We start from the raw sequence: 71,921 nt of genomic DNA on the forward strand, positions 1-71,921 counted from the left end.
GGTACCAGCCACATGTGAGAATGAAGCTAATGATACCCATTTTTCACTAGGGAAAGGAGCTGCCAGCACCACTACCTCCTTCCTCAGGATTAACACCAATCAAACAGGACAAGGAACAAATACGTGAGCCAACCATGAGTCCTAACACCAGTATCCAATGTGCATATATTATACAGCTAAACACTTAACAGATTCAGTAACTTCAAAGTGCATTACCTGGCTGAATTAACCCCCACTTCCACCTTATTACAGGATGCTTAAGAAAAGAAGAGGCTTTCAGTCATGTTCAGCAATAAGGTTGCCACGCACACTGTTATACGCTGCACAGCAATCCAGCAAGAAAATGGTGTGAATCATTTTTTTCAGTTTCTGAAATGACTTTGCTGACAGGCCAGTGTCATTCTGTAGGTTCATCTAACATCAAATCTCCTTCTGGCCCTTTGAGAACCTGTGAATTACAGTTAAATAAGCTCTAGTATAGCTTGTTCCTTGACATTAACTATGGAATCGTGTTGACATATGAAGAGTCACCTCATGTTGTGTTGCTCAGCATTTACCCTGTGCCAGCCAGGAGCATGCTTGGATAATTCTGTCTAAGTAGTTACGAAAACAGCAGAACTCAGGAGAAAAGGCTCCTGCAAAATTCGGCACCATTCCAGTTCACCAGCTAAATGCTTCCATCTGATATTCAAAACAGGCAGGTGGAAAATTATCCAGAGACACACCATCATGTTCTGCCTGAACAAATGCAAGAGGGACTAAAATACCACTTTGGACAGTAAGTCAATTTAAATCTAAGTGTTTTCCATCAATCCTCCAGTTTTTCTGGAAGATGCACAGGCTGTTTTGCTGTGGAAGAGACCTGTGCGCCTGAGGGTTTGAAGGGGAGTGTTAATTTATGTTTTCCTCCTCACTTGGTGGGATTCAAAGGGACTCCAGCTTGTTTCGCCATGCCAGCCTGTCGTTTTATTCCACCAGGCCTCCTATGCAAATAAAATTACCCAGTGGGTTTGTAAGGTCTGCTCACAACAGTGTTATAACTCATTACCCACAAAAGCCATGATGACGCTAAGTAGAGCATGCTCAGAACTGCATTCCACCTGACATCCAAAAAATTAACACACATTACAAACACTGATCCCAAAGGTCGACTCCTCTCACAACCAAGATGGGGTTTGCTCTCACTAATAGGAGACACATCAGATGTAGTTCTTGACATGGTATGATCTCCTCATCATACACTACCAACCTCACAGGTTGCAAAGATGTCAGCAACCATGTCAGTGCTTCTGACCCTTCAATGTCCATTAGAGTTATTATAAACAACAGGCTTTGGTACAAGAATCAGTATTTCAATTACTTAAGCCTAATGCCAAACTTGGTCGTTTCAGAAGCAAGATAATACAGCACTCACATATTATCTTATCTCTTCCTTTTCAGTAGCCATAGATAAGTATCATTATGCACTGTGAAAAAATGCAATCAATTATCTAACGTTGTTATTAATTAATCTGCGTTCAAAAAAGCTTGAGACTGAACAAAGATGTTAGATAAAGGCTAAGTATTGCAGATAAAGGCATGCTTCACTGAATATATGCTGTACAAGCATGAGCTGTGGTTGCACACATTTAACTGAACCAGGCATCCTCTCAGCGCATTCCATATGGCAGAATCGCAGCCACAATGGCTGCTTGCACAAGAAGGTGATTGGAGCGCTAAAAGCAAAATGCGAGAGGTAGGCTGGGAAAGGAGCTTGCTTCACGTAGGAGAGAGCCTTTGCAAAAACTGCCGATAAGCTTGGCATGAATCTCCTCCCCTATACAGGGAGACTGGGTCCCTGCTAAGGTCTGTCCAGGCACCGCACATGTGGCCAAGCTGTGTATGGCACGACGTATGAGGTGATGGTCCAGCCTGAGGCTCAAACGGGAAAAGGAGCTGCTATTCAGAAGAGCATGGCAGCCAGATTCTCATTCCTCTACACAGTCACTAGCGAGAGGTAGCAGGACTCACTTGGATGCCCGTGTTTGGATTACAGCTGCAGCCCCGCATCCAGTGCTGTGTACTTTAATGGTCTCAGGAAAATGGGTCTGGCACTCTGAATTGACGACAATTGATTGAAACCAGATGTTGTGAAAAATGCCTTTTTCCAAAGTTCAATGGCACATGAATGGTCTCAGCATGCCCCTGGATAATCTGACTTCTGTGGCCCAGTCTGCTGCAATAAACTAATTGGGACATAATATTTGTCTCTGCATTGTGGACTCCTTGGGGAAAGAAGCTTTTTAATTGCATACACAGCTCATAGGCCTGGTAGACTCTAAATCTCACTGGATGATGTGAAAAGTTATAGTGGACCTCAGCTGAACACCCTGAGCTCATGTTACTGTCTGGAGTTAGCAAAACTTTCGACTATTAAATCGTCTATTTCTTCAGGCCTGCTGGAAGTTTGGTTTCCACACTGATCTAAGCTCTTTTATGGCACAGTCCAAAAGATGACCAAACAACACACCAAAGGTAGAAAAGCACAGAAGTGAAAAAAGCATCAAGCTGTTTTTTGGCCAAACCGCAGATGCACTATGGCAATATTTGCTTTGTAGGAGAGTAGACACAGCCAGAGCCTGCACCACTCAGGCCTCATCCTATTTGCAGACCTCATCATAACAGATATATTTACACTGGCTCCACCTAATAACACACCCTGACAGACCCAACTGCACTCCTGCTCAGTCCTGCACATGCAGAGCAGACCCCAATTTGGTCAGCTTGCCTCCCGAGGCAGATAAAAATGACCTCAAAGCCAAGCTTGATTCATGGATGCCATTAGATGGTCCCGGGAGGATGACTGATTGATCCTGTTTACCTTTGGCACTGCAAGACATTTAACATCAGGTTGGGAGTAGCACAGCTTGTAGTTGTTATTCTAATGGGCTTCAAGACAGAGCTATTTGTTTAGGAGCATGATAAGACTTTTCAGACCACCGGCTCCCCACACACTCTGAAAGTCTATCCACAGCAGCAGGCAAAGTCATGACGCTAAATACACTGCAGAGTATTACCAAGGAAAACCTGTCCCTGATCTATTTCCTGTCAAAATCACAAAAAAGCTCAACAAATCCTACTGTGTTCAGCTCGCATCTTTCCAAAAACTGGGGGGCAGAAGCCTGCAGCTAAGGGTACGGAAGAGAAAAAGTGAGAGCAGACTTTCCTGGTGAGTAATGCAGCCGAGAGATAAACATCTAGATGCTCACTAAAACATACAGTATCACACGCAGATTAAAGGCTCCTTCCGAGATTTTGCAAGCAGCCAGCAACTCCTACCCAGCCATCTGCCCAGAAAGGGCCTCCGACTGCTCAACCAATCCATTTCCCGCCAGTGCCACAGGCTGGGCGATACCGATCTCTGCTGTGTTTTGTTATGAGAGCTTTGATGTACGAGTCTCCGCTGCAGCAGCAGCCCCCTTTAGGGAACAAAGCCATGATCTAGCCAGGCTCTTCACCAGTTGTCCAGGTATTAGGTTCTTTTTCCCAGCTTCAGGGCAACCCTATCACCAACACTTTCCTGTGACCTTTTGCAGGGAACCTTCTGCTCATGGCCATCTGCATCCTCCCCCTTTTCTTTTAAAGCATTCACCTGAACATTAGCAGCAAGCAATTACATACGCACTGGTTTGCATCAGTCACAAAAGCTGTAAGCCTCCAATTAACCACCTCATGCCTTTTAATGATACAACGCTAAACAAGGAAAAGAATTAGAGGGAACATCCTCAGAAGTGGTTTGCAGCAGGACAGAGCAGTCTTTATTACTGTTTATATTAGGGTAGCACCTAGGAAACTCAGCTAGAGGCTGTGAAAACAAATAGAGAACTTGGCGAATTAATTTAATATGGAGAATTTATAGTCTATAGGACTGTAAGAGTAGGTGGATGAGGTGTAGTGTAATGAGGAGAACACAATGATTTTCTAAGGATCAAAATAACCTACCAGCACCCTTCACTCGTCACTGCCAAGTTCCTGTATCCTCCCGTCTCAACACCACTTCAAGCGTGCAAATGCTGGCAGAGGGCTCAATAGCAAGACAAGTGCTTCCTTTGACTCCCAGAAGACCCATGCTGCAAAGCGCAAGAGAACGCATTGTCTCTGTCTTCAAAAGATAGCTGAAGTACGCACCTGATCAGAAGGTTTCAGGCAAAACAGCATTTCAGAGGAAGTTCACCAATCAGCAAAATCTCAACAAGGTGAGTCAATTCTTGCCCAGGTTCCCAATGAAACTTGCCCCGGGCTCCAAACATCAGAAACCTGCTGAGTTTCCTGCCTGGTCACCCATCTGGTTCCTCCAGCATTCAGGTTTCCAGGCCCTGGGCAGCCTGCTGCCCAAATAGGCTGCTTTGCAAGAGGGGAGTTCCACTGCTCCCACACTTCTCAGTCTGGGGTTGTCCCAGATGTTAGCCCATCTCAGGGAGAAAACACTAAGAGCATCCACAGACGGTGAGCCCATGAAGCCAGTGGAGAGGCTCAGCACTCCAGAGATGAGACGACCCACAGTGCAAGTTGGTGCACTATTCCCATTTTGCAGACTTTCTACCTGGTTTGTGTTTTGCTCCACTTCAGAGAGACTTCAGCCTCATTTCATCAAAACTAAACTTCTTCCTGAAACAGAACCCTCTTTTTAAGCTCATTCCTAGCAGACACCCCTCACAGGACAGCTGTAGCCTTCCCCTCTCAACAGCAGCCCCTGCATATCAGTCCTGTTTGAGCTGCTCTCAGGTCAGAGGCAGAGCTGTATATCCTGTATAGCCCACCAGAAACATTGTGGGGATATACAAATCAGTCAAACCTAAACTGCCTGGTCTGGAAAGCAGATGATATGCACTATTATAGTCCCACAAGCTCACAATGGAGAGAACAAAGTGCAAATCTCTGTAGTGTATCCATCAGCTTCTAATGGAATATTTGATCTGCCGAGGACTACACACATGATGTTGCAAATGACTACATTGGGACACGAATGGGACAGCATTCGTGGGCTGACCCAGGGCTCACACCAGTTCATCAGATTCACAGACGAAGGAAATGGGGAAAAAGGAAGAGATTCACTTGGAAAAATCACTGCCTAAATGAAATTTTTTCTATGATTTTCTAGAAAATATGTGGGATTAGATTTTGCAAAGGACTGACAGAGGGCAATACCAAAACAAAAGCGACTGAAGGAAACTTAAAGTATACGCGAGGTTTCTTGTTCTGCTTCATTTAGCACTGAACATTTCTCATTGCTCATGGACCAAGAGATAGCAGCAGCAGCTGCTGTGCACGGACATCTTTGCTTATCCTGGTCAGCCACCAACAGGCTCCAAAGTCTGTTAGGAGGAGCCTAACTTTATCCACACTATGAGAAACATGTTTCCAGAAGTCCGTGTTGTTCCCAAAGACATACCTGCAATACGTGGAGCAAGCGCCGAGGCTCCTCCTTGGGATGCAGCCAGGCGTGCTGTGAAAGCTGAGTGCTCCAGAGCACGCTGGGGGGAAGTTCTCCTGGGAAACATCTGTGGGAGACACTGACACCAGCTGTAGGGTCATGTGGGGCTTCAGCAACAAACCATCTGTCAAGACCTGCTTATTAGGATGTTTACTCACAAAATTGGGTTTTTCATCAATGCACCATAAGTGTTTTTTGAAGCAGCCCCGACCACCAAGAAAATGGTCTCAGAATCAATCAACAGGAACAAGAGTGGATCCAGCAGCCAGAGGAATCAGTTTCTAGCACAAGGACCAACTTCACAGCTCCTGTTTGTCCACATTGCTACCCCTACTAATCGTAGAACAGTAAATTATTTTGGGGTTTAGACTAATATCAATGAGGATCCTTTGGCAGGACAAAGGGCCTTTTGTTTCCTTCCCCCATGCAAAAGCATTGACTCTCTGCTGTACATTAGGGATGGTGATCTATTATTTTCACTTCTTTTGCTGTGTTTCCTGTCCATATCATGATGCTTGAGTTGAGAAGTTAATGAAGGGGGAAAACACAACAGAGAAAACCCAGCTGTCTTCTCACCTTTTTCCCCCCCCCCGAATCTGAAATTCATTGCTTATTTCATATTTTTGCAATAGACCTACAAAGTTTACTTAGACCAAAGATGTAAGTGCTGTTCTCTGAAGTCATGAGGAACACCCCCACAGCTGGATGACTTCAGATGAGAGTCAACAGGACAGAGGATGAAAATTACACACTCCCACTTTAGTGGCAAAGAAGAGGGAAGGGAGGAAGGCTCAGAGCGCCCACATTACCATATACATGAGCCCAAGCAACCTACCCAGGGTGATGGTGGACATCTGCAACAGCCCCAGGGGAAGACACATGCTCTGAATCAGAAATCAATGGCTCAGCAATAAAATCCTCTCTCAGGGCTAAGACCATCCTTCAAGGGCAGCAAGTCTTACCTTAGCTCAACACAGGCAAAAGAAAGCAGCAGGGACCACAGCAGAGATCACTACCTCTATAGCAGAGAAGGCGAGGGGAAAGAAAGGGAGCCTGTCATTCACCAGTGATAATAAAAATTTCTGAGTGTGCTTCCTCCTCTCCCTACAGGAGCATCTTCACCCTAAGCGCTGATGGGCTTCAGGTAGGACAAGTCAGATCCAAACCTCCCAGTCCTGATATCCCTCTCAGGAAAATATCTTGGGATAGCTGTGGATTGTGCAGATAGAGGGCTGCTTCAGGGTGTCCTGCACAGTGCTGAGGAGAGCAGCGTGTTGCTTCAGTATGTTGTTCCATACAAGCCACTCAGAAGACACCTGTAAAAAATAGGTATGTTGTGGATGAGAAGGGGATGGTTTCTCTTTCTTTCAAGCAAGTGAACATCAAGGAAAACACTATCATGAGCTGTTTGACAGGAGAAACAAACCGGAACTTCAGTTTCATTCAGCGCTTGTGCTTTAATGCCAGGTCACAATTTATTTCAAGAAGAAGAAGAAAAAAGCAGTAAAGGAAACACTTACAGGATGTGCCTGCTGTCTGCTGTGGCCTGGAGGCACGAAGTGGCTTAAGCAATAGCATAGATTGGGATATCCAGGTCAATAGCCAACACTGCCCTTGACCCCACTGGCTACCTGGTGAGATGGTTGCTCGCAGGAGGCACAGGCACTGCTCCTGAGGTTGATGCTATGGCTTTTGCAAGCTGCTCCAACAGGATTTACAGACTGCTTTCTTATCAAACCTGAGGGATTTCCTCTCCCACTCCTTTCCCAGCCCTTGCCCTGCACTGGGAGATATAGGGCATGACACAGTGCTGAGGACTGACCTTATGTCTAGAGAGAAAAGGCAATCACCCTGATTCATCACCTTCCAAGGCTCTGGATTTTTAGCAAACTCTTACTCCTTCCTGGGTTCACCTTCCTGAGAGAAGGAACAACTTCAGGAAATCGGGTCAGTCATGAGTCCAGGAAAGAAAGCTGTAATGTGATATAGGTCAAACCCACAGAAACGCTGGGAATGTCTCCTTTTACAGTGGGCCCTTCCAAAAGGAAACCAACCCACTGTAAATAATGTGTCTGGGAAGAGAAGACAAATTTTTAACCCTTCCCTTGCGCTTACTGTTTGTTCAGTCAAACCGCAGCTTTTCTTGAAGCCAGGCAAAGTCACCCTCTCTGCACTTCCTAGCTCTGTCTCCAGTTCTGGGTAGCCCAGACATCCCACTGTTTTGCCAATCCCACTGCCTGAAACTGGGGTTCAAGTAAGGTTAGTCAGGCACATGAATGGCTGCTGTTCCAGACCCTACAGGTCTGGTGTCTGTGCCTGGCCCTCCCTGCCTGCATCACTCTCCTAGGTAAACCTGGACATCCAAGGCAAGCAGTGAAGGTAGAAAGGGTCATTCTGTTCCCGAGTGCCGTTCCCAGGACTTACACAAAGTCCTGCTACTGATACAGAGCACAAGTACATTCACTCTAATATATCTCTAGGTGGTTCTGGCTCAGTGCCCTCAAATACAACAAATAACAAATGCATCTCTTCCTTTAAAAGCACTTCCTTCTATTACTGCTTAAAGCACAGACTCAAGACCCTGCTTCTCCCAAGTTCAGATTAACAGTTTGAATCAAGTTTCACCATACAGGGAGAGCAGGGAGTCTTTCCAACATTAGCCAAGGGAAGTCACTGGGACAGCTTGTACAAACAGACGTAGGACGCTTGCAAAGATGAGCTTAGAGACCTTGATCCACTGGCATTCCTGAGTGTGTGCTTAATTCACCCCAACCACGAAGTACCCAAAGCATGCACTGAAATGCTTCGCTGAGTAAGAATGGGCTTAATCACATACTTAAACACTTACTGCATGAGTACTTCAGAGATTAAGATTGATTAGGTCCTTCTCCTCCCTGTACCTCATACTTCCCCTCCTCTTCATGAAAATCTCACTTCTGAAGCCACGAGGCTCACAGTGTACAAGGAGACACAGGGAACATATTTTTCAACAAGTTGCAAGTTTTCCAGCTTCCTGCCCTTGACGGCAGAAGACTTGAATGTTTTTTGGAAGAAAACACCTAATTTGCTTACAAAGCCATCACATCATGAGGTCAGAGTCCAAATCATATAGATTTCCTTCAGTATTGTCACAAAAATCTTAATTCCCAGGACCTTCAACTCCAACTCCTTTAAAAAGAACAAAAGCCAGATTTTCAGAGCTTGGCTCAGTGAAATCAAGTTATTAATGTTAATATACTTTATTGATCTTAAAGGAATACAACATGGAAACAAAGGCCATTAATTGAGAGGCTCTCTTTACATTAACAAGTCATTCAGCACAAACAGAGCAGATCCAAACTGAGGTCCCCCCAGGTACAATATACACAGTTCAAGTGTTTACTTCAGCCTAGATTTAGTCTAGTCTCCAATGTCATTTGGACCAAACTTGTCCACATTTTTTGACTGGAAGCTATTTCAGGGAGCCGTCACTGGTTCTGACTCCCATGTCCCTGTCCAGGTAGAAGCACATTTGCTGTGCCCCTGGAGTAGACTGTCTGGGTTAGCATTCCAGAGGCATCTAGCTAGCTTCCACCAAAACTGCTCTGCTGTCCAAACCAACACGCAGTAAGTGCAGATGACCATGGGATTCACTTCCAGATTGCTCTGTTGCTTCAAACAAAAGCAGAAAGGTAGAGACAGTCAGAGGGAGAGAAAAAGCTCTCCAAGGACAGCAAAGTCGCAAGGCAAGGTGCAGTAGGTGCATTCTGTCACTAGGATGGTTCATTTCGTTTGGAGGTCATCAATTTTTTCTACAGTTTAGAAGAAACTGTAGGGTGTAAAATTGCTGCCCAACAGTGACTCACACAGTAGACTAACATAGGGACTATGTCCATAACAGTGTTCTCATTACAGTGGGACGACGCTCACCATAACAGAGGACATCAGCACAGGTTGCCCAAGTGAAAGGGTGGATGAAATTATTCTGCCATAGGACAAGAGTGGCCAGAAATACATGTCCATAGCTTGAATAAATGCATGCCACCAGCAGCCAAGCCTGCAAAGTGAACCGCTTTGCAAAGCAATGCAACACTTGTCTTCAGCAGCAGTTGGGAGGCCAAATAAAGAGTGAGGAAATTCAATTGCATAGACAACGCCCATCAGCTGCACCAAGATCCTAGGAATGCAGGAAATGGCCTGCTGAGTCAGCAGGATGGTGCATCTCCTCCAGCTAATGGTGCTTCAGTGGCTGCAGGAAAAGTCTTTAGGGGGAGCACGCAAGCCCGGCCACTATTTGCAGTCCATTCACCCCACATGCCTCCTAGCACCCACAGTCATTGGGGATGGTAGAGCACACATCCTTCCCTACCTTCTCTAACCCCTTTGAACTTGCTGATACTGTATCTGTCTTGCCCTTTCCTGTGGCAGAAAATCCCCTGCTGTGTAAAAAAGCACTTTCTATTTATCCCTCTTAAACCAATCTCCCACTTGTTTCCGTATGTCTCCCCTCATTCCAGCATTGTGGGTTTTTTTTAAACTCCAGAGCAACTGTTTTTCACCACAGTGCTCCATCTATACCGTTTAGTTAGAGAAAGAAACATCATGCCATGCAAGGAGCCTCAGCACAATTCCTGGCAAGTTCAGAAAAACTCAGGAGAAAGGCAAGTTTGAAAGATAGACCTGAGGTTTCTGAATGGTCTCCACCAGTTTGCAGTCTCTGCATCCTCTCTGCATTGTGCAGAGGACACTGCAAAGAGCTGAGAAGGGTTCAGGTTTTTTGTACTAGCAACTCAGTTGTCTGTATTATTGTTAGCTACTCCAAAAGATATGTACTAGATACTGAAGTTAGCTATTAAAAATGTCTTTAGCTGTTTCTGCTTCCTCAAAATGTTCATGTCCTTGCTCCCTCCCATGAGAAAAATCACAGGGTGAGGGAGACCCATACCCGCCCGGCGTGGCGAGTCATCCCCCGAGTGGTGATGGCAGCTAATAAAAGGCTCTGCTGTGGCAGGAAGGGATGTAGATCCCTCAAGGATGGCTTTGCCAGCTGCCACCTGAGGAGTGCCCGACCTTGCTCTGAGCCAACAGACAGAGAGATTTGGGATTAGTGAAGGCACAGGACTCATGGAGAATCTTTTGTCTGTCCTTACCCAGGATGAACCTCAAGCCAGAAGAAAACTTGCAAGGGATGGACAGATTCCCTCTGAAGCTCCAGGACATGGAAAGCTGCAGAGGGCTAGGACCAGCAGGCTCTTTTGCAAGCAGGGGTTTTGCTATGGAAGGTCAAATACAGACCTGGGGGACTGGTGCTTATCACTTGTCCTAGTAAAGCTCTTGCAGGACTTCACCAGATGGTTAAAGAAACTGGCAGTGCTGACAGTGGCCTTGATCATTTAAAGAGTACTAGAAGAAATGAGGCAGAGACCTGCAGAGGACCCTGTTTAGCCCAGTCCAATTTACTGAGCTAAGCATCAGACTGAAACACCTCCTCTTTCAGCCTCTCCTGGAAATACAGATGAGTCAAGGTTAGATGACTCCATTTACGGGACTCTCCATTCTCACCTTCCTTCAAACCCAGCTGTCCAAACCCTTGTGCCACAGGCACATCAAATTTCTCATGACAAGCATGAGGTCCACACCACAGCTGGGACATCTAGGCACAATGCCAGGGCCTCACTGACCCTGCACACACCGGACACAGCTCGCTTCGTCATCTGCTGACCCACAGCTGGTGGCTGGGGTTAGGGAGCAGAAGACAGACCCAAAAAGCCTCCTGGAAGGCAGACAGCCCAGTGACACTCCGCCCTTTCAGATGACAGCACCTCAGAGGGTGTGTGGCACTGATTCCTGCAGCGGGAGAGATGGTACTTCAGAGGTGTGCAGCGACACTATATAGCCTGAATTGCAAGGAATCCAGCTAAAGGGGTCTGTCTGCCTTTGTCCTTTATATTAAGCATATGCTTTCTGTACTTTCCCGCACTCAGTTACATATGGAGCACAGGGGTAACTAATCCCAAACCTCTTCAACTTGCCCTCACCTTGAAATAGGCCCCAGTGCAATGAAGAGAAATGTTCCCGCCTCAAACTTCCAAAGACTATCATAAACACTGGGGATAATTAAAACATGAACATTATGAAAAATATACTGGCAAGGCCTCAAGGCTGTGGAGCTGGAAAGCCAGGTAGCTTAAAGAAGTGCCAGATACTGAACTGGTCTCCAAGATTAGCAGATGTTTTTCAACCTAACATTGCAAAAACTTACTAACTTCGATGTGTTTCCTAAATCAGAACCAGAGAAGAGAATGTGTGTTGTGTATTGGGACTGTATCAAGTACTTTTCCAGCACTGAAAGATCTTCTATTTAAAAAAAACACAAAGGAAGGGGTAGGGGTGGGGGTGGGGGTGGGGGTTGTTGTAGAAAGAACTAGGCCTGTTTAAAGGATTCTGGATGCTTACCTAAATCATGTAAGAAAAGGAAAATTCCTTCCCCAAACTGAAAAGACTTGGATGCAATTAAGATGGAGATAGCATCAGCTCATTTCCCCGTCTGGTATTAAACTATTAAACTATTCAGCACAAGTACTGCAGAATACAGTGGTTGCATCTGATACAGTCTTACAATATTTAGGTGGTCATTTTCTTTTTTTTTTTTTACTCAATTATCTAACAAGAAACTATTCAGCAGCTCACTTTTGAAAACCAGCTTCCCTCACCTGGTACAAGACAATGTGCAATTAAAAACTCATCATCCCAAAGCCACTGGTTGGTTTGTCTTCTCACCAGCAGCTACTTTACAGCCAAAGAGACAGAGTACATGTCTGAAGATCCTCCCCACTACACTTTGAGGAGATTTACAGGGATTTGCATGTTTTTCTCGCTCAAAGAGAGATTATGTGGCACGATTAAGAGATAGTCCAGGAAAGAAACTACTAGCTTCGACAAGTTTCTTGACATTCCCTTTGTTTGATATAACACCCATCAGTTATTAAGGGGAATGCACTAAGTTGCTGCTTAGCCTTAGTAATGCCATGTTTAATAACAAACATTACTTCTCTCCCCTCTCTGCAGTGACAGCCATTGTCCAGTAATTTCTGGATGAAATATTATATATAAACATTTTACGCATAGACAGATATAAGCTGCCTTTCCATGTGTAAAGCCATGGGAGAGTTATGACCAGAGAAGACCAGTTACAGCTTTTCCTGTTTCATGGGAGATGGAAGTACAAGGACTTTCTGGGTCACTGAATGCAGAACCTTGTGACCATACTGCAAGACCCCTTCACAGAAACTGACATTCTTCTGTTAAGAAAAGGGAAAAAAAGTAATACGAGAAACATATTTTATACGTAGGGGTTTGCTACACTGCAGATTAAAAAACAAAATCTGCCACTTAGAAATTTACCACTGTCTCAGAAGATGCTCCATGAGACATTTAATTCTGGGTAGATATCTCCTTGCCACACTTGCAATGCAAGGAAAACTGAGAAAAAACCCTCTGCCTTTCAGGTAGGTGACAGCCCAAAGGACACAGAGTCATCACAAAGGAAGGTGTCTGCTCAGCAGACCTTGCTATGGAATGGACAAGCTGTACACATATCCCTGAAATTCATAGCAGTCACAGCATCCACACCAGTTGTACGTCCACCACTTCAAGGGTGCCAGAGCAGAAGATGAACCTGCAGAAACCAGCCCAGCCTCTGGGCCCTGCCACAAACCTCCAGCCTTCCCACCAGGCAGCTTCAAAGCTGCTGCTGCGAAGAGAAGCAATGCTGTCTACAGTTAGCTCCTTTCTCCTTTGTTGGCAGACTCACCTCCAGTCCTATGGGAAGAAAGAAACTGAGAGAGACCAGTGGGTGACACAATTGTCACTTCTTTCCATAACCTTATCAGGGCTGTGATAGCAGTCAGCTACCATACCTAAAGAGGGCACCAGGGACAGCAAGTCTGTGCTCTCCTCCACCCAGCCCAGCTTCCAGAGCACACAGCTCTTGGGGATTTATTTCCTGGACATTTCAGAGGGACACCTGTTGCATTACACAGATCTATTTGGTTACAGAAACCTACCATCTGCCCCCATGTTGTACCAACCAAAGTCTGCAAGCACCCTGACAGCAAGGAGGATTAATATTACATTTCCATCTGCTCCGCAACACGAGCTGCCTGTAAGCAACAACCAAAAAATGCCTGTGAGCTCCTAAATCCCATTTTGTCCTTAAAAAATGCAAGTTACAGAAAGAACAAGAGGAGCCATGACAATCCGGTTCCTTCAAAGCACAAGTCACATTCCCAGCAACATTTTAATCTTACTCCGTTTCCTGCATGGTTAAATGCAGAGAACATTAACAGGTCACATCGGAGACATCTAAGTGGTGACAGAGTCAATATAAAACCACTGACTGGGTCTGCATCAATGTAACAAACTTTAAGTATTAAAACAGACTGTTTATTACAGCATATGATGTGTTATATTAATTTACACAATGATATATATATATAAAAACAGCCATTGATGATGTACAGTAAATTGGACATCAACAGGAATATTTAAACTACTGATACTCATGCACGTGACATGCATATGGGTTTTTTTTTCTTTTTCAAAAGCAGTTTTACACAATATACTGAAGTTACTACACCTTGGTCAGCTACTCCAACAGTTTACTCTCAACACCACCACTGTCCGGAGTGGGACTCCCAGGAGATTAGAGCAGAGTGCACTCCAGAGAAGATGACTTAACCTCAGAGAGATTGAACAGGAGCCCTTTCCTGGTGGGGGAAGGCTGGGGGAGGACAGGGGTGAGTTTCAAGAAGAGAATCAACAAGAAAAGGGAAAAAAAAAACCAAAACCCAACCAAAAAAAGGCCAGGAGGAAGAAGTTCCAGATGTGGCAACAGGAGCAGCAGAAAGGGACAAGTAAAAACATGAAGACCACCCACATACCCTCCCCCTTATCCCCTAAAAACTTATGACCTTAAGCTGTTGATATCCTGTATAAGACCCAGAACTGGAAAAACTAGGCAAGGAAGATCCATTCCCAGAAACATCAGCCTTTTTTCAAAGCCTTCTGACACCATGCACTGGAGGCTGTTCACCACTGAAATGGCATTGTTATGGTTTTGTTTTTTTAAAAACAAGTATAACGGTCTTTAATTTCCACATAAAAGGCACTAGTATCCACCCAAGTTCTGAAGACAAGTGACATAATTTACCTTAAGTTTTAAATATTTGTATAAAAAGAAAAAAAATCTGTGGAAATATGTACACAAAAGCACCTTGCTTCGGAAAGCAGAAGCAGATACATTCCACCGAGTCACCTCATTAGACAGTTGTCATGAGCTTCAGGGAGCCCGACCGAAAGCGAAGGATTTTCTTCTTGAGGTTATGGGAGGCTTTGATTTTGACAAAGGCCTTTGCTGCATTTTCATGCAGCTCTGGGGCTGTGACTGTTTGGATGGGGAGTGTCTGGACAAACTGAGACCAAATAAGGCCCCCGCTCTCATCAGAGTCACTGGTTGTCGTGCTCTCCCCTACGAACTCCACCTCGCTCAGGCTTGACTCACTGTCCCCAAAGCAGTTCGTCGTGTAGTTGCTCTGCTCATCCTCGCTCGTGTCCACCACGGTGGAGTGGAACAAGGACTCGCACTCCGCCGAGTACTCCGAGTCGCTGGCCACATAGGCGTATGGGCTGACGTAGGGCAGGGGGACCTGTGAGTAGACCCCCACACCTTCCCGCCGGTTCCTCCTCGCCCTCCGTAGGGCCTCCTCATACGAAATCTCTGCCGATGACTTCCACCGGCGGTAGTCAGCCCTCTTATGTTTAGGCTTGGCCACCACGACCTCTCGGCCATGCCCATGGGACCGAATGGCGGATTTGTGCAGGCCAGCCTGCCGACTTGGGATGCCCGACTCCTGCTGCAAGCTGCTGCCTCTCTTCCCCCGTGAGGAGGGTTTCTTCAGTTTCTTATTTGTATCCAACTCATCAGGAAAGCGGCACTTCTTGCCAACAGGCTTGGTTTTCTCCCGCAAGGTCTGCACACTGTTTTCCAGCCCGTTGGCAAGGTGGGGCCTGTGTTTCAGCACGGAGCTTTTCAAAATCTTGACATTTCGGGTGCCTTTGTGAAGCTTCATGCTTTGCTGCTGGGCCGGTATGTACTGGGCGTTGACCAGCAACCCATCGTCCAGGCTCTGGGAGGAAGAGCCCTCGCTTTTGAAATCCAGCGCGGGCCTCTCCTCAACAGCAGGCGATGAGGAGCGAGCCGCCTGCAAGCTGCTCTTCAGCAGGACTTTTTTGGGAGGCTGGCTGACCCGGTGGTTCTCCGGCTGCAGCACCACGGGCTTCCCCGGGCTCTCTTTGGGAGATGCAGCAAAGAGCTGACCGTTCTCTTTGGGGACATCCCCCGCTGCAGCCACTGCGTTGCGGCTGAGCTCTGGAGGTGCCGGTTTGACACCCCGTGACAGGTGCTTGCTCTGAAGTTCACTTGTCGTGGCGGGTGGGAAAGCTGCTGGCAAAGGTGCCTTCCTACTCTCCAGCTGCTCACCGGCTGGCTCCCTTGGCCTCTGCTTTAATGGGGAGGGTGCCGCATGGTCCAGAGCAGTGGTCCCACCAGAAGGCAAGCATGCTTGCTTGGAGCTCTTCAGGTTCACGACGTTACCATGAGCCACCACCCCAGCAGGCTGCCTGACACACATGCTTCCATGCCTCAAGATCCCTTTGGTGGGATCGGCATTGAGACTCGTCCTGGGTTTGTTAGTCCTTACCGCGTGAGTCTTTTTCTGAACCAGGCTTAAGATGTAACTGTCTATCCTCTTGCTGGTGGAAGGACACGGCGCCAGCCAGGAGCTTTGCGGGACAAAGGTGTTAGTGGATTTTCCAGAGTCTGTTTCAGATCCAGCGCAAACATCGCTAACGTCACAACCAAGCCTCTCCTCTTCTCGCTGGGGGTTTTCAGTCACGGGGAGAAGAAACATGGGACTCTGCACAGCTACTGCATGGAGTGGGCTGGGGTACCGGTAGACGTCATTCCCATTTTTAGACACCAGATCACACTGGTACTTTGGATGTACATCTGCAACGACATCGAGGGAATTTGAGTGCGGTGTGGACAAAGAGCGACAGACAGAGCCTGCGGTCTGGTCCTCATGCTGGCCTTCCTTATTATAGTCCATCCAGCCTATGAGATCTGAAAGGCATTTTAGAAAAGTTTAGAGAGCCTGCCAGGGACAGTTCTGCTACGTTTTTCATGTGCTGCCAAGGACGCTGGTCCCATCTACGCATACGATGCAATGTTTCAACTACAGCAGCGCTGTTCAGAGGAAACCTTGCAACCAGGGATGTGATTCAAGCAATACAAAAGCAGCACTATTCTTCTGTGGGTGTCTTTGTAACTGCAGCTATGTAGGATTTACCCCAATATGACTACACGGTTAAAAAAAGAATAATAAAAAAAATCACAGCCCTAATGACAACATTTACATTGGTCTCAAATCTGTGCCTAGGTTGCTAAGAGCTTCCTATTTCACTTGCAAGCCATCCAGAAGTCTGTAAGGGTCTCCTATGGTTATACGTTACACAACTACCTGTAAAACTCGCTGCTGGCCTCAGCACATATGAATCTTATATTTTACTTTACTAAATCCAGAGTAACAAAAAATATAGACAAGACACCAATGAATTCTTTCAGCTTATTGACAAATTTAACTTCCAAATTTTTTCAAGCATACCTTGGGTCACAAAAAAAATTCCAGATCTAATTTTATTGTTGTTATTATTATCATTGCTATTGTTTTTATCATCATAATTATTTCATAATTATAATAATGCTAATAACAATAACAGATGCTCCTTGTGAGCAATAAAGTGTTAAAGAATGGGAAACAGGCTCAGCCTTCCATAGAAGTACAAGAAGTGCAGGTCAATCCAGCTGACATCCTAGCCTTAGCTCTGCAAAGAGTTCTGTAAGAGAAATCCAGTGCGTTTCAAGATGCATGAGTCAGACTTAATGGCTAAGGCACTTACTTGGGAGGTAAGCAACCTTAGGAGCAGGGCTTTGGTCCAAGCACCTAAGATTATTATTTTCTCAAGCTTATGTTGCCCTTGTCTACTTGGGTAGGGGTACAATCTAAATGATCCTTCTAGGTCACTGTCAGTCCTGTTTTCTACCCTTAGGCTAGAAACTTCAGACAGGGTACTCAAATTTGAATGCTCAGTGCTTGTCACTTATCTAAGGCTTGTTTCAAAAGAGGTCTCTCAGACCTGACAGATATCATGTGTGAACAGGAGAGAAAGAACAGGGAAGTTAGGAGCACGAACTTCCTCCAGATCACCTCACAGTTCTCCCACATTTCCTAAGTTCTACGTCGATGCCTGGAAACATTGACAAAAAGACTTCTTTGAAACATGCCAGTTGGTGAAATTTCATCTCTAAAGTGAGACAGTATGAATAATGAAAATTTTAGGTTTTCATGACGTATACAGAAAACAACCAGCTACGCAATCAGCTGGAATTCCTTGTGTATGTTTTTCCTTTTATGTATGGCCGATGAAGATCACATATACCTTACAATGGGGTACATTAAATTACCTCAAGCTGCTCAAAGGATAACTTAGAGGACTTCTCAGCATCTCAGTATGAATGTATCCCAGGCTGTATTTTCCCACTTCAGAGTTAGAAGAACGTGAATTATTGTGTCCTTGATTCACAACAAATCACTATAAGTTAACCTTAAAGAGCAGAACGGAAATTGGAAATACTATGGTTAGAAGCATCCTCCACAACCCAAAATGAACTAAAACTTTTGAATGAGCATGTCTGCAACCAGTAACGATCACAGAGTCCTACTGAGGTAGGTGTCCTATCTGGACAACAGACAAAGGAGGCTTCCTATTTAACCAACCTCACACATTAAGGTTTGCATCTTCAGCCTAGTGTCCAGGGAAAGTCTCTGTCAAAGAGACCTGTTTTTTCCCTGTTCCTGATGTCTATTTGTTTATATGACATAAATGCAGGACACACCTCAGCATGGTCACCTGGGGGTTGAGGACCATCAGAACTGACAAAATGACTGCTATAAACAGACTGACATGCAGCCTGACCTCCTAAAACCTGTAGCTAGCTCCTTACTCTGTCACTTTAATGAAGACATGGCTGTGATCTGTCTTTAATTATTGCTATTTGCTGAAAATGCTTTTCTAAAGGAAACCATGAGAAATTAGCCAACTAATGTGCTTATGTGTATAGTTACCACTGCCCTCTACTGGGTAGAGCAGCTGTCATATTTTCACGTGTTTAGAGGGACATTTTCACATGTAAGGCTGGACTAGCGGAGGGCAAACAGTCCCGCCTCATGACCCATGTACATGATAGGCACTGGTACCTTTTCAGAGCATAGTAAGTCAAATGAAAGGAAGAAGGGTTAATCCAACCCAGATACTCCTGAGGCAGTATTTCCAAAGCCAAAGCCACCTCCTGGAGTATGATGTATTCGACCTGCTTTTACTATACCTGCAGATTTAGGGCGTCCATCTGAGATATTCAGTGTTGCCTCCAAAGGGCTGCAAAAGCAAGTGCTAGAATGGCAACTGGATAAACACTCACTGAAGACAGAGTTAGATGAATTGGAGAGCGATCCAGAAGCTCCATCACTCAGCTCATAAAACCCTATAAAAATAAGAGTTTGGATTTATATTAGTTATGTCTACACAAAGTTACCATTTGTGTCCCTAGAAAGGCAGTCAAGCTGATGTTTATGTTGGCTTAGTCTATTGCAATTAGTTATGGGATTTCATTCAGTCACCCAAAAAAACAGTGTACAATTTAGTAATATCCTTATTGCTATGAAGGATTCCATTTAAAAGTAAAGCGCTTAAAAGTAAAAAAGCAGAACTTTACTTAGCGTATGAAATTTTGAACTTTTTTTTCTTTAACCTGTACAGCGGCTGGGGTTTTAACCTTTACAGGGGTTTTCAGACTTTAGCAAGAGGATCCAGGCTGTGTTTGACAGCCCACTCATTTAACAGTGTATTATACTTCCAAGACAGACTCTCCAGCTATTACTTGACTACAAAATTTCTACCAAGTGTTGGGCCCAATGCTATCCATTATTTTCCTCAAAGTTCTGGTGATAAATATAGTATTGGTGGAAGACATGAAAGAAGAAAAATGGTAAATAATGTGCAGACACAGAAAATATAATTTCCTGGTAAATTTGGACTACTCAAGAAAAATATGACATACCATAATAAAAATTTAAATTGTACATTTAGGAATAAGGAATGCAGGTCATGGCTACAGAATGGGGATGCATCCTGGAAAGGACTTAGTGTGGAAAAGCAGCTCAATCAAGCTTAATGATATGGCAAAAAAAGCTAATGAGACTGTTGGATGTACAAAAAGACTGAATAGCAGCAGGGAAATTACTTCAGCAGTCTATACAGCACTGGTAAGAAAGACATTGGGAATGGTGTGCCTGGTCCTTGAATCCAGCATGCTTATAATAACGCTAAAAAACTGGAAAGGGGCCATAAAGCTATTTAAGAGCTTGGAAAAATGTCTTAAAACAAATGACCTAATGAACTTGACCTGTTTAGCTCATCAAAGAAAGTCAGGAATTACATTGTATAGCACCTCCAAGAGGAGAAAAAGCTGGATACTGGAAGACCTTACTCTATGGGAGAAAAGCATATAAAAAAAAATCAGTGCTGGAACAAATTGAATTCAGATTAGAAATTACCACGGTTTTAACAATTGCAAGTGGGTGGATTCTCTACTTCTGTGTCTTCAGAACAAGTTTAGATGCCTCTAGGAAAGGTTCCTCATTATTAAATACCACTTACTGGCTTCAACGCAGCTAGAATGGGATGAAATGCAATATGTGGTCCCCCATCAAATTGTTTGATTCAGTACTCCCTTCTGGCTCTAAGATCAATTTTGACATCTTCCTCCTGCTGACAGTGTTTCCTTTCACCATTTTTCCTGTAGCCTCCTTCCTAATGTGCAGGAGAATTAGAACTTTCTGAACTAATTCGTGGGTGACCTTGGAAAAAAAATTAAAAATGCCCCAAACACTAAAAATCTAATTGAAATTGAAATGCTCCTCTGAATATCTTGCCTACAAACAGCAACCTTTCCAGTGGTAGGTGAAACTTGCTAGTAGGCATTAATTATCAGAGTGTGAACACGCTATAGACATTTACTACTGTAGTACTGAAAACTACAGCCAGTTTAATTCGAGGTGCCAAGGGAGGCCCCATTTTGCCTCACCTGAACTTGGACGACTGTCTGTCTCGAGGTGTTCATCCGTCGTTTTCTCCACGTCCAGGCGGAGATCACTTATTTGCTTATCTAGCTCTTGTAACTGATTTAATAGGCCGGCGTCCCTCCTCCTCAAGCAGTTCTGGAAAACAAGAAGACAAACAACATCAGCTCATTCAGTGCAGCAGACATGAAGGGGCTCCAAAGACAATCAGCTTTCTCCATCTCAGCATCGCAAAAATGCCTTGTCAATATTCTTTTATTAAAAAAAAAAACACAAAACAAAACAGAACAGAGCTCTGAAATTCTAGATAGATGCTCTGGATAAATATTTAACTGAAGAGTTACGCAGGCACTTCGTTCCAGCCTCTTCCAGCCAGTTCTACATAAGGAGCATGCTCCACAATTTGGGAAGACCAAGATGTGATGCTGGCAAAGGGCCCCTCGCCCCTTTGCGGGACCACAGCTGTAACAACAATGCTGTATTGTATGATATGGTCAAACCAGACCTGTGCACGTGAAACGGGCCACTTCAGCGAACAGACAGCTTTGCCACTGTAATAGGGGATGTTCACCACCACGGTGACATTAGTCAAAGATCACATCTGTTCACATAAAGGGACGAAACAGCTCTGCCAACAAGTGCCTGTAGTGGGGGAACCACCTTGTTCTGCTGCACATTATGAGCTTATAGTCTGCCATATAGACAGCAAGATTCCCAGAGCTGGGATCACAGCCCTTTTATTAGTTTTTCAGTGCAGCAGGAAGGAAGAGTAATTCTTCCTCTTCTCCCATTATAATTGTATAAAATTGCTGTGAGATGAATTTTAAGGCTATTTATGAAGGTAATTTGATGGCATAAAATAAGCAGTAAGAAATGATTTTGTAAGGCACTCATTAACCCACGGTCAATGCAATCAGTTTCTCTGTGTGTATTATAATGTTGCTTATCCATCATCTGTTCAGCTGCATACCCTTTAATTGTTCTGGCTTTGAGGAAAGTGGGGGAGTCAGGAGGAAGGTTTCTCTCTCCCCCCCCCCCCCCCTTTTATTTTTTAAGTGCATCATTTGATCAGCACCCTGCGGTGCTCTGATACGCTCATTGCAGAGTTTTGATGCTCATAACTGGACTCGTTCTAAACCCATTAAATCCAGGACAACCTTTCCCCTGGGGTGGGCCAGTCCTCAGGCAAAGGGAAAGCAAATGCGAGGCCGTTTGAAGAAGTGCTGGCATTTAACACCATCCTCGGAGAACCAAAGGGGCGATCCCAGGTCTTTGTCCCCCATTTCTAATGGGAGCCGGCTGGAAGCCAGACTGCCAGAGGTGATGGGTTCCAGCGGTAACTCGCTGCGCCTGCTACTGCCACCGGTGTCCCCCTCCCCCCGCGAGCACCGCATCTGGTTCCAATCTGCAATGTCAAGTGCACAAATTAAAAGTGCTACCACAAATCCACGGGGGGGGTTTGGGTTCGGGAGTTTTTGGATTGGTTTTTTTTTGTTTGTTTGTTTTTTTGAGTAATGATTCCCTGGTCCTTCACTACGACTCTTTAGCAGCCAGCCTCTTTCTCAGCAGACGCATCGTTTATTTTTAGCTTCTACAGAAGGAAATAATTCTAAATTAACTAAACCGAAAGATCAAGAAGAAAAAAAAAAAAAGGGAAAAAAAATGGGGGTGGGGGGCGGGGAAAAGAAGAAATCAAGCAAAAAAATCACGCAGTCCAACTTCTCCTTGGGTGAAAGCAAATGCTGAGCCACGCACAAAGACGGCCAGGCACAGCTGTACGCTATTTTCATTGAAAAATGATCTGCCGCTTCATGCCGCCCTCCATCTCTTCCCACAGCAGCTACACAGCGCGTCCTTCAACAAAAGCATCCCTTATTTTAAGGGGCCCGATCCCGCCCGCGCCGGAACGCTCGTTACCTCCTCCCGGGTTGCGACCCAGGCGCTCGCTCCCAACTTCCATTCAAGGCAACGGCAGCGCCGCTCACGCCTTGAATGGCGATGGGCCGCCGGCCTGGCTCTGGAACCGGGAGGGGCACGGTACACCCCCCAGCGAAACGCCGGCAGCGCCCGCCGGTGTCACCGCTCTGGCCGGCCCCCCGGAGGCCCGGCCCCCCGCGGCCGCTGCTCCCCGCCGCCTCACCTGGGCGGCCGCCACCGCCGCGGCGGCGTGTGACAGCGGCGCGGGCAGCACCCGCGGCCCCTCCGCGCCAAGCCCCCGCCGGCCCCGCCGAGCCCCTCCGCGCCGAGCCCCCGCCGCCCCGCCGGGACCCCGCCGGCCCCGCCGCCGGCCCCGCCGCCCGCAGCCGGCCCCCCCGCTCACCAGCTGCCTCCGCAGGAGGAGGATGTTCTCCTCCAGGAACTTCTCCTCCAGGCTGCGCGGCGGCGGCCCCTCGCCCGGCGGCTCCCCGCGCCCGCCCTGCGCCCCGGGCCCCGCGCCCGCCGGCCGCCGCAGCAGGAGGCTCTTCACCAGCAGCTCCTGCCGCTGCCGCAGGTACTCCAGCTCGCCCAGCCCGGCCAGCGTGGCCTCCAGCCGCTCCCGGGTGCGCTGCCGCTCCGCCTCCGCTTCGCCCTTCTCCCGCCAGCGCGCATCGGGCTCCCGCGGCCCCCCCGCCTGCCCCGGCCCCGCCGCCGCGGCGGCGGCTGCCGCAGGGCTCGCCTTCATCGCCGGGGAGGGGGCGGCCGCCGCTGACAGGCCCTGCCCGCGGGGGGCAACCGCCGCCGAGCCCCGCGCTGCCGCCGCCGTCGCCGCCGGTCGCGAATGGGCCGCGGGGCGCCCGGCTCCCTCCCCGGCTGCCGCCGCCCCGCGCCCGCCCACCGCCGCCCCTCCCTCCCTCTGCCCTCCCCGCCCGGCGGCGGCTCCACGCCCGCGGTCGCCTTCCTCCTCCTCCTCCTCCCCCCAGCCCGCGCCTCCATCGTCCCCCGGCGGGCCGGGGGAGGGCGGCCGTGCTGCCCGCTCCCCTCGCCGGTGACCCCCGGAGCCCCGCACAGGCCGGCGGCAGCGCGGTGCGGGTCGTGCTGCTCATACAGCCCGACGCGTCCCAAACTGGAGCCGAAATGATGCAACGGGGGGGGGGGGCGGGGGGAATCCCGGCTTGAAGGGGCGAGGGTGGAGGGAGAGGGTAGGGAAAGGTGGGAAGCAGAGGAGGACGGGACAGTCCTTGCACCAGGGTGCTGAGCACGCTGTAGGCACAAGGGTCAAGACAAAGTGTTGCTTCAAAGCCCCATTGAATCGACTGGCCAAAAAAGCCGTAATGAAGTGAACTTCCTAACAGTGTGTAGACTAGTTGCAGCAAAGGGTCTGCAATTAGGTTTTCAATGGCGAAGCAGTGGAAAGGCGGGGGTGGAGGGGAGCAAATCCAGATGCTGAAGAAAAATCTTAGTATCGAAATACAGGAAGAACTGATTTGCAGACATGTGCCGAGGGGGGGATATGGAAGAGGAAGAAGAAAGCATTGAGGGAGCCCTTCACAGCATGGGGTTTGTTGGAAAAGATGTCAGCCTGCCGTCCAGCGGCTCTCACAGACATCATGAGCATAACGACATGGCCTTTCCTGCTCTCCCTCTGCTCTCAGGAGGGTATGAGCGTCTGTGGTACTGAAAGGTCTCAGATGAAATTTGTTTCCCTGCTCCCATGCTCTTTGCAGTAGACAATACATTGCGGTGTGCCGTACACTCACCTTATCTGTTACAGGTGGTATTTCTTCTTCTGAGAGCCTGCAGCTAATACGGATCATTATTTCACAGCTGCCTTAAACTGATGCATAGTGCTTTCTCAAGAGGAGATCCATTTTCCTCCTGCAGCTTATAATTAGCCCTCCCAAATGTGAGTCCAAACGCAGGTGAGGCCACATGCACCAGCTCAGAGGACGGTCGAAGCTAAAGCTAGCTCCATTGATTTTTGCCTTTGAACTCTTCCCAGAGCTGGTTCACCACACAGCCGTGTCAGCACAGCGCATCTATGTTAATATTTTAGTTTGGATTAAGAGTACTTTTTTGAACGAACTCTCTAGCTTGTTCTGGCTTACCCTGCTGTGGTTCACATCACAGAGGGATTTGAGAACAAATGAACTGAGCTGATGAGGGGTAAAACAAAAGCAGAAGAAGGGAGCACACCTAAAGCACTCCAGCCACTGAGGGATGTTCATTAATGGCCATTCCATCTGTTCGACAAGAACACGACTAGCCCAAAGTAACACCCTTGAAATAGCTGCAGCGTGGCTGGCTGCTCCTCGGTGCAGCCATACTGCTCCGTAAATCCACACCTGCTACACTGTCCCAGCTGCTTATGTAGACATAGGTGTGTGTGCCTGCAGAAGGTGGGAAGTGAGGCAGCACAGGAATAAGCCAGAGGTGTCAGAGCCACTCTTGGGGGAGCACTGTCACTCCTGCCAGACTGAAGAGATCATGAAACTGCAGCTGCAGAGGGAAGTCAGAAACACTGAAAGAATGAGGGATACCCCAAGGGCAAAGGATTGACTGAGGTTACTAAGCAAAACTGGAAATAAAACCCAAGTCTCGTACTGGACCACTGTCCCTCCACTCATTTTATGCATCTGGGCCCATAAAAGGCCCAGAAGTAGGTTCAGCCCCTGCCCCGCAACCTATAGGTCACCACTGCTGACCCAAAAACCTGCTCCATGGCTTTCTCTCCTGTGTGGACCTTGGCATGCAGCACCCTCTGAGCATGTTTATGCTGAAAGCCATTTTGCAATGGAGCTTTACATTCCCAAGGAGGTACCAGAAGCTCTCTAGACATGGAAGCAGAGAGCTCCCATATTTTTCTTCACCTTTTTTAGCCAGACTTTGCAAGTAGCTCTGTGCCTTGTATGCAGTTGTACACAAAGCTTCATGCAATATTTATGCAAAGCTATTTCAACTATTTCTGTGCCGTTGTGCACTATGCAATGTAGGCATTACTTCAAAAATAAATTACAGTGCTAAATAAAATCTGTCTTAATGTTCAGTCATTACTACCACTTATCATTTGGTAGATTTCAGTCCTATTCCTCCCTCCCAAATCACCTCTTCCACTCTGAAGAGTATAACATGCTGCTTATCTCCTGCATTCCCTGCTGACATTTCCGTGTGCATCCTTCTCAGTGCAACAGTTCCAGGAAGGAAAAGAAACACAAGAACTGCCAAAACAGTCAACTACTTATATCACGTGGAGAGGAGACTACAGCTTCCACTGAATCAGAGTCACTGTGCGGCTAGCATTATCAAAGAGGAAGGGAAGGGGAATCTGAAGAAGAGGAACTCAGGTTTCACCCCACAGACGAAGGAATAATAAGGTGCCAGAGAAGCAATGAGAATTAGGAGGCTGGACAGCATGGTAGAAGGAGATGTGCAAGTGAAGAGCTAGCAAGAAATGTCAGATTATGTGAATAATAGAAGAAAACCAAGATGTGACGACCTAAGACACTGCAAGTGAGGGCAGGGCCACAGAAAACTATTCAAGAACTAGGATGCAGCTCAGCAGGTGATGGAGACAAGGGGAGGGAGAGCCCGGAAGGGCAGGGTTTGAAGGCAGCAGAAAGACTAAAGAGAATGAGCATAAAATACAGTCCCTTTAGTTTACCCAGGAAGACACTGTTCAGAAAGCCACAAAATCAAGTCCGTGAACAGCAAGAGGAAAAGTCCAGCCATAGGTGGTGGGATATAGATGAAAGACAGAACCAGAAGAGGACAATAAGGTCAGAAGTTTGAGGAAAGGGTGCCTTGGCTAGGTATCGTCTTCAAGTAAAGCAGGTATTTTAAGCACAGAAGGAAAAAGAGACTAAGACTGGTCCTCTTGGTTACAATGCAGTCAATCATTCCAGTGAAAAATTAGGCTGAGATAAGAGGGAGGCCCCAGTCCCCAGATTAGCTCTGACTGGACAACCCTTGGAGGCCTTTATCTCAGCAAACCAAACGTCTCAAAACTCTTAGCTAGGGCTAAGTAATAGAACTCTCATGTGGAAAAAAAATCTCTGAGTCCAAAACTCTTCCTTTTCTCTCCTAGCTTGTGGCAACTGCTGAGGGACTTGCTCTTACACTCCTTTGTAAAATTGCTATTCCTTCACTGGGATAATCAGCTGAAATTCTCCAAAACCAAATAATCCCAGATTCCCCACCCTAAACTCAAACACAGAAACCACAAGAGGGGAGGCAGTGAGTTATCTTCAGGGGAAGAAGAGATGATGATTGAGGAGCTCTGTTGCTAGGATGTTATGAGAGGTGTAATTCTGTCTGGTACAGAGGCGGTTATAAAATGTCTCATCTTTTATGATTATCCTGGCTCATTGCTTATGATTGTATTATTAGGTGGCAGAAATGCTGTGTCCCCTTTGCATTTCATAGACAGGGAATAAAGAGGTGGTCTCTGCCCCATGGAGCTTACAAGACAAGAAACAGCAGGTGACTGCCACTGGAATATTAAAGGGGCCCCGAGAAAGTAGTGCGTGGCATGATGGGCAGTGAATTCAAAACACACAGGCAAGGGGCAAGAGTTTCGGACCCTCACCTCACCATTAATTTCCTTCCCACTGGGAGTGAACCCCTACATCTCAACGCATACATTTGTCTTTCCTTTTTCTACCCCTGCTGATCATTAAATTCAGTTTAGATTAAATGAGGCCAATTGCCAGTTGTTACTTCTCCTAGGTTCATTTGTGACCATTCACACTAAAATTAGTGCAGGAAATTGCAGAAGTTGAGAAACATTGCAATTCTCTGTTTGTAAAATGAAAGCAATTGTGCCCATCGGAGGCAGAGTGATACGTTATTCAGAAAAATCCACTTGAGGACGATGCATAAGACCCACAGCTGTCACTATGCCTCTGATACTTTATTTTAATCTATTTTAATGTTAATTTTCTAAGCATTTCTTAATTGCATTGGATAATATAATGGGGTATAAATCTTATCAGCAAATCAGACTGACATCAGTTTGTGTTATCATATTACCATGGTTACATTATTATTACAAGTGAACCTTGCGCTCATTACTAACCACAAATAATTTTAGCAAATAACCTAAACTGAAGCAAAATATCCTGGCAGTGTTTCCATTTTTTTAAAAACAAAACCAATTTCTTTGAGTGATAGGTAACTGCAGCATAGTTATGATGCATTTTATTCTTCTCATTCTTCTGCAGCCTACATTTATTTCCTTGTGTTTGTACAGCATTAAAACATTTCCATGCTGTCAACAAGACACAGAGGCCAAATTCCTTAAATGTAGCACTAGCACAGCCTGTCAAAACATTACCACATTTGTATTGTTACGGCAAAAACTGCTAGGGACTGCTACATTAGGAACCATAGACAATTTGATCAGGTCCCTCAAGGGTCCTGTTTCCTCTTACTCTAAGCTGATCTGACTGTGGTCTCCCATCAAAAGACACAGTCCCACTTTCCCTCACTCCCAGTGCCACTGCACGTGTGCTAGGTGAAGGGACAGACATTTCCCATGGGGTCACTGCAATGGTCTGACTCCCCTGACCTGATGTACAAGAGGGGAAACATGTTGGAATGGGGGAGGACAGCGATGCTGTCCCTTTCCCTGCTCCTGACTGTTCGTTTGGGCATTTCCTACATTTGGCTGTTCCTCTGCTGCAGATCGTCATCCCACCAGCTGTGCAGGGACCATGGCTGGAAAGCAGATTGCTACCCTGATTTGAGTTAAAAATAACCTCTTCTTTCCTTTTTGCTAACCCAGATATTTCAGCGATTCACTTTTTAAGCATGAGCAGTTGCACTGGCATGACTGAGAAGGCAAAACTGTACAGGAACGAAGAGACAAGAGCAGGAAACCCTCCAGCAAAAAGCTCTATCCAGAGGGAATGTGGAAGGAAGGATGGACTGTTTGCAAAACAAGTCACCCAGGAGGCCATGGAAGAGCACACAGACAACAGCTGCTTCTGGGGAAGCGACATTAGAGCTTCTCCAGACATTCCTGTCAGACTATGAGCCATGCAAAGAGATTCATTTCCTTTTTGCAGGCAGCAGCCCATCTGTTGAGTCAGGAAGAGGACTGATTTTGAATTGCCCATTGCTGCCTCAAATGGTGTGGTGCTCCCCCAGGCCGTGAAGCCACTTCTGCTTAGCCAAGGAGCCACAGCAGTGCAGAGCCTCAGGAGGGCTGGTGAGCCCCGAGCCCCCCGAGGTATCCCAGTGCCGTTCCAGCAGCGCCTACTCTCTGCATCAGGTATCAAAGTAGCAAATAAGATGTAAAACTTGCTTTTCATCCCTAGATTAGGGAAGACATGCAAGAGAATTGCATGGAAAGGGTGGAAAGCTGGGCAAGATCAGCTTCATTTTTACCTCTGTTTTAAGGATAAGAAGGGGTCTGATAAGGACAGCATGCGGGGGGGGATGGGGGGACATGAAGTTAAACAAACCAGTGTCACCCACAATGTTCACAGCTGAAAAGAAGCAGAACCCGAAGCTATCCTCCTCATTGTTCACCATAAAGAAACTTTACCAGCATTTTAACAAATCACCTAATACATCATGTTGGGATGGTAACTGACGGGGGCTGCATTCCCTCCGCAGGCTCATGGACACTGTTCAAATGAAAGTCAGAGCTGGACACTTTCTCACTTTTTTTTTTTTCTCCCTCATCACCAAGCAGATGATGTCAGTTGAGTTCTGCTGTGATTACTTTTGATTCATCCTTACAATATCATATCTGATGTTCTTTAACTCCTTTTCTACTCCTAGCCCGGGTTTCATATTTACTTTTAAAAATGCCTAACCTTTGGTGACACAGACTTCTGCTTAGTTTAATGTCTTCTTGCAGCCATGCTGCCCTTGTTCACCTCAGCACATGAGGCTGGGAACAGCCCTCACCAGCATGGTCTTTGCAGAAGAATATCTATTGAATTGTGAGTAATCAGACACTGGGAGTGGAAGAATTGAAATGATGGGCTTAATTTACAGCTTGAGATTTAGACAGCCTGGGAACAATTCCCAACAGAAGGAAACGGAACAGTCTGAGGAGAAGAAAGCTTCTCCATCATGAGATGCGTTTGACAAAAGGTTAGACATGGACATATCAGTATCAGAAAAGACTCTTCAAGGGACAGCAGTGCACTGAGCATGAGTTTATCCTCTTCAGGTCCCACATGAATATAGGCTCCAGTGGGGAGTCAGTCTACTAAAGCAAGTCTGCACAAAGGCCATACCCAGCCCTACCACTGGCTGTCCTCCCTTCTCCTCTCCCCCTGCCTTTGGCACTCGATCTGCCCTAGAGAAGCACACGCATCCCTGATTACCAGGAAAGGGAGACCCACCACACCTGTGCTTGGCTAACAGATCTCTTCCTCCTGCCATTACCCATACCCCTGATCCAGCTTTCAGACAGCCACCCGTGGCAGCTGGACAGAGGACCACTTGTGCTGCTGAGGCCTCCCTTGCTCCTACATATTGCTAAGACCATCTGCTCCCCCAGTAAAACCCGAGTTCCCCTCTCAGCCCCACATGCCCAGCATCTCCACTCTACTCCAGCTGCCTGCCAAGAGGAAGAAGGATAAAGTGACTCTCACCTCCAGTCCACCTTTCCCCCTGTGCTGCAGCAGCAAGACACCCACGTAGGGATAAGGGAGGAAGAAGGCAAAGCCCCACAGGGCAAGAGAGGCAATGCTGGTGCCAGCTCGGCTTTGGGGACACTGCAAAACCATGGTAACATTGCTGCTATAATTAAGTATAGCAACAGCCCTCTTGTTATGCAGTAGAGTAGCGCCATTTCAGCCTGGGTGAACGCTTACCCCATACAGGGCTAACCTAGCCAGCTAATGTATGGGTGGCAATGGAAGTGTAATAATAGTGACAGCTGCATGGTCCAAATGTTTCATCCCAAACACGCTTACACATTTCATGCTCTCCTTGGTAGCTGAGTCATTGCACCTACCTCACCACACATCCATAAACAGCCACAGCTCAGCATTCAACCCAGGACCAGAGAGGTTCATGCTCCAAGCACTAAACCCTTCCCAGAAGAAAGGACATAATTTGCAGTACAATTTGCATTCAAACTGCCTGCAACAAAGGCAGAGCTGGCTGCAGTTGCATGCTTTGGATGGCCTTGGGACCCCTCAGCTGAAGCAAGCCATGCGCTGGGAGCCTGGAGCTGGGCAGAAATGCTCATGGGAAGGCTTTCCAATCAAGCCTCCCTGCACACCATGGAAAGCTGAGCAAGATCAAACTGCGCCCATGACATATTTTAATTCATACAGATCTGACAGCAACAGCAAGGACTTTTATGGGGTTTGGGTGGGTTTTTTTCCTCAGCAAATTCTAACCCTACAGTCTTTAAAGGAGTTCATTCAGCCTCAGCTGATGCTTACTTGGACAAAGGCCCCTTTACATCAGTTCCACCTCCAGTGAAAAATAGCCCTTGAATATGAAACCGAGACAACCTGCATGCATCTTGTGTGTGCCAAACAGCACGTTTTATGATCTGGCTTTTAACCTTCTTTTGAATATGGACAAGCTGAGGTGGGCTAAGTAACTCAACCAAGGTCGCAAGCCTTCAGCAGCAGAGGCAGAAGAGATTAGGTGTACCATCCCCTGCTATTTGGAAATGTCACATGTAAAGGAAGAAGGCTTAAAAGATCTTGTGGTAGTAATGGCCTGCTAGGTGCATCACTTTGCTCTCACCATCTCACCCTCCCATTCTTTGCATCTAAGAGCTTAATTTTGCTTTTAAGAACTTAGCCTAAACTTTTCAGCTTTATCTCCACACATTGCCTCCCTGCTGGTTTTCCATACTCAGAGGGTTAACAGGAGTGAGTCTCATTTAGTGTATAACAATAACAGGTCAAGGAACCACTACAAAAAAAAAACCCAACCAACAACCAACATAAATCTCTGCCTGAAATAATTCCTTTTCCACTGTGCCAGGGAGAACAAACACAGACCTCTTCCTATTGCTTAAGGCACGTGCCTGGAGGAAGGAAGGTGTCACTGGCTCCAGGCTTTGCATCAGTGAGTCCCATAAAACTTGGAAGGTCAGGTATGAAGTCATGGAACCCCTGACATGTAAACAGCAGGGTCTGAATCGGAACAGATAGGTCTCCGGAGGGACTTGCTGTCAGTCTCTGAGACTTAAAACCTGAGCTGAGAAACTGCCACGCATAAAAGGCTGGCTTTGAATTCAGGTGCAAACTGACCTGCAAGAGTACCTGAATCTCTGTTGTTTTCATTGTTCCGTCATTTTTTGAGTACTGAGCCTCTTATCAAAGTTGGCTTAAGAGGAAATGTCACTTTTAAATCTTCTTTAATGAAGGCTTTGTCCTGGAAGAACACATTTTCTATCAACCCAGGCAACTGCAAACGTGCAAGAGAAAAGAATGGCATTTCAATTTCCAGAAATTATTGGCCCAAAACTTTAATCTGAATGTCACAGCTGAACTGTTGATTCAGGGCACGCTGCATCCTTGCATTACCATTTCCTGTATTAGCATCAGATGTGCAGACAGGAACATTTTTTTACAAAAATAACCTGCAACTGCAAGACAGCACTGCAGATTATTTTTTTTTTCCCCAAAAGATGTTGGCATTGCAGACCAAAGCCTCTCTCTCTCATATGGCACTGCTGGTCTTGGGACAGCACCGCCAACCCTGTCCTGGGAGTGACTCAGCAGCCAGCTTGTCTGTCCCTCCAGACCTGGGAGAGGACACAGGGGAGGAAGGGCTGCATCTGGCTTGTCTGGAGAAGGCCCAGTCCTGCAATTTTAACTTTGTCTTTCCTTTAAAAGGAAACCTAGTTTCTGGTAACCATTTTGGTGCCTCTGCAATAGGCTGAAATTGTTGCCCAGAACTGTTCCCACTTTTCAGATGATTACCTCCAAGTGGCTCTCAGATTCCAACTGTTAGTCTCATGCATAATGTATTTCATTTCAAGCCTTTCATCTGTGCATTAGTTTTCCGTCTATTTCCACCCTGGTCTCAGACACTCTTTTACCTGTAAAGCAAGAAAAGTTGCCCTTTCCCCCACTATTTCTGGAGCCTCATTTTTCTGAAACACTATTCGGCAGTCCCAGCTTTTGTGCCACCAGAACACTGTTTCAGGGGATGATGTTCATCTCCATCCTCTTGTTGCAGGCTTTGGGGGACACCTCCTTTCCAGCAGCATCTACACGGGCTGAACAGTTCACTGCCTGCAGCTACTGTTCCCTGCTGCTGGTGACGGATCAGCCAGCTGTGGTCCTGTGATGACTCCCTAACCCATGTCATCCACAGGCAGCCCGCTTAGCTCATGCTCACCCACTCTTTTTAACCAAACTGATTTCAGGGCCTCTCAGAACAAGGAGAAACTGGTTACAAGGAGCAGCGCAGCAGCCACCAAAAGAAGCCATCAGAAGGCCTGCAGGGTGCCTCTTCAGCTGGGCCAGCAAAACAGCATCACCCTTAGACATCACTGATGGAAACTGAAGGACAGCTGAACTTCTCCAGGAATTGTGCCAGGGCATGTGTTAAAAGTCCATAACTCCCTGTGCTCTCTTCATAATCACCTGGTGGCCAGGGACAAGTCATTTAGATGGTTTGGAATAGCAATGAGAGCAGATTTAGAGGAACAAGCCTTCAAAGCAGGAATGCAGAGCTCAGCAGTCAAACATCCAGCAGTATCTGGATGCCACTTCTTTTCCAAATCCTTTCAGATGCAGCCTAAGGGGTTAGTATTGACTTTAAAAGCCAGGGGCCCTGATTCAACAAAAACAGCTAAGCACTTAATAACATTAAGCACATGCTCAAGTCTCTTCCTATTCAACAAAGCACTTAAGCACATACTTCACCCCTCTTAGATGGCCCAGAACCAAAACTCAGAGTTCTCAGAATTTCTGCAATCTTTATTTAATTTTGGAGGGGGGACAGGAATTTGAACCTTGATTTGTGTTTTGCAAAGGGTCCCTATTTGCAAGTGAGTCAGAATCCAGCTACAGACCTATACACCCAAATGCTGGCACATTCATATTTTGGATTGGGATCTGAATTTTTCAGCTTGTGCCTCACTCTGATCTATGCTTATGTTCATTAGAGACATTGAACTGCAGGCGGGGAGCTGTTAAACCGTATTTCTGTGAAAGGTTTAAATTGATGATACATTCCCCAACTCAACCTAACTGAGATGCAAAACTGAGGTACCACGTCAGTGTACAGTGATGCTCAGCCTAGGCGTGTGCAGGATTTGCAGAGCTCTTCCAATTTGGCTGCTCTTTCAAAAATTTAAACCCACCACAGCCCAACTCTGTAGCCCAACTCCCAGAACCACATGAAATCCTCAGACTTTGGGTGTTATTAAAATGCCATCTAGCATTCACTTAGCGGTTGCAGAGGGAAAGTGCAAAGAGAGTGAGCCCGGTGGGCTATGAGCCTGCCGGGGATGCAGCCGAGGAAGGGGACTGAGAGCCAAGAGGGGCATCCTCAATCTGCCTCCAAGCTGTTCTTTCAAGCTTTCAGCAAGCAAACATCACTGCATTGCTTTGCACACATTTCCAAATGTCACTGCTTCCTGCAACACCTTCCTTTTCCCTTTTTTTTCCTTTTCATATTTTGATTTGTTTGTAACAAAAGCTGAGATTCTCCAGAGCAAAGCAGCAGGCATCAGGAAAAGTAGCAAACAAACAAAGAAATCAAAATAAAAACATCTGGGCCACGTAGCCAAATCTGAGCCCGCTTACCATTTCACACCAGTGCCAGTCACATCTCAGCACATGGAGCTCAACTCTTCTCCTCTCTTGCTTTGGCAAGGGAGCTCCAGGGCTGCTGGAGGGCAGAATAAAGCTATGAAATAAAAGGCCAGGCTTGTTCCAGGGAGACTGAAAACAAATAAGACTGCCACTTGCCTGGGCGAGCTGGGGAAGTGGTACTCAGGCATCTAAGGCAGCAGGAGGAGGTGAGAGCCCTCCCATAAGCATTACCAGTTGCCTGGAGGAGGAAGCAAATGAACCTGGTTAAAAAGAAAAGGCAGAATTCAAATAGCTGCGTCGTGGGCCTGCCAGGAAAAGCATCACTGGAGGGTTTGCTTATTAAATGGTTGCCAGAAGGACAAGAAGAGGAAGGAGCATCCAGCCAAGGGCTACAGGGTCCATAAGGAGGCAGGCTGAGCAACAAAAGGCCCAGGGCACCAGCAGGCCCTTGCTTGCTGGTGACAGCAGTGAGAACACCAGGAAAGTCAGAGCATCTGGAGGGACTTGTTCACTCAAGCTTCCCTCTACCACTGCTGGGGATGGATAGACATCCAAAGGAACAGCTCTTGTCCTATCCCAGGCAGCTAGACTCGAGGGGAGTCTGGCACAAAGACTAAACAGAAGACTGGTAATGAGGAGAGGCAGGCGTGACAACTGCCCTGTGGGCAATACCTGCTATAAACCTGCCGTTAATTGGGTTCCCTGTTCTGAACAAAACACGTGGGCTGGAGACATGGAGCATCCTTCGTTTGGGTGGCAGACAAAGAGGCTGCAGTAAATGTCCCATCTCACTGAGCGGGAAGCAGAGGTGGGGAGACCTGACTGAGCTAAGACACAGAGATGAGAACGGAGCTGGCACATGCACACAAATCTTACGAGTCACCATCTGGTACTACTGCCACAAGATCAGACTCTTTCACGCCGCTGGGTGACACAGTTAAACAGAGATTTCTCCTGGGAAAGATCAGACTTGGAAAACTTGAAGGAACAAAAACCCTAAAAATCAACAACTGGCAGCCCAGCATCACTTTGAGAGCCTGTCGCACTCAGCTGGGCTCAGCTGCCTCACCGGGAACTGGTGCTGTCAGCCACCTCCCTGCATTTGTGGTGGCAATGTCCAGGTGCACTGGTTTGGCAGATGATTTCCCAGCCTTTGCAAATGGATGGCATCCTGGTGCAATGAGCTCTCAAAATTACCCCACTGCATTGCAAGAGATAAACAGTACCCTGCACTGTTGTGATGAGGCAAGACCTTTATCTCTCATGGACAGGCGTAAGAAGGCACTAACCACAGCATATTTGAGAGGGCCACAGTGCTGGGAAGGACTGGGCGGCAAGTGTTGGTGCAATAACAAGGGTTTGGCTCCAGGGTGTCACTCACTGCCCTGAAGGCCATTCCCTGTCCTCCCTCGTCCTGCTCTGAAGTCAGAGCAAGATAAAAGGTGGGGAGAGGATGGACCCAGCCCGAGAGCCGCATCCAGGCCGTAGGGTGCTGGCTGGATTGTGCTGGTCTGCTCAGACCTTCCCCACCACTCCCCAGATAACAGGTCGTTTCCAAGTGGGTGCACCAATCCTAAGTGTGGGTGCAGCCCCAGGTTTGCCACAGCTGGGGTTTTGCCAGCACTTCCAGCTTAACGCACAAAGCCCATATGATCAACACTGGCTTTGCCAAGAAGCAGGAGAAAAGCTCTAAAGGCTGTTACACTCTCTTGTCTCTCCCACCCACCCATCCAGGCGACCTTTTAGCTCAAGTGACCAAAAACCATCTTCTTTTCTTGTCCCTTAGCATGTACACTGGCTTATTTTCTACCCTACAATTGCAGTGACCATCGGAAACCTGCAGCCCTCGGAGCGCACGCAATGGCTGCAGCAGCCACCCTGGGAGATTTATGAGGGCAGCAAGGCCTTGGTTTCCCTGGTCACCCTCAGAGGATTTACAGCCCCATGCATTGAGAATGAACAAAGACCTGCTGTTCCTCATCAGAGACCTTATGATTCTGTCTGTGGGGAGGAGGCTTCAAACATAGATAACCTTTGCAAGGAGAAATAGCCATTCCTGGATGTAACATGAGAGATAGGCAGAAAGAAAAGCATCTGCAGTGCTCTGGGAAATCTCAGAAAATGAAGCTGGGAGTTTGCATTATTTGTAAGGGTAGAAAAGAAAGGTTAGTCATGGGGCAGCAGGAGGAGGAAAGGAGGTTGGTAGCAGAGTTCATGTAAATTTGGCTTCTGGGTTGATTTTCTTTTGGATGTGATACAACTAAAAGTTGCTTCTGCCCATGACAAGTTACAGCTTCTTCTGTCTACAGAGCACATGGTACCTTGAGGACTGCACCAGTAGTCTCAGACTCCTGTTTTGAGTGGGCTACGCTCTTTGACACACAGAAGCAAGGCACCTATGGGCAGTGTTTGGAGTACAAGGGCTGATAAACTTTCAAAGGCTTCACTGGAGCCTGTGCACTTTGCCCCTCCATCTGTGCTGGGGCTCTGATCTCCCTGTAATCAAGAGCACTACCAGCAATACTTTCTAAAAGACTTTGCTACAGAGCCGTGATCTGTGTGGTTTTCCTCTCAGCTTGTTATCCAGTCTTAAACAACTGGCGTGAGACTTACACTCAGCTGAAATACTTGATTCTGTTAATGGATCTGACCATGAATCCCACACAGCTGTTTACTGTACCCTTTGTATTGGAGTCGTCAATGAAGGAGGAAGGACTCCATGAAGGAGGGATTCATTGAAGGAGGAAGGAGGTAAACAGTAATTACTATGCAGATTTCAAAGAGAAATACATCTGTGCCTTTGGTTTCTGCTTTGTTTGGTGACCTCTTCACGGGACAACGAGGAGGTTTTTTCCTTAACCCTTAAATTAGCAGGGGAAGTATGAATTTGTTGTGATACTAATTGTCACATGCATTAAAAAAAACCCCAAACAAACAACAGACAAAACCCAAACAGTAACACCATTCCCTGGGACTGAAGGTGTCGCATCTCAGTAAGTGGCTTCCTGGAGGAATATATCCACAAAAGAGCAAATTCCCATTCCAATTAGAAGGGAATCTCTGAGACAGTCTTTTCCATGAAGGAAACAAAAAAGCAGAGCTGACACGTCTAATGCATATATTAACAGTAAAGACATGGAAATTAATTGGATTTATTACCAGTCACAGCTGCAAAGATGGCTCATTTCTAAGTTTATTTTACAGAAAGTGGCAGGAGGAGTGGGATTTAATAGTCATCTCAGTTAAGCTAATGAGCCAAAACTAATGGTCTCTTCTTGTTTAGAGAGGCCCCAGTTCAGCAGAGCACCTAAGCATGTGTGCAGCTCTCACCGTGGTTTCCAAGGGATGCTTTGCATCTGCGAGTGTTTGTTGATGAGTAGGATGCTTACAGATGCTTAATGGTCTGGGAGGGAGAGGAAGCATTTTTCCAAATGGCAGTCAAAATCAATGATCATCCCATGTTATCATTTCTGTCCAGAAGAGAGGAAATTACTTTCCAGAGGAAAAAAAAAGACAACGAGGAGCTTAGTGTCATGAGGAGTTCCCTGCTGTCTTTAAGGTCTTAGTGTGAAAACAACAAAAACTCTCCTTGCACTTGCAGGTGACGAAGCACAGTGGAGGGCCCGGCAGGACTCATGCCCTACGCACAGAGCACAGCCAGGACAGAAGTGATGGCACAAATACAGTGAAATTAATCACATCTCAACTTGAAATCAAAACTAAGTAAATCCAGCCTGCCTACAAAGAGGTTTTCGGCTGTCCCAGGATGTCTGGGTCCTGCAAGAAGGCTAGTCACTGGAAGGACTGGAGCTGGGCTTTCTGCAATGACCAAGCGGCAGGAGAAACATCATTCATTTTTTTCCTCTGTCCTCTTGACTGCAGTCTCATCCACTCCCTAACCTAGCTGAGCACAATCTTTTTATTATTCCCTGCCCCCCCAGATTAGTTTTGTGCTATTTTAACAAACCAAACCAGGTTTCCAAGGGGTCAGATCCATTCCCAAAAGAAAGCCATAGCTACCTTGTGATGGCTCCAGCAGTTACACCACTGTCACAGGAAACCAAGAGCCCAGCTGCAGCTCGATACCGGCACCAATGTCCCTAAATCACAGCCTCTGTCATGTTTTCTAGGCCACACCACTTGAAAGGATGCTGAAAAGGTGCCTAAAGGAGCTTTCAGAAACCCCTCGTCTCCTGCAGAAGAAGAAAAACAGAAGGCATTCAATGGGAAAGCTGACCATGGAAGTGGCAAGATGGGTGTCATTTACACAGCACTTATCTCGCCTCACCATGAGAGGGTTTGGAGGATTTTGGTAGCTTCCTTCCCAAATTGGAAACCAATTTTCTGAGGCAGAGACAGGCTGCCTTAGGCAAGGAGGTGTTAGACCAACAACAAAAGGGAAAGGTGCAAAGAGGGAACAAATGGAAACTCGTTTAGCACATAATGAAGGTTCTGAGACCAAAATTAATCAAAGCAAAGAAGGAAGTGGAGAGAAATTCTTTCATCACCTATCCACCAAAGGTAGGTCCTGGCTAATAAACAGGAATCACTGTTGTACGGGCAAAAGTTTGGCCTAGCTGGAAAGATGGAAACATAGTGGGAAGATGATTGGAGTGTTAAAATCATGGCTTTTAGGAAGGCTGAAGTGAGGATATATAGAGAACTGTTAGAAATAGGATCATGAGCATCCAGATCATTGGACTCAGTAGTAAACTAATCTGAAAATTGATGGCTCAATCATCTAAAGCAGAAAGCACAAAATAGACCAACCAGTATCTGCAGTGGAGCACAAAATCAAACCTGCGAACCATCTGAACATCTCCCTGAGCAGCTGCCAAAGGCAGGGAGGGGAAAAGGGCCAGACTGTCACGGCAAAACTTCAAATGGAGCAAATTCTGCAGGAAAGCTGCCTCCAGCACTGAAACAGCCTCCGTATTTGTAATGATGATGGTGATTATTTCCTATCTAAAAAACCCTCACACATCCAACAGGGGAGAATTGTATATTAAATCTCTTTTCTTGGCAGATACATAGAATTTGATCACAGGACTAAAAATGCACATTAGTTTAGCCATGAACTGATTGCCACTTGAAAACATTTGTTTTGTGCAGACAGAACAAAATCAACCCCAGTAAGATATTGCCTTGCTGCTCTTCCAGGCTGCTGTTACAAACCTGAAAACAGTCATGAGCCAAATCAGTTCGGAGAAAGTATTTAAACAGAAAAAAAAAAAACAACCCAAAACCAAAACAAAAACAACAAACCAAACCAACCAACCAACCAAACTAAAAAAACCAAACTGAAACCCCAGGAATGATAACTGGGTAATGTTGGAAAACATTTCTCTATACTGACCAAAAACCACAACCTAAAAACCAAGAGACTATTACAGTGGTTAAAACAAGAACCCCTTCTTCACCAAGAGAGGAATACAAATATCCTTTATGAAACAAACGGGGAGCAGGGGAGCCAAAGGAAGTGAGCACAAATCCGAAGGTAGGATCTATAGATCATCCATACGGGAAACAACAGGGCAGGAGACAGCCAACAGAATTAGGGCAACTGCAACAGTTTTTTTAAAGTACAGGTTAACTTCTTGTTTTCCATGCAGGGCGCAATAACCCTGCAGAAAAGGCAGTGATGTAAAAGCAACATTTTTGGCAGGTGTCCTTTGAAAACAGCCAGATGGCAAGGTTACATCAGGGGCTGATGACATACTTTTCACTCCATTGGTAACTGGGTGATCATTAGACAGAGGCTAGATACTTTTAAATATATGGGTTTGTGCAGCCTGCAGCTAGGCAGAACTGTCTATGCTGGGCTTTCACCCCGAAATTTCCCATTCCTGCTTTGTTGACATGAGCAATGCTGGGAGTTTCTGTGCAGAGGCATGGCCAAAAAGTATGTTAGGTAAGAATGGGTAACACAACACCTAAAACACTGGGAGTAGCCTTAAGATAGATCTCCACTGGTAGACATGAGCCAGTTGTACCATTAGCAAACGGATCTTTCCTGTCCTTATAACGAGCAGTGGGGCTTGCCTCCTGGATCTGAGATTAAATCTCATGAGGAGCCCATGCTGTTCTTGCTGAAAGCTGCCCTCAGAGCAGCAAGAAGAATCAGGGCACTGGGTGGGACAGGATCTTGCTGACACTCCCCTACAGCTCCTGGGCTTGGGACTCACTGTGGGATCAAGTGTTTGCCTTTCCAGCTGGACACTCCCAAACCCACTTCATCTGGGTTTGTTAACGGAGATTGTTTATTGCAAACTCCATATAAATAACCCTCAGCCTCTTCCCTGCTATTTAACAGAGCTGCAGCTCTCCAGGGAGCTCCCAAAACATCCTCAGAGTTGCTGGAAATGCAGAATTAGTCACTGAAACCTTTTACTGATGGAGACAGATCCAGAGGAAGGATGAGCCCAGGGCAGCTCAATGAGCACATGGTCGGGCTTGCTTCCAGAGCAAGGCACCGCTCTGCTCTCCATCTCCCTGACCGAGCCCATGCTAACCACCTTCCCATGCGGGTAAGCAAATCCTCTTTTCAAGGGGACTGATGCTTCATGGCACGGCTGCATGCTGGTGGCCATCCTGCTATTGATGCACAAACCTGTCCCCATTTCCACTGCAGCTGCATGGAAATCAGCCTGTGTAAATGTATCCCGTGGGCCACTGTTGGCTCAACAGTCAGTAGCTGAGCCACCCCGCTCACGGTACGCATGCAGAGGGATGTACCAGTTGGCACCTTCAACTTCGAGTGCCTTAAGAAAGAAGCAGATCTACAGAGAGTGGCACAGATCTGCTGTATTTGTACAGCCATGGTAAGACAAGTCTCTAAACGACATCCATACACACCCATCTCTGCTTTCCCAGAAAATGCCTGTTACACCACTACCAAAAAAAACCCCTCGGTTATTAACTATTAATGAAAGCATTATCCCGAGAGGTGGGAAGGAACAGGAAAACTGATGAGCCCAGCCCAGCTTACCAGAGCCAGAGATGTGGGGTGTGCAGTGCTAAGCAGTGATTGATGCAATGTGAGCAGTACTGAGCCAGCAAACACAAGAGACCTGGGCTGGTGAAAGAGGAGTCCGAATCCGGTCAGTGTGTAGCTAGGGGCTGGCCGAAAACTTTAGGACAAGAAGCAAAGAGCAAAGCTACATACCATGAGTCCACCATGAACCCCACCATGGTCCTGGGTGCTGCTGGCTACAGGGTATCAGTTCTTATTAATACGGACTGTTATTTAGGAAGGGAACAAGTCAATGAAATAATTTACTCCAGATTAATTACTGTCAGCTCGCTCAGAATTATGCGTATTAATGACCAGATTATATCTGTTTATGTAATACAAATTACCATAGAGTGACTGCAGGCATTGAAACACTCCTTGTCTGTGTGACACACATAAATAATGGAGGAGCTCACACTGCATTTGGTACACATGACTAACCTTTTATCCTTGGCACCCTGGTGGAGGCTGGAGCAATGACTCGGGTTTCAAATTCCTCGCTCCAGCTGTCATTAGCCTCGCAAAACGTTAGCGAATCGGCGGGTAATTGATGTCCTTGTTGGACATTATTTTATTAGTCAGGTCTGGTGAGCATCAAGTGGAATTTTAATGCCCTTCTATCCTTGGGTCCGCGTGGCCACAAGTGTTAAGGTTTGTAAATAATTAACTACACTCTAAGAGTTTTAGGTAGGGGCAAATAAGTTACCCTGTGGGTTTGGGCTGCTCCAGCTGGCCCTGCTGTTGTGACCTATGTAGGCTCCTGGCAGAGATGAACTGAGCTCTCTGCGGGGTGGAAGGAACAGCCCAGACCTTGGTCCCTCAGCAATGGTGGTTCACAGGGCAGTTTGTAGACCAGGCCTGGGGTTCACATCATCCTTGGGTGTGGATGGTCCTCAGGGAAGCTGTCATGGGGAAAAGAGAGAAGCAGGAGTTTGCAAATAGCCTCGAGGGAAGGTTCAAGTGAAGGCTCAAGGGATAAAGCTGTGCCATGCTGCTCGGTACTCATTGCTGCACTACAAGTACGTCATTACATCAAGCTGTCCCCAACATGTGGTGAGGAATAAAGGATTTTCACAACCTGCTGTGAGCTTCTGGCTTGTCTGAAAACCCACGTGCCGGGTCACAGAGGGGTTGGGGCTTAATGGCTGTGTCACTCATCAGTCAGGGCACCGAGCAGCAACCCCGTGCTGGTCCTGAGTGCCATTCGGCGGCAAGACCGCAGCTGGGGGACCCAGGGCGAAATCAAACCCCTCTGTGAGTGTGGAGAAGAAGGTTTCACTTTGACAGCCTGCATGCAGAGCACGTTGCTTTGAAAATACTAGCCTTTTTGCTTCTACCTTTTCCTTTAAAACCTGCTACATAACCTGAAAATGAACATAAATTTATAAATCAAGGACAAAAAAAATTTGAAATTAAATTCTGGGAATGTTTTTCTTTTAAAAGTTTCATCCTTTTTTCTTTTTTTTTTTTTCCTTTTTCTTTTTAACAGCACTGGGAAGTCCACCATAAACCCAAGACCCAAGCTCACAGCCAGCGGATGTCCTCAGTACCATGCCCTGCTGATCTCTTGAGACTTCTCTCCTTCCTTTCCTTCCTCTACCCATCTCTCTGTAACCTCTCTGGGGCAGGAATTGTCTCTTCCTGCTTGAGTATTCTGCATTTGTTCTCAGACAGAGACTCTGAGATGATAGTGCAATGCAAAAAATAAATAATTTAAAATAAAACCTTCATCAGCCTCATGAGATCCTTACTCCAGCCCTGCTTATGTAGTGCACAAGCTTTCCAGGAGCCGAGTAAAAAAGGAACAGAGAACTTGGGCACACCAGGCTATTCATGCATTAGGCAATAATTATAATGTATATTAACTGCCTGGGTGTTGAAAGAGTCCCAGCATGAGATTGCTTCTCTAATAGGAGACAGAAGTGATAAAAGACAGTAATAGATTGCCTTTCAGATGTGGAATTAAAAGCAGCAACTCATTAGATTATTTTTTTTTCCACAGCCTCTAATCGCAAGTAGTTTCTTTTCAAGTCAGATTTCCATTTCCAAGGCTAAGCTCAGCAACACAAATAGAAATTAAAGAAGGGGGGGCCTATTCTGACCTCTCCAGCATCACAGGAACGGGGAGTAACTGCATTCAGCTCAGCAGTGCTGCCCAGCCGGGGGGTGGGGGTGGGGGTGGGAGCCAGCCCACCTAGGCAGCCTTCTGAAGAGACTACCATCAAAAGATGAGGATTTGTGATTCTGTGATTTGACAGGGTTTTGGTTTGGTGTTTGTTTTTTCTTTTTTTTTTTTAATGCTAGCTGCAGCCACTAGATTTCCTTTTTGAAGAGATGGCCTAGAAGATAAAGCTTTTGAATTAGAGCAATCAAACAGAAAAATGAAGTTACTTCAAAGTAGTGGCAGAGATTCTTAAAAACTGACATTTCCACTTACAGATCCAGCTTGTCTCTAGCAAGGAATGCTTTCCAGACAATTTTGGCTGCTGTTTTAAAAAGAAAAGTATAGAAAGCAGAAGAAAAATCTGGATTTTAGCTGAGCTGGGAAGCACAGTAAATAACATTCATTAGGTTCTCCTGGACAGTTTTAATGACTCAAAGTTTTAAATCGTTCATTCAACATCTTTACAGGCCAAAATATAGTATGGTTTCAAACTCAAATCCTTTGGCAGGAGCTGAGTAATCCATAAAACATTTGAAGGGGGGAGTACTGGGGGAGAGGAAAGGACATATAAAATCAGGCTAGGAATGGTGTTGCTGGTCAAATTTCATCTAAATCCACTGCAAAGTCTGGTTTTATCTGTATTGATGGCACCTAAACATAAAGAAGTCAGAGCACCTCCATCTTCCCACCCCAGAGCCTGGACCAGAACAACCATGTGCACGTTTCGGCTGCCAGTGCTCCCAGAGACCCCAACCACGGGTTAACCAGGTTTCACCAGCCACGTTTATAGTAGCCAAGCTCTTTAACGCAGATGGTGATTTGGATCTGGCAGCACAAAAGCTGCATTTTTTTCCACTGTGCTGTCCATCTACCCTGGATGGGAAATAAGCTCTTCAGCAGATGAGGGTTTTGACAAGAATCATGCATAAAGCCAGGCCGGGGGTTTAGGGCTAGTTTAAGTCTCCCAAAGCAGCATGGTCCACGTCCCTTGGGAGCAATCCTGCTGTGTCCTCCCCAAGCAGGGTGCAAATGCTGCTAGCCCTGGCAAGTGGGGGGCTCAGGCAGCTGTGACCTCTTTGTGTCCTGATGCTGCTCCTGGGGAGCTGGGGGAATCGAAGGCAAAGCCCCACAGCTTGGTCACTCTTCTCCTCAAGGAGCATGGGTATGCAGGGAGCACCCAGGATCTTTTCTGGAGCCCAGGGGCTTGTTTTGGGTGCACCCCTCTTGGGTGAGGACTGTACCCTCTGGGGTACAGTCACAGCCATCTACTGGGAAGTCCATCCCCTTACCCAGCCACTAGGTTGAGGGTGTTTATGGTGGTTTATCCCATCCATAACATGCTCTGATACCAGTTAAAGGGAGTTTTCAGGGTGGTTTAGTACCTGAATGGGCAGTACACGAAGCCTGTACACACAGGCCAGCACAGCCATTGTCTGCAGGAGCCGTTCTGGCTGGTGAGGGACGCGGGCTCACGTGGTGCAGACCTTGCAGCAGCAAGCAGTGACATAAACCAAGTGACACCAGCTCTGCCACAAGCCAGAGCCCCCCAAGACCAAGCTGCAGTGGCACAGCTGATCTGCAGCAGCCCCCACATCCCAGCTGTGCCAGCGCAGGGGGACAAAGTGTTGGTGTCCTGGGGGAGAGAGACCTGATGCAACTGGGCTACACTGTTCCCCAAAAAGGGCTTGCTCCTGCCAACCCCATTGCACCATCTGGCAGGGAGGGAGCAGGGAGAGGGTGGCAGCTGGCAGGTGGGAAGGATGGAGAAATCATCACGGAGCATTAAAGTCAGCGCCCATCGGCCTGGGGACTGTGCACAGGCATCTCATTACTGGCCCCATCCCCAGGGACTCACACCCAGGCAGGGCTCCTTGGGGAAAACAACCAGTGGAGGAGGTTTTCAGGAAAGTCTTCAGCATTTTGGGAACTGGAGTGGGGCAGGGGTTCTGCAGGGGCACCAACTCAGCCCAGGGCAGGAGCCTGGAGCTGAGATGACTTTTGTAATTTTGGAATGAAAGCACTTGGGGTAAGTGTGGTCAGGGCCCAGATCTCACCTCCAGTGGTGCAAATCAGGAGTGATCTACAGCCGTTCGCTGGGGTGCAGGAGCAGAGCAAGGACGTGCTGTTTGTCCAGAGGTGATGAGAAGCAGGGAGGATGCTTTTCTGAACATGGGCCGGACGAGCACAGCACTGTGGTTAAGAGATGTCTAGGAAAGCCCTGCGAGAAGAAGGAAGAGAACATGCAGGATTTCCCATTCATCAGCTGCAATCACCTCCTCCATCTCCTCTGTCAGACAAGAAAGAGTTTGCAGGAGGCCCTGCGGTCTGGGCAGGAAAGGGATTTCATCCCTATCTCACCACACCGTGCACATCAGGCCCCGTGGATGGTGTGCCTGGATCGGACATGCTTTACCCGCATCAGGCGTGCAGCCACGTGCATTTAATTGCAGTGACACCACCGCTGTGCGGGTTACCCAACATGCTCACCAGCTGGATATCGAACCTGTAGTCAAACCCCAAAGCCCACAAATACAGGGCCTCTCACGGCACTCCAGCTTGGCTCTGCTCCCCAACTCGGTTCATTCCTCTGGAGACAAAAGGCTCGAGCCCTGTGGCCTTTTACTCCACATAAATAGGATCAGGACCTAAAAGTATCCAGTAACGCCCCTCCAAAAAGTCCCCATGGATGGATTTTTGTTGCTAAATGCTCTTCCCCTGTCCCCTCCCCCCCCCCCTCCCCCCAGTGTCCTGTTGCATGGAGAGCCCTAGCACAAAAAAATGCACAGCTGAAAATGGAGCATCCCTCTGAGAAAACAAGGAAACGAACCCAGTAGTGAGCCCTTCCCTTTACTGTCCCATGCGCTAAATCCATTGGAGATGAGCACTGCAGCCCGAGAAACCTCAGGACTTCCCGCTCTCTCGCTTTTTTAGGGTTACACATCTCCACTACAAGCCAACAATAAAATCCTGCAGCCACATCAACAAAATTAGATCAATTCCACGGCTATACAGCTGTATTTAAACCTGTTCAAATAACTCCTCATCCCAAGGAATCTGGGGAATAACTCTTTATAGGGAAAGCATGAAAGAAGACAGAATCAAATTAAAGATTCATTCAAATTAAAAGGTTCAACTTTAAAAGAGGCAGGGCTGAGTGAGAAGGAACTGAGGAACAAACATATTGCTTAATGAGCTCAGTGGCAGGAGTATCTTTAATAATAGATCTGATGGGTGAACCATGTAACCCAGCAGCACATGAGACATTTCCCTCCGTACCACAATAAAACAAGCGGCATGTGTCCCCCACGCACAGGTGGTTGTTAATGCTCCGTCTGAGCCCAAGATTAAATTTCGGTGACCAGAAGAAAAATGTGGCTTCAGTCTTATGGACAGGCCTGATGATGCTGAGCCAACAGCACAGGGAGAAAATGCCCTGAAAAAAAAAGGAAGATAATGAATAGTTATGAAAGAAAATGAAAAATCTTACAGTAGGATGACATAACCCAGTAACTCAGCTGTGCCCCTGCCTGGACCTGTTTTGGAAACAAACTCAGCAGCAGAAATTCTGCCTTCTTCAAAGTATGGATGAGGATTAAAAAAAGGGAAAGTTTTTCCCCAGGGTTTGGCCTTAACTGCTGGGGCAACCTCAAGGCAGCCACTTAGAACATGGACAGGACTCCTCCTTACGAATGGGGCAGCATTCTTGAGGTGCTGGTTGTGATGAACCCTCAGAGGTTTAAACGCACGTATGTATTGTTTAGACCCATCATTTCCCCACAATTTCATTTTCAAAATGAGATTTCTCTAACTTTTTCTAGGGGGGGGAGTGGAAAATAAAAGGCAGTTTACAGCTATAATCCTTTTTTTAAAAAAGCAAAAAAAGCTTCCATTGCAAGGAAAACACAAGAGTTCTAAATAAAAAATAAAAATAGTTTAAGCCTGTGGTGAGGGAGCTCTGAGCTGACAGCCTGGGCTGGGGGGTGATACCTCTCCCTGCCCCATTTCAGGAGGCACACAGCACACAGCCTTGTGGCCGCTGTGCTGGCTGCCAGCCCTCGCACTCATCCATGCCCCTCGTCTGGCTGGGGAGAGCAGGCACACGGAACGGCAATGCAGGGAAATAGCTTCTAAGAAAAAAAAAAAAATACCAAACTACTTGTTTCTAACCCATGCAGGAAGCAGGTTCCAGTTTTAAACGCCTTTGGAGCCTTTTTCCGTGGCCCCAAGCCTGCCCAGAGGAAGCTTTCCAGCACCCAGCACCTCTGCCGGGGCCCTTTGCCAAAGGACGGGGCAGAGGGGGTTACAGCTGCTCACAACTTTATTCTAGTTATTACAGGCAACCTCAGCTCCATCGTTGCAGCTCAGTTCTGCAGCTCTCCGGGCTTTTTTGAGTCAATTGCATCAAAACTTACTGTGTGATGTTGCACCCCAGAACAGCGAGAGCTGCAGCCAGCTGATGGCCATCTCCCTTTCCAGGCCAACTGGAGAGCATGGGAGGGGGCAGCGGGAGCAGACAGGCACTCTCTGTGAGCAGGAGGTGAGATTTATGTGAACAGTTGTGGGAGAGAGGAGAGGGAGGGCTTTGGGGCTCAAGAAAAATCTGCAACTGCGTTTTTTGCCATGGCCGGCTCTCTCGCGATGGTGCTGCTTCACAGGCAGCCAGCTGCCAGCAGCACCCTCAGACTCACGGTGGCCACTCAGAGGCTTGGCAGGAGCTTCCCGGGCACTGGAGAAGTGCAACAGGCTGCAGGAAAGCAGGCTGGCAGCAAGAATGGGCAAGAGGTTGGCCAGACAGACAGGCAACTGGGCAAACAGAAGAAAAACAAGGAGAAAGAAAATGTATGCCCCAACATCTCCAACTGCAGATTATTTTTTTTTTTTTCTCCTTAATTTTCTTAGTTGACTTCAGTATCCTTCTCTCTTTTCTCAGCAGTCTGGCTCGTTTTTCCCTCCCAGGGGACAAATGGACTGCCCATGTCAGCAGCGGCCTTGCGGACGGACTGACAGCAATGTATAACACATATACATTATGTATATCTATATATAGGTGGTGCCCTGAAACTCCCTAAGACATGAATACACAAGGGCACAGTCCCACATCCCCCACCTCAAAATTCTCTCTCTCTTGCCCCGATTTGGAAGTCATTTCAAGATCAGATTTAAGGTCTTAAAATTCTCCACCGCCTTGAAAGACGTCCCTGGCTGCTGGGAGAGGGGTCTCTGCTGCGGCACTGCAACCCCAGTGCTTGCACGCCCCGCTCATCCCAATGCAGGATCTTGGTACAAGTGTTTTACAGCAAACAATGTGGCAACCTATGTATGAACCGGCAGGGTCTGGGAAGAGGCCTGACCTGGAGCATGGGAGTTTTGACATGACTTTATGAATAGTAGCAAAATTGGAGTCCAGCATCTCTGTCCTAGGAATGGGGAAGTCCTGCCATGGATGCGCATGGGTGAGTTAAGCTGAGAAAAAGCTTAGACACTGCACCACGCTAAAACCCAATATTTGAAAATGTTAAAATCTAGGATAACATTGGAATAAAGGGCTCAGGACATTCACAAAACCCTTCAAAACTAAGTGCCTTAGGTGTTCACCATGCCCTTAATGAAGTACCCTGACCCAGGACCGTATTGTCACCATATCCCACCAGCCACTGGCCACAAAGAACATCCTGAGTACACTTGGTGCCATCAACAATGTGACAGTACTTAGTCACTGTATTTAGTACAGCTCTAAAGCATTGCCTGCCCATCTCTGATCACATCACACCAGCTCCCACTAACCAGACAAAGCAAGTCTTTGGCTCTCACGATTGTGGGATGAAAAACACTGGAAGTACACACATCCTAGACCTGCAATGCCAGAAACAAACGCGAAGCACAAGCAATCCCATCCTCACATAGGGATTTTCTTATCCTGGCCTTACATATTTTATTCAGTTGTTATTTCTGGGGTGATATCCCATTTTTTGCTTGTTTTGTGGTATTTGAGACCTGGAAGGCCACCAAAGAGTAGGTGTTATAATGTCTTTGGGATCCACCAGGATGGAGACTGAGCACAGGGGATGAATTCTGCTGGATGGCTAAGTCTCCAAAATGCCAACATCTGACCAGAGCATCAAGAAGCAACATTCCCCACTGATGCTTCACTTTCCCAGCATGACCATCCACTGAGTCCTTAAGCTAAAGGGGAATTTTGTACTTGTTTAATATTAAAAGAAACATTTTAAAAAGCTCTGGCTGCTGTACGTCAAATGCCCTCAATTCCCACTTGGGCTAGGTCCCTTGGAAAGCAATTTCTGACGAGTTTTGTTTTTTAATTAGAATGTGGCTGCATTAAAAGTTTTAAAGAGGCTGCTGTTAAACTATACTTTTTACAGCTGTGCCTTGAGGAAAAATCCCTTGCTTTAAAGCATGAGGAGGAATCAAGCGGGTAAGAAAGGTGATGGCTTCCCCAGTGCTCTCCTGATGAACTCAGGGCAGCTGAACCTGGGGGAAATGCCAAAACAGCAGCTCAGCTCCATCACTCTTGCCTTCGCTCACCCAAAAACCCCCACTGTGGCTTCACCACAGCCATGCAGCCCCCACCTTCCATCCTGCAAAAGATCTGCTCCACCTTGACTTCCACTCAAAGATGGCTTCAAAAGGTTTCATTCAGCAACAGATGCAGGCACATGATCAGTCGTGCCATCATCTCCAGTTCTGTACCCAACAGCTTCCCTCTCTCTTGCCAGCCCGTGTTAGCCAAGAGCAAATTGCAGAGTTACAAAGAAAAATAACAGAAATTGTTCCCATTCTGCAAAGGATCTGGGAGGGGTCAGGGACCTCTGTACAGGTATGACTGCACTGCCACTGATACCAGCCTGATCGAAGGTTTGCCAGAAGTTAACCACTGGCAAAAGCTTCAGAAGAGCAGCCCAAGGGCATTTTACCATCGCTGGTCACAGATGTGTCATTGGAGGTTCTGCAAAATTTTCCCCAATGTTTCTCTTTTCTTTTTTTTATAGCCTTATAACCACTTAGAAACCATTCTTTTGGAGGAGCAGGAGTCTTTTTCTTTGTTCAGAAGTGAGGAGTGGATTGGTAGAGGACAAGGTGAGGACAACCCCTTTCAAATGACTCCCTGTGAATCAAGCAAAGTGCCTGAATCTACAGCATGATGGAGGCAGAAGTCTTTCTTTGGAGAAATAAACATAATAAATACAATTTATACAGCAGTTCACATGCTTAACAGAAGCCAGGCAACAGTTCAGCTGTTTCCCTGCTTGTGAAAGTGGGAAATCTTGTTTGGTTACACTTGCCCCCTTCCTGAGTTGCTGGCATATCCCAAGGACAGCGTGATATTCCCATGTTTCATGGGGGCAGCATAACATGGCAGAGAGACTTAGAAACCAAGAACCAGCACAAAAGCAATAAATACCAACCATAGCACCGAGCCAATTAATGAAATCAGGAAACCTGGGTTTTCACTTGAAGGTAGCAACGCCTCTGCTGCAGCCTAGGAAACTCACAGGCATTGGCAGCTTTCTAAATTCACCTCGTGTAAACTCAGCAGAAAGATGAAAAATACATTCCTGCTCCAGGAAAAGCTGCTGAGAAGCTGCAAAGTGGCTGGAAGAGGAGTCTGCAGGCAGATTCATGTGGGGATCGACGAAATAGCCAGAGCAGCCAAATGAACTCAGCTGGACATGTGAGTGGATTGATAGGGATATGTGAGCCCAGCCAGTTAGTGAGAGCTTGGGAAATGCCTGGGTCAAAAGCAGCACTTAGAACACATGGCCAGAAAACAGGGCTGGAATCAAGGCTGGTCTTATCTCCCCATTGTGTGAGGAGGAACCCAACAAAGCACCCAAATGACCATGGTACTTGGTGAACTTGATGCATGGCAGAGAGCAGAGAGTGCATTGTAATATCCCACAAAAGACATACACAAAAGCAGGAACAGAGGGGTTTGTGCCAGTAGCTCTCGCTCCTGATGGAGGGATGTCTTCCCTCCTGAGCATGAAACCCTGAGGCAGCACAAAGGAAGGCTCGGCCACTCTGAGCACCCCAATGCTGGACAAAGTGCCCAGGGAGCACCAGCACAAGAGTGCAGAAGCGATGGCGAGTGGCAGTCAAATGGGCTGAGCTGGTCACCTAACCGTGGCCTTACAAGAGCCAATATTTATCGCTCCACAGGTATCCAGGCCAGCAGGTAATGGCGACACAGCACTGGCACCAGCTCTCAATAAAGCACAGCCTGCAGGAGACCCCCAATTCTCCAGCCAGCGGGGAAATTTTCACATCTTCAGACCTGCTCTATTTAAGGCTCTCCTAACAGTCCCCTCTGTTTTCACAGCCTGTTTCCCTCTCACCTGCAGCAGGGAAAGGAGCAGGGCCTCGTGGCTGCCTCGCTTTTCCCACGCTGGTTCTGCCAGGCTGCGAGTGCCGGCAGCCGCCTGCTTGTCTCTGGCCTCTCCTGGATGAAATCAATGGAGCGGCTTTGCTTTTCAACCTTCCTCTTACTTTTGGAAACTCTGGGCCACACCCCAGCCGAGAGCTGGCGTCATCCCCAGATACCATCAGCTCCCAGAGCTGCAGAACCTCTCGATGGGATGCCGCTGGCTCATCCAGGAGCTGCTCCGACAACCTGATCCATCACATCTCCAATATCTTTGATCAGGAGCTCTGAAATTTAAAATACTATTTTAAAAAGTTGTTTCCAAATGGAGAAGGATACTCTTCACTGGGACTCAGCGGGGCTGGTGAGCAGCCCTGCCGTGCAGGGCGATATGCAGCAGCACGGACCCGCACAGCCTGGGGAGCCATGGGTGAACTGGGCAAGAAATAGGATGGCTTGCCCCATCCTCTGACAAAGCACAAACCCAGGGGGGTTCAACCATTCCCCATTACCTCCGGTGAAGCCTAAAGGATGCTTCCTGAAGCCCGAAGGACCAGACGATGCTGGCAGAGAGACAGGAGCAGAAGGTCCTTTTGCAGCCATTTCCCTGCTCGGCTGGAGCGGATGGTGGCGGGGCTTTGGCACGTTCACCCTCTGGACATCGCCAGTGAGGGACGCACAGGGAATGGAGCACACCTCTCTCCTCATCCCCTAGCACAGAGCACTCCTACCCACCACCGCCATCTGGAACAAATCCCTCGGCTGGGACAGCATCAGAGGACAGGGAGCAGCAGGAGAAACAATTTTGTTTCATCTCTGCCACAAGCATCAGGAATCAGTGTGTAAACTGGCGTTGCAGCACCAGCACCTCTAAAGAAGCATTTCCTGGCTGAGCAAGAAAGCTGTCAAATAACAGACTTCAAGAAAGACAGCTTAAAAACTGTCTATTTCTAACTGAACAACCCGAATTCCTAATTCCGGCATACACTCGCTGCCCCGAGACACAGCACGCAATACATCTACGCATCGCGGCATGCGGTCCGAGAGCTGAAATACTACACCCATCAGTTTGTCCGAAGGAGGAAGAGTTATCAGATTAAAGATCAGCAAGATTTAAGAACTGGTAGAGGATTTATCACAGTGGTTTTTGCACTCATCTGCTTTAGGTACTCAACTGGGATTTACTCGCAGTTGTCACTATTCGGGCTCTGAGGAGGAAGTACGCCGAGTCCTTCTACATTTCTCATTCAGTGAGACATCTGAGCCTATGCTTAAAATTACCCAAGAGAAGGGTCTCATTGAAGCCTGTACAAGTATTCATATGCTTAAATGGAGGCATGTGTTTTAAATATCTTGTGAAATTGAGGTTGGGGTGCCGTAATCCAAAATACTTTCACATTTCTAAGCTTGTCCCTAGCCCTGCTCCTTCCAGAGTTTCTTTCACATTGCTCAAAACCTTTGCTGATTAAAATTTTCCATTTTGTATGGATGCTGTGTCAGTTTTACTAGCAGCAGCAACAATTCAAATACTCCCAGGGACAAAGTCACAGAAAAACAGCATTTGATCAGGTACTTGGGCTGCATTAGAAATGTATGCATTACCTTTCCTCTTATTTATCCCTTGCTGTAAGAGTTCAGCTTCGCACCCCTTAAACTACCCGATTTCTGAGCACTGTTTTCTTCAGAGGTTTCATTTGCCACGCAAATGTTAAGTATCACAGCTAAAAATCCCCATTACATCAAGCACCTTTTGAAAAAGAACCCACAAAATCAATCTTTTCCCTAACAAAGATACAGAAATAGCTGTAAAAATAACAGATGAAGCATAACGACTGTCCTGCATCCATCTCATTTTGTGTTGTGCTTCTGGGGGTGGCCACCAGATGCCCACGGCACAGGAAAAATCAAATCTGTGATAGTGACAACTATCTCACATTTGCTGAAAATTATCTGAATTTCCAGCTAGTTACCTCATTTGAGAGCTGGCCTTCTAAACCATCTTGCAGCTTATGCGAGCTCTTGCAGACGAACCAGGAAGGAACATTTTAAAGCCAGTAAAGGCTCTCCAGGACTGTGTTTCCCTGTGACGCAGTGCCCAGATCAGTTTTTCTCTGCTTCTGTTTAAAAGCAGCATTCCCAGGCTGCATTTCCAAGAGGGTTTTGGTTTTACAGCTGTCATGACAGTAATTTTCTCAGCTTTGCGAGGTTCCCTCATATCCTGTTCAAACCGGCTTATCTCTGTTTAGAAGTGATGTTCCTACATGGCATTCTTCAGGAACAGATGTTCCAGCTGATCCTGCATCGCAGCACTCAATGTATTACATGGCCCCATTTTGAAACAATTAGCCTGTCACCATTGAAAGGAACCTAATGGTTGGCTACTTGTTTGCTTTTGAAATGGAAAAAAAAAAAAAAATCGGGAGTAACCTACAATTTATACTTTTTCCAAGTATGCTAAGATGCTCTAAATTCACAGTCCATTAAAATGGCAGCATGTCCTGGTTCAGCTGCTGGTCCCATGATACATTATCTGAAGAAACAAATCTCTGTGCAAAGCTGCTGGCGAAGAGATTCCCCAGCTCCACAAGTGGGGAAAAAAAAAATAAAAAAATTAATGAGAATATTTACACAAATTAAAAGCTAAAGAATTAGTGAGGAGTGTTTAGAGCTGTGGAGTCCTTAGCTTTTGGACCACAGAGTGCTGTCAACACACAAAATTTATTGTGGAGCACGAGGCAGTCTAATTATTAGGTCTTTAACAGAAGATGCTCTGGAGAAGATTGCAAACACCCAAGTGAGGGCCACGTACCCCTGGTTGTGACTCCAGTCGTTTGCAGACACCAGCTCTGGAAGTGTCCGTGCAGGGCGCTAACGCAGACCCAGTAAATCACAAGATGCAGTAAATGGCTGTAGTAAATGGCCATAAAAGTCAATGGAGCTACACGCAGATTTATATCGGGTAAGAATCTGATCCCCTACATTAAGCAGCAATAATACCCACAAAAAAAGGAACTTGCAGGCTGCTGTAATAAAATTATCTCCCTTTGATCTCATCGAGATTCCTCCAGTCTAGTTCCACTCAGAGAGATTGATCTTATGGTCATACAGCTCCAGACCAGAACGAGTGAGCACCCAGACCAGAGCCTGTCTGCTGCCAGCACCGCCCCCCTACTCATTGTTATCTGCTCTACACCTTCCTCGGTAAGATTTGTAACCCTGTTTCTTGTTGTCTTCCTTTTTCCCTAAATCTCCCTTTCTCTTCGAGGTACACACATACAACACGGGCAGTTGAGCAAAGCCCAAGCTGGCAGCCCTGTGGCTGACGTTTCCTGGCCAGCACAGGGTGCAGTAACAAGGAAGATGGTGACAACTGAGTTTCCAGCATGGAGCAGCTGCCAGACCACGTGTCCCTGCTGACACACAGCCTGGCAAGGACAGGTCCAGTCTGCCAGGACCAGGCTGAGCAGGAACAGTATCTCCAGGAGCAGGCTGAGAGCCCAGGCAGGAACAGCTTCTCCGGTAACAGCTCAATAGCGGCAGATGGAGATAGGAGACGAGCTGAGGGTCAGGAGAGGGCTTGCAACAACAACTACAAGCTCCAATTAACTGAAAACAGCAGAGGCTGTCTGAAATAAAGCTCCCTCTCGTATCAGCCAACACTCAAGGCAACTGCTTTTTTGACCATCAAAGCAAAACTGAAAAGCTTTGCTTCTCTGCAACTGCTCGCAGACCTTAGTTGGGAAGTAATCCTGCAACTCAAAATTTTAGTGAGAGAAATGGGTTCTCAGGCTCCTGGAAGGACCACACAGCACAGATGTGCCAGAGAAATTCCCAGGTATTATACATCAGATGCAAAACTCTTTCCATAAGTGTGTTTTACTCTCAAGCAGACAGGTCTTAAAATAGTAGCTGAACAGAAGGGTGGGAGTGGAACTGTGAAACGGCTGCAGGGACCCATCCAGGTCACCGCTAACTCCAAATACACATTTAGTAGCCAATGCTCCTCAAAGAAAGGCTAGAGGATGAGGTCTGCTCTATTGCAGGGTCTCAGGCTAATGGTGCTATTGGAAAAATACCCTTGGGGTGGGCTGATCTCTACCACCCTCTGATCCTGCCATCCTGACGCTGAAGGGAAAGACTTGTCTTACCCTATAGGAGGTGTCTCCAAGAGCCAGAGATTACTTGCATTGTAGAGGGCCTGGTCCAAAAACCATAAGGAGCTGCAGAGGACTAGCAGAGATGCGGACATCTTCATTGCCCAGCAAACTGAATCCCACTCTCAGCAGGGACACGGCAATAGGACCTCAGTATAGGCTTACCTTTTGCACACAGTTGTTTTGTAATGAAAGACAAAGCACTGACCCAGCACTTACTCCCTCTGGAATATTCCTAAAAGGTTCATCACTGATTAAAGTGATTCTGGCTCCCCACGCCCCACCCCCCCCCGACTGGCCTTTCTGCCTCTGGGTCCTTGCACATACCTGGGAGTGCAGCACCCAGGGACTGAATTACCAGGGTTATAATTCTTGGCTGTGTACTTTTAACTACAGCGAGGCATTGGCAGAGCTCAGCGCACTAATTCACTTCCATGTAAACATGATTATTTTAAATGAACTCCAGACGAGGTTTAACTGTAAAAACATCTCTAGTTTTTGTAACATTTTTAAGTGTTCAGCTCAGAGTTGTTTTTGTTACGGCAAGAACTTACTCTTTCTTCAGTTTACAATGAATATTTTCAGAATTAATGATGTCCCAACACCCTCCCAACTATAACACGACACTTGAACGAAAGTCTGAAAATTAAGCTGCAGTGGGATTTCACGGTCAGGATTTTCCCTTTCCTAGCTGGCCATTCCTTTCCTTACAAGCAGGAATGCTTTCTGGTTTCAAAGCCAAGTTGAAGAAGAGAAGCAAAAACAGTAAGAGGTATTTACTTGGCTGCATTTCTTTCAATGTTTCTGGCATAGGGTTGCCACTATAGCTTGCAAGTGGCACAAGAACATTGTGTATACATTGTAATGGCTGTACTTTCTCTAACAGACATGCTTCCAGGAGGCGGCAGATTAAAGAACTGGTGTTACTTCAGACAGAGAAAAATAACATCTTGCCAGTTGTGTTTATTTGTAGGGACCCATGATTTATGCTCTCCCATTTGTAGAGGGGTCGAGAGAAATGGATCACGTGGGTTCTGTTTAGATAATCACTGAGGAAATGCAGAGTACATCAGGCAGGGAGAGACAGGGTTTGTTCTTATAGGTGAGAGATGCTGGGAAGTGGCAGGGAGATGTGAGATTTCCTCAAGATTCTGGAATGAAGTTCAAGGCTCTCATTTTCTGAAAAGATTGAGTGTGGGTTGTGAGAATTAAGCAATTAAGATAACAACAAAAACAGTCCAGGTTGGCAGGGATGAACAGTCCTTTGCTGTTATTTACTGGCCCCGTACAGAGACAAAAAAGAAGAGTTCCTCCCTAGAGGATCTTTACCTATCAAACAGCAAGAAGATGCTGAATTCTTGCTACAAGCACCAAAGAGGGATCTGTTGCGCTCTGACTCACACTCCTGCTTTGTTGTCCATAAGGATACCTCTTTGCGGTGTGGTCCCCATCTCATGCCTCTGCACCCTCCTGGTTTCAGCAGGACTTGCAGAAACCAGCCACTATTGTCACTATGAAGGTCTACAAGAACCTAAACAAAACCACTGGTATTCCCTGCTGTGGAAAATATCCTTATCAGAATTTGAGGAGTCAAGAACGCAACTGCTTTTAAAAAGAAAATACTGCACAGATGGCTTTAGCTAACTGATCTGGGGAAACAAAACAAAGCAAACCAAAATCAGCTGTTCAAAGTTTGGCATCGAAAGAGGCGACAGCACAGCAGCCCGAGCACAGAACGAGAAATCCTCCTCAGTCCTGAGCTGCAAAGCTTATGGGCCAGAGGAATCCCTTACTCTACAGCACCTGGCACCATACTGCCTAGAAAGCTGTGTTACACTATCGGCATTAACAGACATAAGTGCTATTTAAGCAGATGCTGGGTTTTCACAGCAAGTACCACATTTGATCCATGGCTTGGTGCCCGCTGCTTTGCCATAGGTGCTGATTAAGGAAACACAGCAGGGAAGCAGCTGCGAGACTGAAGCACGGAAAGGGAAGATGCTATTTACGTGACAGATGCAGGATGCTGAATGCCCTTCTCCAAGGGCACATCACGCAGGAAGAACACAATTTCCAAGACTGTCAGAATCAAAAGAAAGGGGGGTGGGTGGGAATGACAGGATGCCACTCACCCAGCAAAATCCCCAGTCACTGCAAGAAGCATCTCACAGAACCTATTAAAAATAAGCTCTAAATCGTTTCAGTGGGAAGATTTTTACATGGTGATCAAACGGTCAGCTATCCAGGTGATAACAGGCTGCAGGCTACGTACAACTGTACAAATATTAAGGAACAGGCACCAACCAGGAGAGAATTTTTCAGCTGACAGTAAGAAATTGGCATGCTGAGATGGCAGAGCAGGCAACAACCCCACCGATATGACCGCAGCATGTGCCTGCACAGGGGCCTCTTGCCTGCAGCTGGTCCGAGGCAAAATGAAATGTTAGCAACTGCAATTTGCAGGGCTGGGCACTCCTGCCAGGAAAAGACAGAGCTGGGAGAGAGCCCGAGGAGTGAGAGCCGCTGCCTTGCCTGCTCTCGGCAGAAGACCACGCTGCTGGGAGTGCCCTGCAGTCGCTGCCTTCCTCCTGAACCTCCCTCCCAGCAGCTGCCCAGGCTTCCAGCTCGTTGGCAAAGAGGACAGCAGTAGCAGGACTGCTACTTTCCAGTTGGGTTTAGTTTATTTGAGTTTTAGTGAAGTTCTTTCCTCAGCACCCACTCGACTCTTCAGATGACTGATTTTTGCATCTTTCTTTTTCCCCAATTATTTTTCTGAGAACTGCCCTAGACCTGCAATGGCAGCTACACCAGCAAGAACCCCACTGGCTTTTAGTTCAAGCCATCTTAGGGCCTCCACATACCACTTCAAGGAACACGCCACCTTCGGTGCAGGACCTGACAGGCCTGGAAGACCTATGGGCCTTTGGGATGAAGTCTGATCAGAGCAACGATGCTTTTCTGCCCCAAGCTCGCTCTACGGAGAGGTGAAAAAGCACCTCTTGACAAAACATCCCTTTCTTGGGTTGGAAATACAGGGGAATGACCTCATCCATGAACAAGGCACCTCACAAGCTTCTGATTCCATTCCTGATTTGACTTTTCTCTCGTCTTCTGATTTCTAGTTTAAATATGAAGCAATGTATAAGGAAATAAAATAACTCCTGAACTATAAGAACTTTCAGTACTCACCTCTCCAGGCAAAGGATGAAACCAAAGGGCAAAAGTAGGTCTTACCTTCTACCCAAAATATAACAAAAGCTCTAGAGTTGGACACAGGATTGTGGGTTTGTATTATTGCCATCACGGGTGCAGGGCCCAGGGCATTATTATGGCCTCCCCTCAGCTGGCCACATCACCATAGTGAGATTTTGATTAATTTTTTTTTTTAAGTTTCTGGAAAAAGCTTCTATTGCAGTTCCCTCGCCTGGCTCAAAGACACCACAACATCAAGTCATGGATAAATGATCTGGCCATATTTGCAGGACCAAAGAAGCAAAATCACATCCCAGCCCTGAAAGGTTGGGGGATCATCAACACACAATCATAATAATGAATATTTTGGAGACAACTTATGAAAAATATGTATCTTAATCAAAAGCGCAGCAGCAGAAGGGGAGAGAAGGGAAAAAAAATAAAAGAAAGAGCGCTCCATAGGAACACACTTGCCAACCAGTACAAATACCACAACGCTTATACAATAGCTTTCAGTCCCACACACAGAACACTGCTGGACACCTATAGAAAGCATGAACTTCTCATGTTGTACCAATTCAGGATGCAATCCTCTTGCCTTTCTTAAAACGCTTGTGTCGAGTGTTAACAGTGAGCTGTTAAACAGCTGCAGGGTTCCAGCTCTTAAATGGCTATGTTTCAGACCGGGATCCAGCGAATTTTTGCACATGTGTAATTTTAAACATCTGAGTACTTAATTCACAGGAAGGAGGTTGGCACATGTATCTTTACCCATTCAGGACAGAAACATTACCCTGCAGCAATTTATAAAGCATCTTGGAAGGTTAGCATGTGTTTTTAGTAGCTAATTTTGACAACTTCCACCTCTGAGCTACGAAGGTAAACAGGAATAATAAAAAGCTCACTTTATTTCCCACAATTCAGATAAGATTAAGTGTGCCCATGAAATTTTCCACTTCCTATGCTGAAAACCAAGCTAAACAGGGACACTGGCATCAGGCAAACTACCTACCAGCTTATGGCTGGAGTCCTGTCCCAAGAGCCTGTGCTGGCCTGGCAGCGGGGATCTCCACCACCAGGAACTGCATGACATCCCTGTAGATCCACCCATTCTCTTTATTGCTACCACCCTTACCATGCAGCATCTCTCATTTTTTCTTCAGGGAAGGGCAAAGGAGAGGAAAAAAGCCCTGGATTTTGAGCACCTCACTTCCAAACTGCCAGATTTTACTTATCAAAGTCAGTAAAAGATGCTCTGCAAACAGAAACTCTTCTGACATTTCAGTTTTGCACCTTCCTGTACTGCAAGTCCAATGCATGAACAAATACCCTCATTCTAGTGCTTTCCTAATGTAAGACAGGATCAAGCTTCACCAGGAATTCAGTCCAACTAAAAAATAAAGCCAGAGTTTTGGTTTCCACACTACAATCCTGAAATCCAATAACACCCCCCTATCCCCCGACCTCTCTGCTGCTGAGAATTAACTGAAAAATATAGCTGTATAGAGGTGGGGTTTTAATACTTTTCCCGGATGGAATTCTATTTGATGCTGTTAAGCTTTGATGACATACCCCAATGACTTGCTTGGAAGAAATCCATTTAGCAAGCTTGCAAATCATGCTGTTTCAGTTCTGTGAGCACCCATGAGAAATGTGCATTTTCAATCATAAAAGCTGTAGAAACAAAATGGAACTTGGAGACACAGACAGACGAATTCCTTATCACGGCTTGGCTGTGTTCACAGAACATGTGCTTACCATTTCAAACTCTGGAAAACTATTTACAGGAATCTGAAATACAAGACTGAATCCACAAGTAAGAATAGATAAATTTCTAGAAGATACATTTTGGCTTTTTTCATTTCAAAGGAAAAATGGAGACTGATTAAAACCAAAGCGCGCGCACGCCCCTCCCCCCACCGCCTTCAGCTTTTCCTAGGAATATAAATGCTTGTAACACGATCTATGAGCAGGGTGCCAGATTTACAGAGGTCCCCTTATGTTTATGTGGCAGGATACTTTGTTTTGGGGAAGCTTTGAGGAAGGAAAAACAAATAGTTTGCACTTTCTTTACCTCTCCAAAATGGTCTTTGAGTGGGAACAGCGGATGCTGCAGTGGGGATGAGCAATTAGCAGATCCCACTGCCACAGTGTAATCCCCACCAGCAGCAGATTTGTGAAGCACAGTGCCAGGAACCCAGAAGCTTCCAAAAAGATCTATCAGTCACGTCAAGTTGGGAGAGAATGTAACTCTATGGGGAATTTTAAAACTGATTGGAAGTGGTCCTCACTGGGCATTTTCTAACATATTTTCCTAAAAACACAACTCATTTCTTCAGAATTCAATGACAATAACACCTTTGACTTAAACACATTTGTTCCCAAGAGAAAAAGAACAGAATTAGAGCAAAATGCAAGACGCTTAGCACTGCAAACAGTGAAATCTGTCACAGTTATCTTCCTGCTATGATGAGACAACTCCTCTGCCACCGGCCAGGGCTGTCTCATCCTTTCCTGTGCACTCTCCTTGCCTGTGTACCCACCTGTCTCCCATCTCATCCCCAGTTTGCCAGCTCTCCGTATGTTCTCCATTCAATTACTGTACTTTGTTTAGCAAAATGCAGTCCTGATCCAGGCCTGCAGCTCTGGGTGCAAGAACAGTACAGCTCATTTGCCATTTACACTGCAACAAAGGGGACCTAAATTATACATTAACATCCTAAAAAACCTAGCAGATTGACAGTGAGTTTGTACATAATTCCATGAAGGTTTCCTCTTGCAGGAAAGCTGGTTTAAGAAGCTCTTGCCCTCCCCACTGCATTTTGTTACCCTCTCAGCTGGTCTGTGACTTGCTGTAGCTACTTGCTGCAGGGTAGAAGAACATCTCCGCCATCCCCCAAAAAGCTGCTGTTTTTTAAAGCATTGATGGTGTCAATAGTCTGATTTAAGGTGCAGTTTCACAGACGGCAGCAATCAGCACAACCCTGCAGATACTCTCCTCTGCTCCTGGTGGCTTGTCACAGTGTAAGAACATCTAGAAGCAGCTTTACTGCTGCAGACAACAGTCAGGGCATCACATGCTGAAAACCAGCTCCCAGTAATGCCACCTCGTTTGGACTTTCACTCTTTTTAGAGTGACATCATATTTTGCACGAAACTCACAACTTTTACCCCCCGCCACAAATCTGCTATTTACATGTCTGTCAAGACAGGTAAGAGCACAAGTCTATAAGGTGCTAAAGAAACACCCTTTACAGTTGAATCCTCTGGATATTACTGACCTCGGACAGCTGAAGCTCTCTTCCAGCTCTTCTTTTTTGCATTTACCCTTGCAGATTCTGCAGCAAATCAACTGAACGCTGTGGTCAATGAGATCAAAATAAAACCAAAAGGTGCTTCTAATCTCTGTTACGGAGAGCTGAAATCAGTGCAAGCTCCATAAAATAAGAGTATTGGGAACTGTTCACGGTTATGAGTATCTGCAACTACAAAGTGCCTCTCATTAAGTGATGCAGTGAAGCTGTAGCTGTGCAGATGAAGTTACATGCTCCAGTGTCACAAAAAGGTACAAGTCATCCAAAGGAGTGGTTTTTTTCCTAGCTTTCGAGAGACGCCTTCATGCCCCATATCTTTGAAAGCAGCACAGTATCTCCTCTTTTCCATAGATATCCCATGAAAAGCTCAGACTGGATGAGGACCAAAGAAAAATTTGTGCTTGCCCTGCTTGGAGAAGAGCTTGTTTCCCCGTCTTCCTACCCAAACATGTCTGAATTTCTCTTCTCTTATTTCGCTTGGGTGCTGCTTGGGGCAGACGATCCTACCTTCCTCCTCACTTGCTGCTGGATTGACCATGTTGTCCTGATTGAGGCAATAAAAAATGGAGTAGTCCCTGGGAGGGTGGCAATAGGTTCAAACGCTTTGGCTGTTAATCATTATTGTGGTATTTCTGACCGGGGATTATCAGGCTCCTGAAGGGCTGAGACTGCAGCAACTAGCTCTGTCTCATGAGGGGGAGAAATTTACATTAAAAAATGTAAACAAATAACCTTACCCAGACAATCTCTCATTCAGACATGTTTCAAGATGGGAAAAAAATTCTTCAGGGAAATAAGCATAAAAATGCTGAAAAATTCTTGTCATTCTAAAAAAAGAAATTCCTCATAATAAGAATACAAATTCTAGTGGTCTCCTGTATGTACAATTTTGAATTACTGCCTTGTCATAGCAGTCTTCTAAGGATGAACAAGCTCTGAATACACCTAGAAACACAATTTCTTTACAAACTTTGGTTTCAAATATATTTCCCTTTGGTTCAACATTTTAACACTACTGACATTACATTGAGCCAAGCATTTTTTTCCATCAGTGAGACAGACTTTTGCCATGAATTTTAATACCAATCACCTCCACATTCACCTGCACACACAACAAATATTTAAATGGCCTTTACTGACTTAACCAATTCTGAAAAAATTGCATTTTATTTTCTTGAAAATATTTGACATAGTCACAAATAGAATCATTGCCTAAATTTATAATCATAACAAAGTTCTAAGAAAAGTAGTAGCAAATAAAAAGTACTGAAAGAGTGGTATTTTGATGAAATGCCCAGACTATCACACTAGGCAGACAAATGTACCCATGACAAAATCTTCAGACAGTGTCATAAAAAGCTGTAAGCTTTAAAACGTATCTGTCCCTGAAGAAGCTGAATTGCCATGTATACTGCTCACGCTCTGTGTTTCTTTATCTGTGTTCATGGAAGGCAGCTTCACTGACAACTTTGCCGCAGAAACACATGAATTTAAAGGTGGGGCAGCATCCTCTCCTAAAAAAATAAAAACAGCAGAACAAAACACATTATTTGCTGTCTGTGACAAACAAACTGTATTGAAGTCATCTCCATATTGCATCACTCCATGGAAATACAAAGACACAGGCACCCTTACTGTCCACAGCTTTGAGGCATTTTGGAGAGTGCTGTTTTAGCCATCATAGTTCTGTTTATCAGGTAACAAAGGGATGAATTTCTGTGCGTATATAGACTGGGTTGTATTTACATACAGAGATACTGAACACACATACACACACATATATATATAACCCGCAGTAGGCCCAGAACAATTTCAAACATGTATACTGCTGTTTTCCACAGAAATGAACTGACATCTGTAGATACTAACAGTACTTCTGAATTCCATCTATATGCATACGCCTGTCTGATTCAAACCCTTAGAAAACATTCAGGTTGTTCAAGACCACATATCTATATACAATCATAAAAAGCAAAGCAAGCATAAAAAGCTACAAGTCCTACAGAGAAAAACACCCTATCAGTGCTTCAGCTGCCCAAAACACAAGTGAGAAGTTTTAGCTCTTCCCTATCTCTAACCCATTTCCCTGACTCTAAATTAAAGGTCCTTCTTGCTACTTCTTTGTGGTGTATCTCTTTTTTTTTTTTAATCTTGACAGACTCAAGAGAAAACTTACACAGCCTCCCCCCTGGAAATGTGGCTTGCAGGACTTTACAAGCAACGTTTATCTTCCAGCAAGTCTGAGATGGCACCTTGCCACTTCCCATTCTTGTGATCTGACCCTGCAAAAAGTGGGACAACCTAGGAGAGGGACAAGTCCCCGCACAGCTCAGCCACCACCATGCCAGCAGCCCCTCGAGGGAGGGGGCCATGTCCCACAGAGCTTGCAGCAGCGCTGGCTGCTAGCAGCTGGGAAAGATCACTGCAGTGCTGAAAAGTCCTCCTGTCTGGGAACCACTGGAGGGGCAGAAAACAACCTGTAGTCAGACTGATATCAAAGATGGGGAGGGAGAAAGATCATGGACAAAAGTTACTTTATTTAGCCAGAGGAAGGAGGTGAGATGAATCAATTTATGGAGCATGAGGAGCAAGACATGAATCAGGCTACAGGCACAGAATGAAGGAGGACAGGAGAAATGCATTGCATGAATGATACAACATTCACCCAACTACAGCAAGAGCATTTTGAGATTTCAGCTGTCCTTGGGACATTTACTTTAAGGGCAGCAGCTACAAGCACAACAAACATATATGAGTCTGTGCACAACAACAAAGGCTCTCTTGGAGCTTGTTCTTATTCCAGTAAACTACAACAATTCTCCCTTCCTCTGTAATAGACTAGGTAATTAAAACACTATTTTTGTAATAAACCCAAGAAGTTAGGCTTTATTTCACCCCAGTTAATTATCTACTACGTCACTGTAGTAGTAATCTGCTTTCATCTGACTTGTAGCAAAGCACGCTTCAAATGGCTAATTAAAACAACAAAAATCCACTGCTAAAATAAAAATTCATCTAGTGTTTTTTATGCTAGAACAGCAGCCAACAGCCTAGGAAGTCAAACATGAACGAGGCCAAAGATGGTAAAGCCAGTACATGGAGCAACCTGCGCCAGCCAAGCCTCTTGCTGTTCAGGAAGGCAGGGCAAGAGCGCTTTTTCTGTCCCCAGGGAATCAATGCACCACCCACTCACCACAGCTGCTTATGCACTTTGCTAGCACTGTCCACAGTTTCACTAGACTATCCTCACTAGCTGGACAGCCTTCATCACCCCCAGCCCAAATTCCTCTACAAAGCACAGCTGCCAATGCTTGGGTTAGCATGGGCCTGAGCAAACCTAACACACAAGCGGTAAGATGACGTGAGAAATCCTACATCTTCTGAACATGATTCAAAAGCACATTTATGGTAACACCAAAAAGATGGGCGAGCAACATACGTGTTTTGTTTTTCCAGGAGCACTTCTATGAGTTTAGTCTGTAGCCATTTTTGCATGATAAAAACCTGGTTATTCAGAAGGGGAACCGAACAAAAGCAAAGCGTTTATTTGGGTAGATGTGAAGCTGACAAACAGTAAAGGCATGAATGTGTCATGCCCAAGAAAACTTTGTAAATCATCCTAGACGTTAAAGCAACTCTCCAACACTACATGTAGTTTGATGCTTTCAAAGCTTGACTTTGTTAATAATTTCCACAGTCATGTCACATTCCATGATGTCACTGTTTCAACAGCTGTTCTCAGGTTTGTTTAAAAAAAAAAAAAAAAAAAGCAAAAAAAAAAAAAAAAAAAAGGCAGTTTGTGTGTGCAGGGAGAATATTCCCTCATCCCAAGGCTCTGTAGTAACTTCCCAAATGTTTGATTCTGGGGTGCTGAAAGAAAGTATCGTATTAGTCTACATTCTTCCTAACACATACTTTAATATATTTTACAGACATACTATAGTTCAATTTTATGATAGATATAAAATGCTAAAAGAACAGAAAAATTAGAAGAATAATTCCACCTGCTTGCTCAACAGAAAAGTTACCAGGTCCTGAGTTATCCAAATATCCTTAAAGATAAGCTCAAAAATACCCAAAGTAATCATTTCCCTTTTTTAAAAGGCAGAAATCTGAAGTCTTTGACTTTGTTAAATGCACACAGAAAATACAGAACCTAGATTTTCAGCACTTTAGCTGTAAAAAAAAAGACAGATATCCTATTTCAGCTACATGGGAGATTCTTCTACTTGACTAACTTTCCAGTATAGAAATCTGCTAGTCCTGAAACTCTACATTGGCTGAAAGATACAATTACTATATTACTCTCACATGTGCTTTATCATTATTACATTTTGCTTAATCTAACCTCGTGTATGCACAGTGCATAAAATACATCCATATATACATATAGGGATGAGTATGTGAATAAATACACAAATACAAGCACACAGGTTTAACTGCTTGTATTCCTGCTCACATATATGTTATTTTCTGATGTCTGTATCTGCCTTTTGCTGTACATCAGGGATAGTGCTTGTATAGTCCCTGGCCAGCTCCTTCTTTAACAATGCAATATTCCATTTTATTTCTTCCCCCCATCAGAGAACAATTCATAACTAATACTAAGGTGGTTTCCTCTTAAACACTGAGCTCTTCACTACCACAAATATGCAAATTACAATGGTGCTTATAATCTTTCGATATGCCATAAAAATGGAATGGAAAATTCCTCCATTTACAAAGCAGTGCAGGGTAGGAAGGCAGGTAATCTTCACACATTTTACTTCCCTCTTTAGAGGCTCTGGAAGTACTCAGTACGATTTTGTAATCATGTACTTAGATGTATTTATAAAAAATTTCCTTGTTAAAATCCAATAAACGGAACGTGTGACCTCAGGTGACCTCCAGTTTTCCAGATTCATTGTCACCGTCTAATAGAATACATTCATATAAACTGTGAAAACCGATACTCTTACTAAATGTGTAAGGGTCCTTGACTGGTGGAAACCGAACAGTGACTGAAAACATCTTGGTGACCCACTGATGGAAAAGGTCAGATTTCAGATTAGAGATTTTTCCTGTTCTTGGCAATCTATAACAAATTCATGTACAGTACTAAATTTCCAGATCTTTGTTTAACAGAAACATAAAAATTAATGGTGTGTCAACCATCCGGTGACCTGTGAAGGGAGTTTTTCTCTAAGAGGTACCGTCACACAGAGGGTATGCTACATACAAGTGTATCATGAAAGTATGCCAAATGGAAAAGGAATTAAACACACTGAAGGGAGGTTTGGTTACTAATACCATATGGCAACAATAAGAACAAAGAAAAATGTTTAAATCTTTCTTTTTACATTTTTCTGTTTGGCAAAATAAAAAGACTAAACAAGTCTGACTTTTAAGCCAAATAAAAAGCATGTGCTTTAACTCCTTCAAGTCAGTGTTCATACATGAAATAAAACTTCTATTTCCAATCTATCCGGAGGTTAACCAGACCTGTATCTTGCAAGTTAAAGAAGCTATCTTCAAGATAACAAATAGGGAGGGGTTTGAGGGATCAGGACCTAAGTTATTGTTTCAGCATAAAACCAGAACTGTAATTACTGTAATTACCTACATATTACTTCCTAAAATTTACAAACAACATCACCACCCCAGCAATCCTCCCTCTACTCTCTAATGTAACAACCGGAGCAGCTAACTTACAGAGCAAGAATAAACTTCCAAGCATATGTAAAAACAACTCCAGTGCAGTGCTCTCTTTCTTTTAATAGCATGAGTTGATATGAATGGCTTGTTTCTTCTTCTGCCAGATTCCAGCTGCTTCACTTTGTTTATTACTGACTTCAAAGTTTAAAACACTGTCCTGCCCCAACAAATAACTTCCTCCAGATGGCATTATCTCAAGTGTTCAGAGCACTAGGGACAGCACAGCACCTGCAGATCTGTAACTCAGCATCTTAGTCTTCAATGAATGTGCCTTTTTTTTCCCCTCCCTGTGTCATTCCCTCATTTTGCTTTTTCCCTACAAAAAAAGATTTGTATCTGGGATGGAGTTACAAAGATCATTAGCTGGGAAACAGAGTTGTCAGAAATTCTTTACAGTAATGACTATAAAGTAGAATACCTGCAAGTCCAAAGGTAGCAGCATCGCTATCAGTACAAACATTTTACCTGTGCCTCTTACCTGTAAGTAAAGATGTGAGATACGTATTTGTCCCAATGTGTGTCCGATCCATGTCTTCATGGACATCTGTACAGTAGCAAAGAAAAACTCAGTCATTTTCATAGATGGTTGTACAGGTAAGTTACCAAGGAGAGCAACCCAAGCAGCAGCATTTTTGGCAAAACCAAAATTATTCCAGACTTGCTGGGCTGACATATATTGATAGGAAACATCCGTATTTTGATGTAACCAATTCTGAAGGCTACACTGCAAGGAGAAAATACACAGCAATGTCATGGTACTAATTATACTTACATACAGTATTTCCAGTTCAGATTCACGTCTAGCTATACCATGGTATATCGGCTACATAGTTCAACGCTTCTGGAATTTAATGGCTTATACAATTGAAAGTGGGTATAGTAAGGCACTAGTCACACATGCCCTTGAGATGGTAAAGAATACAACACTCTCAGGAATAAGCAGGACCATCAACAGTTTATCAAATAACCCAGTCATCTGGACAAAATTATTCTCCATTCATTAGAAATTATAGCTCCTCCACATTCTTCTAGCCCTGGCCACCCTGAATCCATAGGCGTATTTATGGTATTGTGGAGAAGGTGTCCTTTCTCTGCTCTGCCAGAAACAAAGCAAAAATGCTTAAGCATGTGTGTTTTTTAGAGTAGGGACTCCCTTCCCATTGTGTAAATGTTTTCCTAAGCACAGGGCCCCTGGCTGCAGGTCAGACTGCTGCCTTCCACTAGTCTAGAAATACAGAAAGCAAGAACACGATGCTCGGCAAATGTATGCTGTTCTGGTTTTGTAACTCAAAACTAGACTGCCCCTAACTTCACTACAAACAGAAACGACTCTAGGCAAACTTAGGCCAGATTTCTAGGGCTGAGTTACATGAAAGGGCCAGATTCACAATTAAAACACTTCAGTTGTTTTACAGAAACGGACTGACATCTGTAGGACTTCAGCCAAAAATGTCTGGATTTAAAAGCATGAGTCTACTGCTTGAGTTGAAAAAACACAGTTTCATTCTCAAAGGCTTCAGCCAACTCATAAACCTCCGTAAGTGGACCACAGACACCAGTGGAGACAGAAAACTATATCGTATGAGTTCAGCTCAAGTTTTGACCTAAACTTGGCAAATTCCACCCTCCCATGGTGTAATGTACTTACAGAAACTGTGCATACAAGCACACAGAAAATAAACATGCATACACACACACAGGCTTTTCTTTTTTTGTTTAAACCCTAATGTATATCCTAGCTAGAAATATTTCCAAAAAGAAAATAAATTCAGATCGGGAGTCAGTAAAGGAGGGTGGGACACAGGCTAAGCATGCTAACAAATTTTTCAAAGGAGAATATTTGAAAATTATCTTTCCTCCTCTCAAGTTTGAGTTCAAGGTTCAGTGGTTTTCCAAAATATGCTATATTCCCACCAATAGCAACACTAAACAGAACAAAAACTAGAAATACATAAAATAAACTAGAACCAGATTTTTCAAAGTCCTAACACAGAGACCAATAGGGAAGGGCAGAGAGAAAGCAGCTCTAAAAACATCTAGGAATGAGATTGCAGAGTTTACTAAATAAATATTCCCTTTTGGTGCCTGAAATCTACTCTGCTCCTTCAGATCTGGCATATTTTGCTCTGTAGAATATATCATTGCTTAACAAGTACATTTCTTGGCTACAACTCCTGCTGTTGTTTCCCAGCAAATCACTTCCAAAAGATGTGTAATGATCTTTCCAAATAACTACAACAATTATTTATACTAAGAGGAAGTATTAAAAGTCAATTTGATTTTTCCATACAGATGCCTGTGATTTTTGGATGTGCAATTGAATTGGCTAGAAACAAACATTCTTTTCTTAACTTTTAAGCACTGCCATTTCTTGACTGCAACCATTTTCTTCAGGAGAACTGAAGTGAGAAGTCTGCAGTAAACCTTGAAGCAGCGGCTTCTATTTCAAAGCAAAAAAGGAGGAGGAGTTGGTTCATTACTGGTCCAGTGTCTTTGAAAAGCACCAGGAAAACGTGTATCTTGTGCAAAGGCTGGGGGGAGAAGTAATCTTTAAATCCACAAGAGACAACCCAGGTAAACAGCTGGTGGAATCAGGAGAATCTGACAAGCGATAATTAAAAAACTGCCATCTAATCGTGTAATTAATGTTTTATTTATTCAGTAAAACTAAATATCACCTACATAGCAAACTTTTTCTCATTTTCTGCAAAATCTAACAGGCAAGTGGACAGGAAGGTAATTTTAAAAGTACGCTTGTATAATATATTCAGGTCTGCTATTCACACCTTCAGGTTTGGGGATCCAAAAGACTTTTTTTTTTTTTTTGCCAGTATCCGAAGCAAAATAAAAAAGGTCCAACCCCCCCCCCCCCCCAAAAAAAAAACCCCAACCAAAAAAAAAAGAACTTGAATGACTGATAGTGGGAATTCACACTAAATTCTAAGATAAAGTTATGCAGACTTCCCTCAGGATGCAGAATCGTTCACGACAATCCTAGCAGTAGGACTGGCTCCACTGAGACCTCATAATCTTAAAAGTATTAATTGCAGCAATACTGCCTCCAGCTTATCTACATAGTACCACAGTGCTAGACATAATAGCACTCATAGCCTACACGGGGAGTGGCAAGTACTAAAAAAAAAATAAATCAAAGCGTCTTCTTAATTTTTAAAACTTACATGGCCTGTTTTTATTTTAAAATAATTAAAAAATAATTTACACAAGTAATTATAGTTGAACAGTCAAATTCAATGATATTTTATCATAAATTAGGGTTGCAGTGAGTTTGAAAATGCACATCTTTCCAGTTCACGCTTAAAATGACGATGGGTGTCCCAATGAGGGGATCCCCTGAGCAAATGATATTCTTTTGTAAATTAGCGTACTGGACGGGACACATACTGGGTTACTCTGGAGTCTCCTCCTGCCTTTAGATCGATTTGGCCCAGGCAGTTAATTACCAACAACAGTTACTCCAACATGCTGCCCTTATGCAGTCTGTGATGCATGGCTGTCCATATCACTCGGGATGGACATATGACAACCTTTACTTATCAGACAGGTTCAGTATGTTGCAAGTCAAGACCGAGCGTGTTATCTACAGCGATGCTTGCACTGCATATGCTTAC

General features: G+C 45.7%; 2 protein-coding genes across 4 annotated transcripts in view; both read right to left on the minus strand.

Annotated features, from left to right (window-relative positions):
• Positions 1 to 13,875: 13,875 nt before the first annotated feature.
• DACT1 (dishevelled binding antagonist of beta catenin 1) lies at positions 13,876 to 23,439 on the minus strand. 3 transcript variants are annotated; one of them, XM_037395800.1, is made up of 4 exons: positions 23,030 to 23,439; positions 20,715 to 20,847; positions 19,050 to 19,112; positions 13,876 to 16,634 (listed from the first exon to the last, which is right to left on the minus strand). In XM_037395800.1, exons 1-4 carry the CDS (start codon positions 23,369 to 23,371, stop codon positions 14,773 to 14,775), a joined length of 2,400 nt encoding a protein of 799 aa, XP_037251697.1. In that variant the 5' UTR covers positions 23,372 to 23,439; the 3' UTR covers positions 13,876 to 14,772. The 3 variants fall into 3 exon arrangements, with proteins under 3 accessions (XP_037251697.1, XP_037251698.1, XP_037251696.1); XM_037395801.1 differs by having other exon boundaries at positions 13,876 to 16,520; positions 18,957 to 19,112; XM_037395799.1 differs by having other exon boundaries at positions 18,957 to 19,112.
• Positions 23,440 to 63,746: 40,307 nt separating this feature from the next.
• The window catches only part of LOC119150861 (TALPID3 protein-like), a 62,993-nt gene continuing 54,818 nt past the window's right edge, over positions 63,747 to 71,921 (minus strand). Inside the window, 2 exon segments of the mRNA XM_037393927.1 lie at positions 63,747 to 64,112; positions 68,771 to 68,836. Of these exon segments, the coding sequence (XP_037249824.1) occupies positions 63,967 to 64,112; positions 68,771 to 68,836 (212 nt within the window). The 3' untranslated portion in view covers positions 63,747 to 63,966.

The sequence above is a fragment of the Falco rusticolus genome, chromosome 7 (genome assembly GCF_015220075.1).
Source record: "Falco rusticolus isolate bFalRus1 chromosome 7, bFalRus1.pri, whole genome shotgun sequence".
NCBI classification, from domain to species: Eukaryota; Metazoa; Chordata; class Aves; order Falconiformes; family Falconidae; genus Falco; species Falco rusticolus.

Excerpts from the sequence above, each read along its gene's own strand:
- DACT1 (XM_037395799.1), bottom strand. The coding sequence starts at position 23,371 with ATGAAGGCGAGCCCTGCGGCAGCCGCCGCCGCGGCGGCGGGGCCGGGG. Across the intron at positions 20,848-23,029 it reads TCCTCCTGCGGAGGCAGCTG|AACTGCTTGAGGAGGAGGGA; the intron begins GTGAGCGGGGGG and ends CTTGTTTTCCAG. Across the intron at positions 19,113-20,714 it reads AGACAGTCGTCCAAGTTCAG|GGTTTTATGAGCTGAGTGAT; the intron begins GTGAGGCAAAAT and ends TTATTTTTATAG.